This window comes from Ruditapes philippinarum, unplaced genomic scaffold, assembly GCF_026571515.1.
Source record: "Ruditapes philippinarum isolate M1 unplaced genomic scaffold, ASM2657151v2 ctg1405_1_1_1_1, whole genome shotgun sequence".
Lineage (NCBI taxonomy): Eukaryota > Metazoa > Mollusca > Bivalvia > Venerida > Veneridae > Ruditapes > Ruditapes philippinarum.
The window spans coordinates 13,808-85,896 of NW_026859215.1; the positions used below are offsets into that span (position 1 = coordinate 13,808).

A 72,089-nucleotide genomic window follows, 5' to 3' on the forward strand; every position below is an offset into this window, starting at 1 on the left:
AAAATTTCATAACAGTGTCATACTTGGCTTTACAGTGTATTAAATACTCATTTTCGTAATTTATATCTATCGATGTAGCTTACAGAAAGTCGGTGGTACTAGTCAGGGGCCCACTTGTGCCTGAGTCAGGTCTCCCATCGCTTAGAATTTCAGAAAATATTATATACCTTCACAGAATATTTATGGCTGAAAACCCTTAAAAACAATTAATGGTACAGTAAACTCCGCTTATAACGAACTCAATTGGACATTCAAAATATGTTCCTTATATCCGGAGTTCCTTGTAAGCATATAGCGAATTAGTTCCTAGTATCAGGAGTTTTTATATCGACCAGATTTACACATAACGAACTGATTGTTTACCATCGTCCAGCATTTTGAAAAGCATTTTTTTAAGAAAAATTAGTCATTTATTTCTCTTTGAGGCACAATACCCTGCGTGACTGTATGGAATTTTAAAATCCTTTGCAATTTCACCCTTTCTCAATTTCTCATAACATTTCATATTTTGTTGGGCTTTTCGTTTCTTTCCATGGGTAAGAATAAACAAGATTTTCGATTTTTCCTTTCTTTTATATTGAATATCTTCTATTATTTTTAAGGGTGACTTTTACTTATGAAAGATATAGATTTCACTTCATTTCAATCAGGCGTAGTTTGTACTTTGCAATGGATTAGCGTAATTATGTTGAAAACCGACTATAAATTATCATAATTATTTTACTCGAGCAAAACTATTCAAGAAAAAAAATAATAGAATAAAAGGAATAACGGTTTTATCTTGGTGACAAGAAGTCATGCTAAAAATAACCTAAATAGAAAACTATTACGTATTGCTATACAAATTCATTTTCACAGATACAACAAACAATAAACAGTACATTCGGCCGAGTTTTAATCCGTGTCAATGAAAACGAAACTTGAAAATGCGGATCTATTTACGGATAGCCGATATTTTGGAGTTCGTTATAAAAGTGTAATTTTCTGTACTTTTAACTAAGTTGGGACTAAGAAATGAGTTCCTTATCAGCAATAATTCCTTATAACCGCGTTCGCTATAACCGTATATTTTTATATTTAATAAAGAAGGTCAAATATCGGGCTTTTTATCACGCACAAAACTTTGGTCTGAAGCCCGAAGTTCAAGATCACAGACCTGACTTCAAAGGTTTTTTTACATGAAAATCCATTGATGTTCGTGTCCGGTTAAGATACAAGTCATTTCTGTTTGGGTTTTGAAAAATAAAATGCAATGACATGTTGAACATAATGACGACGTGTTGTGCACAAGAATTACATTCCTAAGTTAAAGGTCAATGTTCTACATCAATTAAATGTCATGATATGATTTTTTTCCTCATAAAATTGCACTTATGTTTGAGAATGACTATGTATAAATTTGTCGGATATAATGACTATGTGGCGTACACAGGAATTAGGTATCAAGTTAAAAGGTCAAGGTCACATTTGTACCATAAAAGTGCACTGTCCTATCCAGTCAACAATCTTGTCATTCCCAGATGGATCCCAAAATAACTATGTTGAAATGTTTGGACATACGTATCGAATAAGCTTTCTAGTTCAATGGCCAAAGTCAAACTTGTAGATGGAACGTAATGATACGAATGGGTTTTTAAGTTATAAAAGAACACTAATATTCGTGTCGTCGTGTCCAGACAACAATTTTATCATTTCCTGGTGGATTTTGAAACAACTATATAGAAGTGTTGGAAGTAACGACGACGTGTTGCGCTCCACAATTTGGCTAGGTTTTCATGTATACGTCATCTGACCAAGTGTCCGTTTGCTACAATCCGACTTAAAGTCGGTCTCATTTCTTTCAATGTGAGGTATTCCATTCATTCGACTGCTTTGTTCGTTTATTGGGCGCGGATTTAAGAACGAAGCATTTCGTCAAGACATTAATCAAAATGAAAACACATATGAAATGAATAATTATGAGAAAATAAAAACTGGCTACAATCAATCTAATTATCTATAATTGTTTTCCGATCTGATAGGTAAATCTATTGTAAGAATTTCTTATTGAACGCCGCCTTTCCTTGTTGATTTTGTTTATCATATCTTATAAGGTATCAGAGAATTTCCGATTAAAACAAAACATTTACCTGCATATCTCTTTTACTAGAGATAACTTGCAAAATTTCATAACACAATGAGGCGTGAACTTCTCATGTAGATCCATAGTGCATTTGCAATTTATTTTCAGGAAAAATGGTGTCAAACGTTTTGTTTGAAAGTAGTGAAATTATTTACATCGTCGAGATGCCATTTGCAGTCACCCTATATATATGAGAATAGTTTCCGCAATAATTTAAGATATTAAAGGAATACCACGTTTATTTGTGTTCATTGTAAAGTTACCTTTTAAATAAAAAAATACAAATACTATGAATTTAATATTTTTTATGATTCATCTTCACCAAACTTTGTTTAATTTTACAGATATTACAAATATTCAATGGACACTTTATCAGTGGCGCCTACCTAATTTTATTTCGTAAATGGGCATAACACACGGTTTGCAAACACACACACAGTGTAATAGAAAATAGAACTACAAATTACAAAATATCTTCTCATATTAAGTTCAACATATTTATATAAGGTCAGTTGTGAATTAAGTACATGCACTTTATATCAATAACTTTTGGGACGGCTTAGTTGTACTAGTGTCATATAAGAAATTTTGTTTATACGAGTTGGACTCAAACCCATGATTCCTTTGGTATAATGCAGTCACATTTACCATTACGTCACCATTCTCTTTAAAGTTTATTTAAAACAAAATACAGAACACATTACTAGTAATTAAGATAATTACAATGTACAAAAATGTATTAAATTCAAAATGCGCACAAGATTGCTTCCGATTAGTGTGTAATTGATATATAATAATAGTAATATGTATGAATTTAAACCTTATTGTTTGCTTAATCAGCTCAATTGACAGATAGACAAACAGAAAACTAATAAAAGAAAACTAGTTAAATTTATACGTGACTGTGTAAAATATAAAGAAAATGCTAAAAAATTTACTTTTTATAAAGTGTATTCTTGTTATAACTATTTCAATGCCACAAAATGTGACAAATACGGGTCAACACAGTATATGGTCTATTACAGGGTATATATCGAGTCCAGTCATTAATCGAGCTATGTGGGCAATTCACCAATGACATTTTATTTGCATGGGCCTGACTTGGCAGCATACCCTTTAACAGACTATTTTAGGATTTGACCCCAAAGCGTGACCTTGACCTTGTGGTAGAAATCTAGGTGTTGCGTCTTATTATTGTTAACATTCGTCCCAAGTTATTTTAGAATCCCTTGATGGATGAAAAAGTTATATACCACACACACATGATATACCCTATACACAATTCACATTAAAAGTAGGAGTCTGGCTGTTTGATATGACACATTGTCCCATTATTGAAATTATTTGCACCTAGTAATTTCAAAATTAATATTTTGCTCAACATTTTTAAAAATGTTATCACAAATTCCAAAAGAAAAAAATCTAGAAAGGTGTGATTCTTTAAACAAAATCGAATTTTGCTTTAGTAAGTTTGTAGGTAATAGTTTTAAAAATATAAATATTTCAATACTTATTTCATCGCTCAGCAAGAACTAAGACATTATTTAATTTCGTGATGATTAATAGCATAATGGACATAATTCAAATAGCTGTATGGTTTATTATTACAAATATTATATACATTTTATTAATGAAAATTAGTTCTTAATTGTGAAACATCTTTAGATAAGTGTTAATAGTTACGTGCCTTTCATAAACATGAAACATGTCACTATATTCACAAATAATATTATCAACATTTGATTTAACACAAATGATTAAACTTAAGAAGTAACGATACTTTAACGTTAAACAATAGAAGTAACCCACAAACTAAATGTTATTAAAATGTAATAAAGACATCAAATATACGTTTCTATACAATGTGACAAAAGAAATTAATGCAAAAAGATAATTTGGTTAGTGTTAACAATGTCAAAAGCCTACACTTCTTTCATAATCATGAAATGTATGAAAATTTATTTTATGCATGAAGAAAACAAAATAATATAATAAACACAAATTTAACATAGTTTTTAAACCACCATTTATCAGATCTAATGAAACTATTTACGGTATTGGAATGCTATGTATACTGTAACGTAGATTCTTCGTAAGCACTTTTGTTATCCAAACAAAATTTAAATACTTCACTTGATGTTCTATAGACAGTGGATTCACATTTAACATGTACCGATACTTTACAAACATCCAAGATACACAAGTGTATTACATATAGGAACAAACTATTTCTTCCGACGGATTTTCATTTCCATGGTTTTCATCGAAGTGTAATGTCCTTTCCACTGGTACCAGTTTGTACCCTTTCCGTAGTCGGAAGAACCATACAGTCCATTAAGGTTTGAATGATGACAATGTTTGTACCACCATGCACCGTGATATACGACTGCACACTTATAATTAGAACCGTGTTGGTCGTTGTCTCTGTCTTTTGTAGAAAACTTCATACCATTTTGAAGCTTAAGAGCGTCACCAGCAGTACCAGAATATCCGTCAACATGCAGCTGGTAACTGGATTCAGAATCACCAATAGAAAAGTGACTGTACTCTGCATATGCCGATTCTCCTTGAAAGCTGGTAAGGTCAACTCGAAGTTGATATTTGTCTTGGCAGGTGATCTCATGTATAAAGCGATTCCCAAGATAGAAGTTATCTCTGAGATTACCAAAACCAGTCTCGTATTCAGCCCATGTCTTATAAAAGTCGCTTTTAGAAACCCTCCTTTGTATAACAGTCCACCCACCGCCCGATGTGTCCATATCGCAACGCACTGAGACCCCCTTCTTGTTACGAGAAGGGTAAATAGTGTAAATGTCAGTTTTTTTGTGACCTTCATTGTAAATATCTCCGCAGTCAATGGGTTTCGATTTACCGGTACTTTTATCTAAAAAACGAGCGGAAAAATCTGCAATCATGTCTCTCTTTAACTCCGCTAGGTCTGCTTTTGTGGCAACATCTGTCCTGTTTGAATAGCAAGTACACCTTTGACGGTTTAAAATGTTAGCAAATATTTTCTCTATGAATTCCTCTGTGTCAGAAAATTTATCAAAATGACTACTTTCATCACTTTGTATCTTTACCAGTGGTAGATATATGATGCTTTCATTTTTGGCAGCAACATATCCCAAAATAGCAGTTATCATGAGTAGCTTACACATTTTATTTGATTTTCCTTCAAACAAATGTTGATTGCATATGGAGAATTTATTATCTCAAACTGTTAATCGAAGTTTACGTTTCTAACTTTCTAACAATCTGGTGTGATTTACTTGAGATTGCAAAATGCGAATGAATAACTCGAACATGGTATAAATAGCTACTCTTCAATCTTATAAACAAAGGAGATTCTAAATATATCAAGAAATCATGTGAATGTAGACATTGATAGTGCGAAAAACTAGACAAGATGAAAATAGGCATATCTCTAATCTTATCAACAAACAATTACAATTGTCATTGAGATGATCTTGATAAAAACAGATACAGACAGAAACAAATGGTTAAAATTATACAATAGATCAAAGTTTGAAAGAAGATATAATATCTAAAGTAAACGTTGACTTTATTTAATTCAAACTATACAACGGGAAACAACAACAAAGAAGAAGTTTGCAAATAGCCTTGTATTTATTTTTCATTGTATCACAAAGCGTTTCGCATCGTAGTGGTGACAATTGTTCAAAATTGTTATGCATATTTAACCATTAATGTAACTTTAGTGTACTAAAATCCCTTTAAAGTATACTTACTTTACCATTAATGAAAATAACAGTCGATAACATGTTGTTCACTTTTTGTATCATATTTTCTAACATGTAAGTATAGAATCTTTGAAGTATTTCTTTTATTTTGAATTAAGAAAACAAATTGAATTTTTCTCTTCTGACATTATACAGTTTACTCAAATATTTTGTTTTATTTTTTTATACAATGTTATACATGTATTATGTATTAACTACGTATAAATGTCCCCAGACAGAACACTTACTGGACAATAAATATATAAAAATTTGATCATGTTTTATAGAAAAGTGAAAATCAATTGGTCTACAATATAATTACATTTTTCATAAGTTTTTCAAATATTGATAAAACTACATTATATATAATTTGGTTATTCTTATAAAATATTGTTTAAGATTAAACATGATGATAAAATTCTAAATTAGTTAGATCTAGTATGGTCATTTGTATGATAAAAAAATTATTTTGTTTTTGAACAATCCATTGTCTGCTTTATAAATATTTATGAAATATCAAATCCTGCATTTTATATTTGACAACAACAGCCATGTTTATTTATTTCGTTGTCTGATGTCATGTTTGATAATAAACATTAACAAAGTTAATATCTCTTGTATTAAAGACCTTCTATTATATACCAATTCACTAATTGTTAACGCCTGTTTCATTTGTTTGTTTATAAAAACGAAATACAAAATATCAGTTTAAGTTTTAGTAGCCACTTAAACAATACCATTTCGTAAGAAAGTCCTTAACTATAAAGTTCTGTATTGAAAATGCACGACAAAAACACATAAATTGCATTTTGCTGGACGATATTCGTACAAGAATTGCACGGATCGAGATCCTCTACCACAAAAAAAAAACTATCATTTATTTCAAGTTTTCTAAAAATTTGAAATTGCACGGATCGAGATCCCCTACCAAAAAATAAACTATCATTTATTTCAAGCTTTCTAAAAATTTGAAGCATTTAAACAACACAAAGCTGTAAATAATGTACAACATGCCCATAGCGACAAATTGACAATATCATTTGTTACACTAATGTTCTAAATAATCCAATTTAAAACGGTATATCTTCTGAATCAAAACCAAAAAACTTACATGATTTTTTTTGTAAATTCAATCACATTGTCATTTTATTATTTCTGCGGGGCTTAATAACGAATGAAATATGGGGTGTATTTCGCCACAGAGTATGACCTCTTAAAACATGGTATTTACCGTTTAAACATGGTTTGTCCACAGGATACCTGTACAAAATGGTAAAACCTGTACAAAATGGTAAATGTGTTGTTTGACTTGTAGGTGTTCAGAAAAAGCAACAACATTAATTTCTTGTATGTAGATGACAAAAATGGGATAGCATGTGGGTATAAATCAGAATGAAATGTCGTATTCGCAAGTTCGTACATTATATATTTATTAAAGATGTCATAGAATTCGTAGCTTTTTGTGAAAACAGTGGCTTGTGTGTAGAAATTATGACTAGTATTCTTCCAGGGAACAAACATTTGGAACATACCAAGTATTTATCGCCAAGTTTGAGGCCGAATGCTGCCCCGCCGGAAATATCAATGTTCTTTATAGGTGAACTCTCAGAAAATAATTAGGCCACCCAAATGTCACCGGGTTTTATTGACCTTTTTTAGAAACCACCCTTTTTACATTATATCAAAACTATTCGATTAACCTAAAGAAATCATTTCCGAATATGTATCAGATAAAAGAAACAAAGTTATACAAAAAACTCTCACAACAGAATAAACCGACAATGCAAATGCCATCTCTTTATTGTCTAACTCCGGAAGCATTATTTACTGAAGTTACACACATGGTCATTTGTGTTGGTGTCCACGTCAAGGTGATTGTTGTTGATGTACATATCATGGTGATTGGTCTTGGTATGCATGCCATTGTGGTTGGTGTGTATATCATGGTAATTTGTGTTGATGTCCATGTAATGGTGATTGGTGTTGGTGTGCATGTGCATGTCAAGATGATTTGTGTTGATGTAAATGTCAAGGTGATTGGTGTAGGTGTGCAAGCCATGAATGTTGGTGTGCATTTTATTGCGATTGATTATGCAAATTATGGTAATTGGTGCTGATGAACATGTCTTGGTGATTGATGTCAATGTCATGGTGATTGGTGTTGATGTATATGCCATGGTGTTTGTGTGCATACCATGGTGATTGGTGTTTGTGTGTATGTCATAGTGTCGCTATGCATGTCATGGTGCATGCCGGGGTAATTGATTTACATGTCATGGCCTTTGATGTGCATTTAATGGTGATTGGTCTTGATGTACATGTCAGCGTGATTGATGAGCATGTCATGGTGTTTGTATGCATTTCATGGAATAAGTACTATTGTCTAACCCCGTAAGCCTGTTTCATTGTCTGTTCGAACTACCAAATATCAGTTAGATATACAGTTTGATACAGATATTTGTTACATAAAAGTAACTAAAACCTTATCATTACATGAGATTGTGAGTGGCCAGTTCGTAGAAATTCTGACCAGTGTTCTTCCATGGAACAAGAATTTTAAACATAATTAAGTATTTATCCGAATGCTGCCGCGCCGTTAATTATAGGTGAGCCCTGAAAAACTTATTAGGCCACCCAAAACGTCACCGCTGTATTCTAAATTTATGTTGAGTAAAAACATGACTTTTTAATAAGAAGTATTACATAGAAAAACAAAATGGAACATAATGAAAGCCGTTTATTCCGTATCAATAAAAAAGAGTCTTAGTTAGGGTATGTGATAAAAGGAGTATTCTTGCTGGAGACTTCAACACGGTACTTTATTCAGATAATGTAAGAGTTTATTCTAACGGATTGCTTGAGAGAAAATAAATTAAAAAGTGAATATTCATCCAGTAAAATGGCACGTCTTGACATTTTACTTATTTCAGATACTTTATATACCGCCATTGATAACACTTTAATCTTATCTGGATACTGCACTGATCACTCACTGATTTCTATATCATTTAAATTTGGCAAAATTTACAAAAAAGATGGGCTTACCTGTTATTTGATAATCCTTAGAGATGAAAAACACAAACTATATAGAGGATATTTGTTAAGTTCAGTGTAAGATCGGAATATATTTCAACGAGTGAGCACCAAAAGGTATATTTCCCGAGTGGCGCAGCCACGAGTGAAATGTGAACTTTTGGTGTTCACGAGATTTGTAACTGATAAATATTATAGACGCTGTATGTTAAGAGCAATAAGACCTACACAAATTCAGTTTCAATAAGAGTATATATTGTAAATATTGTAGTTATAATAACATACATGTTTATAAAGAGAGTGATGGTGTCTGTGTATTTTATGTATTGTTATTTTAATGTGTGTACATATATATTTTAATTTTATGTATGTTTATCGTTTTTGTAAATAATATACAGAAATGATTAATAAATGGCTGAAAATGTTCTTACTTTCTGTTTTATTTCAAAAGAGCACGGTCTTTCCTAATATAACAATACATTAATTAAGGGGTCGATTTTAGGGGTCTAAGTGTCTTAGGGATCTAAGTGTCAAGAGTCGAGGGGTGTGAATCGGGGTTGCCGTGTTGGGCTTTCTTTAGGGGTTCTGTTTTTAACTATTTTATAAATTGAAGACCTTTGAGTGACAACCTTTTAACCAAATTTGAGAATATTTTAAATTATATTTTGTGTACATACCATGGTGAGTGTGCTCGTGTTGCATCATGGTACAATTATATATACAATGTGTGTACATTATGCCAAATAGATAATATCTTACATTATATCTAATCTTATAGAAGTCTTTTTTAAACGTAAAGAACGTCACAGTTTTCAACTTTTTTTATCAATGTTCCAAAATCCAAACAATCACAAATGGTCAAATAAAATAAACATGCGATAATTCTACATTGTTTTGAAACGTAATGTTTTGGCTGATTGATAGACTAGATATGTTTAATGAACATAAATTTTGCATGTTCATTTCAAGCATTGGCGAAAACTAGTATTTCACTCTTTGTTTTACTATCATTTTAGTTTACTTTAAATGATAAAAAATATGAGTCATTTCTGCTACAAGTTTACTGTGTTTTAGAAATGTATGTATGCCTATTTACGAATATAATCGGTGGTGTGAAAATAAGAGAAGTCTAGCATACACCAAACTTATATGTGCAATATTATAAACTAAAATGAAGTTAAATTATGCTCCTTTTTACTGTCTAGGATAGATTAGTTGAACATTTCAATAGATTGACTGTTTAATGGCGATTAAGGAATACCGTTTACTGATAATAACAAATCTTTATGATAAAATATAACAACTGACTTTAATATAAAAAATAATGAGCGTGCTTGCCATAAAACAATAACAAAATATTTAAATAGTAATGGTAGAAAGTACTTCATGTATCGTCATTTTTACAACTTTTCTTATCAACTTGTCAAGAAGCACAGTCATATAATGAGAGTTTTGCTGAAACAATTACAGAAGTTAAGAATTCCCCGAGAATAAATTGAAGACTAAGAAGCAAAAGTTAACAAAGCCGTCTCTTAAATTTAGCAACGCAAAGGAAAAACCTATTTTAGAACTAACTAATACCAATCATATATACGAACGAAGTAAATCTGAGGTGTGACCAAAGCGAAAATAACCGACGTCCAACTATATTTAAACACTTCATTTATAATACACTTCATACTATCATGATGACAATACAACTTCAAAGTATACGAAAACTTAACGATAATACCTGAGAATATGAAAATAGCATTTTTTTCAAAGTTTCACCAAAAGAATGTTTTTTGTAGACGTCAAGGTAATCAATGTAAGTTAAGAAAGGTTTCTATTTTTTTTTAATTTTATTTTATTTCTTTATACATTTATCTTTTTTATAATTTTTATTTATTTATTTATTTATTTATTTATTTTGGTAACGACGATATTGATAAATTTTGCGGAAAAGAAGAAGCAGAAAATGGACATTGACTTTTTAGAAAGTTTAGATATTTATCAAGAAGTTATAAATCATATGGCAACTAATATATCAAACATAATATGTGAAGAAAATGATTCGGGCGAGAATAAGATTAATGACATTTTTGTTTTAATTTTCATTAAAATCAAGAAATATGTCAGAGCGAATTGACTACCTTGACATCTGCATATAAAATTTATATGACTTCACTCTTACAAACAACAAAACAGAATCTCAAGTATGATTTTCAAAGTTAAATACAATTTCACACCTGTTTACAAATAAACAAATTTCAGTTAAAAAGGTTCATTTTTTCTGTCACACAACTATAATAGTGAAGAAAATAAGGACATAAAAGTTTACTGTAACATCCACCAAAGTTGAGAATATTAAAAAATGATACATGTATATAAGCCGAAATCATTTTTTTGTGATAATGTTTTTATGATATCAGAGGTTTTATACCGGTATGTTATATATATTTACAAGGTCCTGAATCAGTCTTATCATTTTGCCGAACATACATTTTATTTAAAAACGAACATAGGAAACAGATGTTAACTAACAAATTTAATTTATGTACCATTTAGTTATAACTTTATTTGTCATTATTTTACCATGAACGATCATGTTTTCTAAATAAAAAACAAAATACACTCTATTGAGATGAAATTTTGATCTACTTGCTGGACAGTCATAAATTGTAACAACTTTGAACTACGTGCAAATTATATGAAAACAACATGCTTTCTTTAGGAGAAAAAATGCCTTCAATCATATAATATTTTAGCTTCCTCTAAGGTTGTCACTACATATTTTGTTCCTTATTATCTAGGTATACATGTACCTAATCTCGTAAATGTTAATATTTACCAATAGTCACCATGTATAGAAGATAAATAAAAAGAAGATAACTATAGTATGAAAATAAAAATGTTTACACTTCGTCATTTACCAAATTAAGATTCGAACACCCTTAACACTTTAAAATAATATGTTTTTACCGTAAAACGTATTTATAATTTTAGGAGTTTCAAATTGTTTATTTGCTAAATGATAAGGGGAAATACTTGCAGACAATTTAGACAATAATTCAAAAAGAGATGCTCATAGATCGACAATATTAAAAGAAGTTATTTCTGTATATTTATATATTTTTTTAAAAAATGTCATCGCTGAAAACATTCTTTTTATGCTTCAAAAGATCATACAGGACTACAACAGCTAACGTACTTATGTTAACCCCGTATTTTAATAGTAGTGACCTAGTTATATTTGATGAAACTCTTCCTTGTCTACCGAGAAGAAGGAAATTAATTATTTCAAATATTTGTTTCGCGTTTTGAAATCTTTATCGATTTAAACTAATTTTAGATTTTTCCGCAATTAGATAGTACTTGCTTTATATAATGCATAGCCGACGCACAGTATATTTATCTCTTGCAATTCGAATAATCGAGGATGGACTCTACGAGGGTTGTCCCAAAATATCGTAGACAAAGTCTGTTACTCAATCAATTATAAAACAAGAGTCGTCAAGCCAGGGAAAAGTCAATACACCTTTTATGTGTGTCTATGCGAAATAAAATCAAAATACCTCCAAAAATGACCAAGTTATTAAAATTTAATGAATGCTACCTATACATACCCGGCGCACGCCGTCATAAACGTCATGACGTTACAAGATTTAAAAAAAATGTTTTTCAAAGTATTCTCCGTGTTTCTCGATCCACTGTCGGTGTCGGGCGACCCATTTATCATAACCATTTTCAAAATAGTCCTACTTTAATGTTCTCAACACTCGTCGAGTTTCCTTTCTTAGTACCCTGAAATTTTCGAACCTCAGGGTGACCTCGTAATTGTAATTTCACATAAGGAAACACTGCAAAGTCTAAGGGCGTATGGAAGTCTCTAAAAACCTATCACATCAAGTTCAAGCTGTGTCTCCTGAGATCTATGGCAAAGTGTATTATCTTGATAAAATATAATGTTCTCCATGCTGTCAGTTAATGCTGGACGCTTCTTGAACTGAACACAGTATTCAATGACATCGCGCTGCGCCGCATTTTCATCTGACGTCGCCATTTTGGGAATTTTCAAAATAGCATTGCTGTTACATATTATGCTACAGATTTTTTCAAAGTAGCGTTACATAAACGTCTGTTGGTGATATGACGTAAAAATGAATGACGTCGTTCCATAGGAATGTATTTCCCATAATTATTATTATGCTGGAAGTTAAAGGCATGTTTTTAAGAAGCATGCTCTCAACACTGACTAATATTTTATCGTGCTCCGGGTATGTTGTACTGTTTAATACAAAACCCTGATAAAAAGCGTTACCTTATATATTGGCTATTTACTTTAAAAAGGTAAATTAACAAATGACCAAGGAAGATATCTGGTAAATTTTATTAAGTTATGACGTCAGGTTGAAGAGAAAATAATGTAGTCTACGACATTTTGGGACATGTAGAAGCCTTTCATACTTTGTTATATTTGCTTTTAACTTAACTGATCCGCAAATTCTACAAACTATAGATATCAATCGATATCAAAACGTTTGCTTTATCTACATATTTCTCTTCTTTGATGATAACCAGACCAAAAGGCCTCATACATGTTTAACCACACATATATGTTTTCGTACATATTCACATTAGATTGAAAGAAACGATTCATTTTCGTTTTTAATTTAAGTTGGTTATATAAAATTCAATTTGAAGGGAATCTTGGTTTTTAAAAATCTGAAAAGGGGTGTTACCATTGGAAGCAAAGAAACAACAAAATTGTGCGAAAATTGTGGCCAAGGTGTGATTGGGTCTACTAATGAGAGTGCAATATTCCTTAATCCTCTGGGCTAAAGCGGTAACTGACGTGCTGGTTGTAATGATCCCGACAGACCAGAGCATATAACAACACGGAAGTGCTGTATGGGGTTATTTTTCTATAGCTGCAACAAATCTGTAATTTCTGTTTTATCCTCATTTGTATGTTATGCATTTCATTTAATGAGTTTCATTTTAAAAAAATAAAAATACAGCGAGTAAGATATTTTGCCAGATATCATCGTTAGCCTGCTTTTTGATACTGCAAAGAAAACTAGAAATATGTCCATAGGACACGGATGCCTCCGTTACATTGCATTTTTACCTCTAAGAACTACCTTGACCTGCGTGTTGCGCAAGAAACCCTCTGACCCTGGTGTAGACATCTGCCAAAATATTTAATGAGACAATAAGGAATGAAAAAAGTTACAAATCAAAGACGATAGTGAACAAACACAATTCAAACAATGACCTCGAAATCTAATATAGACCTTAAAGTTGCAGACATGATTCTTGTGCAAAGAACACCGTCTACCGAAAAGACATATGTAAAATAATTTGACAATCCATTAAGTAATGATTTATTATGCAAACGAGATTTAACTTTTGCACTTAAAAGTGACCTTGGCATTGATGATGTTGACATGTGTCTTGCAAACGACACATATTCCACAAGTTTTAAGACAGACAGTTTTTGACACTTGCCCTCCAAGTATAAAATATATCTTGCATACGACACATCGATCATGTGTGTTAAATTCTTTTGAAATCCTATCATACATGCAGAAGCTGAAGACAGGTATCAAACCGAAGCTACACATAAACTAAATATTAAAACTGTAAGTTCAATCTCTTGCTGTCGCCTTGGCATTTAAGTTAAAGACCTTGGTTTCCGTTCGTTTCAACACTAAGAACTATAATTATGACAAATGCACTTAGTTCAAACCATTACTGTATGCTAGATACGGGATTCTTGCACGCAACTAATGGTTGTGAACCACTTTAGTTTGAAATTCCTGATGCATGGAGAAGATATGGGCCAGACACGAACTCTAACATCCATTTGGACAAGTCACATTGTATGTTCCATACGCGACACATTGCCTACTGATGGTGGTCATGTGCAGCAATTTTTTTCTAAAATCCTATCATCGTTAACAATGAAAATTCGCAGACTGAAATGATCCGTAATTACATGTAAAAGTGATATGTAACTCAAAATTATATGTGTAATTTATGAATAAACTCATGAAATGTATTCGTTTTTTAGCTATTTTAATGTGTCTCGCGATCACGAAAAAGATGCTCGGCCAAGGTAAACATGCCACCTGCTGTCGGAGCTTTGTATAAATGAAGAAATATTACCAGTGCCAGCACCATATTGACAGTAATTACCATTGCATATTGTCAGTTGCTGAAAGACCTTTTTCAGATTTGGAAAATGACGTATAATACGTATAACAAATCTACAAACTTCTTCTATGTAGTACTGTATTTTTGTATGTGTTATATGATTTATTCACAAAGATTGTAATCGTATGCGGGTGTTGACAATAATTAATAAATCAGACAAAAAATATTTCATATACTAGGGATAAGATAATAATTGCTTATATAAATTCAACAAACATAAACATAATTCATATGTATCTCCCTTTACTTTCGTCCATAGTGAAAGTGTAAAAAATCACTAAGTGTTACATTGACTGTGGTTTGACAATGATTACAATATCTTCTTTAAATCACTGTGTCATATACGTTTAGAAAGTTACTGTAGACAATAAAATTGAAAACCCTTTAAGTTCAATCAAATTGAACCGCTGTTTTTGTTTTTGTTTTGCTGAGTTTTTACGTTTATAAAAACAAATGTATCAATGTTTATGTACAACATACACGTAAAAGAAATTAGTTAACAAATAATGTTACTGCTTGTTTCTACACTCTTATATGCATGTACATGTTTGAACTTTAATGTTTTTTATATTTGAATAAGATAAAGATTCATTCAAAAAAATGTAAAAATATCATAGTAAAGCATCTCTTTTAATTATAATAATAAATAAAATTGGTGTCAATAGATACATTTTTTAACTGTATGTTCTATGATTTTTCACATAATCATTAAATTTGACTCTGCTTTGATTCAGAAAACTAGCAAAATAAGTTGTAAATTTTACAAGCTGCCTTAAAATGATGTTAAATGGCTGATACCATTTGTTAAAATTCAAAATTTGCAATAAAAGGATAGTTTAAAGAATATTTCTTGGCGGCCATCTTAGATTTCTTTGATCGCCATCATTTTTGCCAATTTATGCCCATGGTTTCATATACTACAGACATTAATGAACATCTTGGTATATAACATTCATTGTTGCAATGACTGTCCAGGTTCATCATTTTCTAGGTCCTGATTGTCACCCTACCAATATACAAGCAGATATGCAGGACGCTCATGATGGTGGGTCCAACAAATTGTACTATGACTTGCTTTTTTGAGTATAGGCAATATCTTCCCTCAGGCCATGTTGACGTAGATGTGAGATACTGAACCAGAAGAAAAACATCACAATCTAGCTTTGGATGTTGAAATATTTTAAACTGTCGCTAAATGAAATAAGTAACATAAAACCATCTTTGACATGGATGTCATTACATTATTCTGTTCTATGTTACTTTTTTCTATTTCTGCAATTTATCTGAGTTCTTATTATTAAGGAAAGGGAGTTTTAATTGAAGCACAAATGAATGCAACCTTTCTTTTCCAGAAATCAAGTAGTAAAAGTATAATGCAAGAAAATAATCCAAGTCAATGACTTTGCCGTTCTGACATTCATGAGTAGAAAAAAACATGAGTTTCAGAATCGGGACTGCTTTCATACTAGTAAATATATACTAGTACCATGGCACCAATTGTGAAAATTCCTAGCACTTGCATTCATTCCATATAGATTTGTACAAGGATAGTTACATGGAAACATTAGAACATACGGATCCCCATTTGTCATAAATCAATTTACAGTTCTTTAATTTTTCACTTATCATAAATCAGTAAGGCCTTTGTATATTGCTCTGGGAATAAATCTTTGGATAGGTAAAGATGGAAAGATTTCTGCCAGTGGTTTATGAAAGTAGTAGTAGATCCATGAATATGAAAGAAAGAAATATTTCTAAATTAAAATATTTAGAGTCGCCCTTCGAGCCTGACTACCACGTAAAGGAACATGGTCATTGATTTCCAAAAGTACATGGTTGCCATAAAAAGTGTTACACAAATAACAAAAAGTGGCGAATTAAATTATGTTCCTTTACCTGTTAATGTAAACTAAGTATGGGAATTATCCCAACTTATTTATGTCTCAATATACGAATTTACACGTAAATGCATTCGCTGATACACACTTTCGAACACATAGTCCCTTATATCATTCCGGTATAAACAAACTATACACGCACGTGAGGTAAAGACCTAAGGCTGCATGTCCACGTAACGATCAGGTCTGTGTTTATCGCAATCAGAAAAACGTGCTATGTCTGATCCGGGCATACGAGACAGTTTTACTCAACAAGTTTGACCAATGAACCGTTTTGGAACTCTTTTCATTTCATTTTTACTTTACTTTCATTTGCGACATAAGCCATCACCTAATACATATGTACAGAGCTCTATAGCAATTAAATTAAATTAATAATTTGCATTATTAATATGTTATGTCATGTTTATTAAGTTGTTAACAAATACATGTACTAATACAATGTTTTCGTTTTTCAAGAGCATATTACATTGTATTATATATACATAGCTACATTTTTACAGCTGAGATATTATTAGTTGAAATAATGAATGTGCTAAATAGAATTTTTCAATACTTTGAACGTAAGCCTGATATAAGTAGCTCCTGAATTAACTTTTGCATCAAACAAAGATTTAAAATCAACAAATCAGACATAAGTCGTTATGGAGTAATTAACATTCTTATGGTTTTGACATTTTTCTTTAGACCAGAAATGTTTCTGGTTATGAATTGAATCCTGAATATATTTTAGTGTACTTCTAATATATGAGATTTGTTTGCTTGTGCATACTCTAAATTAATTCCTCCTGAACGCCTAAATATGCTTTAAGGTTATCCTTTTGTCTACTTTTTCTAAACAGTCTTAACTTTTTATACTTACATTTTTAGATGTTTACATTCATGGTCAAACCATTTAGATTAAAATAATTTTGAGTTTGCATGCGATTTTTAAAAGGCATACTTGATTTGAGAAAAATGTTTTGAAATGTCTCAAATACAGTATCAATTTTAACTGTGGTTTCTAAGCATTGACTTACAGTATCATAATGACCATTAAATACATTTTCTGTAACAATACTTAGGTACATTTTCGAATTCTGATTGCATAAAGAGACTTCACTGTGTTATTTTTGACATAGCATAACTAGTATTTTTTTTTAATTTAAATTCCATTTGACGAAGGTGTAGTACAATTACTAGTGTGTGATATTTCAGATCATTCACTTACTCAGTTTTTCCATGATGATTATTCTAATTTCGGAAATTACCAAAAATTGAAAAGGACTGCAACCCATTTAACTCAAATCTGTCTAAGAATCGCACAAAAAATCGATAGTCAATTTAATTTCGAGTACATTGAATATATCTAAATTATACTTTGCAGATTTTTCCATTTAGCGCTTCTTTTGATCTGTGTAAGAATTTCTAATTTCATGTTTTAAGCTAGTTTTTTTTTACCTCAGTGGAGCTCTTTTACGTCCAATTTGTAAACAAATTTCTTACATTTTTCATATCATATCCATTATAAATAACATAATTTTCAAACAACAATTACATAAAAACATAAAAACGCATTGGAAAAAAATACATGATTTGCCCATTTCTGAGTTGTGAGTTAAAAAGGGGCCCAATGAATATTTATAAAATAGATAAAGACTGGTTTACATGATCAAGTTGTTAGTTTTTGTAATTTTTTATCAGAAAACCTTATTCTTTGAGTCCCAAATAAAATAAGACCTTCTTCAATTTCTTAAACTATTGTTGAAAATCATTCTTATTTAGGGACACTGAAAATGGCACCTCGACAATTCACAAACGTTTACTACTTTCAAACAATGGCACCTGCGTATTTTTCATGAATAACGATTACGAAAGCTTCAGTGAAACAACTTTAGAAGAGATATGCAGGACAATGTTTTGTTTAAATCGAAAATTCTCTAAATTCCATATAGAGAAATACAGACAAATAGATTTACCTGCCTGATCTGGAACCTCAAGAAAAGATTTTACATGCCGGTATATTATAGACATTTACATCTTTACAATCTTTGACGGAACAATTATAGATAATTGGATTGATTCGTCCAGTTTAATTTTGTTTTATTTTTCACAATAATTTTTATCAAATAAAGTTTTCATTGTTGACGAAATGCTATCCAATTGTCCAATTGCAAACAAACTCTGCAAGCGTTGCTTTTTTCATGTAACCGATCAACGAGCAACGCATTCGAATGCAAAGAATATCTCAAATTGTAAAAACATGACCCGAACTTTGTCCGATAGCCGGGACGGATATATGAAAATCCACTATTATTCTTGTGCGCGAAATGTTGTCATCATGTCTTACACATTTATTCATAGTTGTATTTAATAACTTGTATAACTTAATAACTTGTTTCAAAAATAAAAAAATAAAGAAAACACACTAATGTTATTACTTTCGATGTACAAGTTTGACCTTGACATTTGAACTATGAAGCTTCTCCTTTTGCACGTTGTCAATATGTCCAACGCATTTATGCATAGTCATTTTGAAATTCATCCCGAATGAAAAAGTGTTTTACCTGGACACGACATTAATGCACTTTTATTAAAAATTCCTATCATGGCTTTTGAGGTGACATTTAAACTTGAGATCTAATTCTTCTTTTAACGCCACTTTGCCATTATGTACAACAAATTTATTAATGGTCATTATAAAATTCATCCTAGAATGGTATAGTTGTTTTCCGGAAACGACCGGAAGTGCACTTCTATGAAAATATCGCATCAAGCCTTTCGACATACAAGTGGACACCTGACTTTATAATTATAGATGTTATTGTTAACGACACTTTATCATTTTGTCAAAACATAGTTTTATAAAAGTCCACCTATTAAAAGACAGAATTCTTGATCAAACTCGCAAATCTATGCACTTTTATGTAAAAAAATCCTTTTGACCTTTGAGCTACAGCCTTGACTTTTGTGCGTGATAAATATTTCTCATGTGCTTCATATTTATGCATTTTTTAACAAAATCCATTTATTAATGACAAAGCTACTGAAGTTTACACTAAAGTGTAAAAGGACGCGAGGAAGTAAGGACTGGCTGACGAACTGACGGACGGAAGAACGGACGCTGCGACTACACGCCTTTCCCAATTTATTTATCTATTTTATAGTGTGGATAAATCTAATCTGACTTGATAATTGAAACTTGTAATCGAAGTAGTTTTATATAATAAGTTAAATACCTCTTTCTTGTTTTCATGTTTTGTAGCTACTATTATTAATTATTATAGTAATAATGATATGAAACAGAGGATGACATCTTAAAGGCAGTTCACTAGATCTTCCTGTTTTATGCACCGTTCCTCTTTAGTGTTCCGCCACTGCACGAGTGATTGTGTGTGACTGCCCATTGTTTTTTTCGTTTAGGGCACACGCATTCTTTTACTTGAGGACCGTACGCCGCTTTTCATGGAAAGTGTCACATTGAAGATTCCATGATAACCGCCGAATGAACACATTTGCGCATGTTTCTAAATTCAAGATTTCACCATTTTCATGATTCACTGTTGAATTCTGCTTAAGCCGATGCTAGGGGCGTGCACGGCAACTTGCACTTTTCCATTACCGACCATGATCAGACTCAATCAAACCGAGCCTGCAACATTTTCAATTTTTCTTGTTGGGCTTTCTTTAGGGATTCAATATTTTGATATTGTGGACATTGATGAGTGTCGTTCTCATACTTTGATGAATGTTTTTAAAAGAAGTTTCGATAGCTAAAATAGCATTAATTGATTTTTTTTAAAAATTAAGCCATAAATAAAGTTTAAATATAACATACTGCGAATTCACTTATAATCGTGGGAATTATTATATCGACCGGACAATATACAAAATTTGACAACAATATACTAGTTTCTTTTAATGAATGTACATTGTTATATGAAGAATACAAATTCAAGAAAATGTAAATACATGTTACTGACAATACACGCACATGGCAATTTTGATTAGGTACATAAGTGTTTACAATTGTTTTAGGTTTTTGAACATCTAGATGAATTAAAAATTAATTCAACATATGGAGATACACGTGTTCTTGACATAAATATCTAAATCGTTTCATAAAAGTACTAAAATATTCACAAAACGCCATTGATTTTAGAACATTGTTGGTGAATATGAAATTTCATATTTTGTTTAAATTAAAAAAAAAGAAATGTTATCACAAATTGAAAATAAAATCTAGAAAGATGAAGAAATAACGTATTTGCTTCAGAATATTAAAAATATAAATGTTTGAAATGCTTATTTTATCTCTTGAAAGGCAAAAATAAAGACATAATTCAAACTTGTGATGATTATTAATTAACATATTGAAATGTTTTCAAATAATTTAATGATTAGTTATTTAATTAATGCAATTCTTTATTTTACACATTAGTACTTAATGATGAAACATCTTTTTGATCAGTGTAAATAATTTGTATAATGCGCGTGTCTTTCATAAATTTGAAACGCGTCACTACAAATTACAAAATGAAATCGTCAATATTTTATTTCATCATTCTAATATTATTTTAAACACCAATGATTTAACCTAAGGAAGTATGGTACATTAATTTTAAACACTAGACGATAAGCACACAAGTCAATTATATTATTTAAAATTTAATAAAGATAAGAAATATATATTTTTACACTATATTACAAAATGATTTGAATACAAAAAAAAGAACATAAAAATATTTTGGTAAGTGATAATAATGTTAATAACTTACACTTCTTTCCTCTCATGAATGAAATATATATAAAAAAACTGAAAAAGGGTGTTCATTCGGAAGCTTGTTAATGCGTAAAATATATTAAGTAATATAATAAAAGAACTCCTTTATCATAGTTACAGTTTTTTTAAACGCAAAATATTAAATCTAACGGAAATATTTACAAAAGCAAATACAAAATTTTATTCAGCATAAAACATAGACATATGTTTAGAGTCAATAAAGATGTTCGGCAACAGAAGAAATGAAATTTTAAATAAGTTCTTAATTATATATTATAAAAAATTATCATAAATAGTCTAGATATACTCAATATTTTGTTACAAATACGTAAATAGAAAAAAAATCTAGTTATTAAGGAAAAATAGAATGTGTAAAAAGATCATGTTTAAGCATACAGAGTATATATGAATTATAAGATGCGTTTTTTCATTGCAAAATAAATATATTTTGCTAAATTCAGTAGAACAGATTTTGTTGATTATTAAACGATTTAACCAGCGATAAAAATATTGTTTAATAACTTTAATTCTTAAGTCACGATGAAATGGACATACTTGCAAAAATGGTGTTCTTTTTCAATGGTTTTCATATTGCACGATTTGCAGAGTCTCTATTCTCGTGGCGTATCGTTGTAATTATCTTTCAGATTTTATTTAACGATTATGTGATGAAATTCTAAATTTTGTAATATATTTCTGTATTTCTTATCAGTAATTTCTTTCAAATATTCTTTTTATTCGCATTTTAAACTTAAATACACAATTTTTACGGTATTAGAATGTAATGTATTAAGTAGATACTAATCATATAATACTTATACAAAACTTTGTTGTAATAAAAAACTTTTTTTTATTTCCTTTTATGTATTATGTACACTTGATAAACTTTTAATATGTGCTGCTACTTAACAAACATCCAAGATACACAGAAAAGATACACAGTACTGTAGAAAAGATCTATTTCTTTCGACGAATTTTCATTTCTATGGTTTTCATTGAAGTGTAATATCCTTTCCACCCCTTCCAGTTTGTACCCGTTCCGAAGACGTTAGAACCATACAGTCCGTTTAGGTTTGATTGATGACAGTTACTGTACCACCATGCACCATGATATTTAACTGCACAATTAGAACCCTTCTCGGTGTCGTAGTCTCGGTCATTTGTAGTAAACTTCATTCCATTTTGACTCTTCAGAGAGTCACCTGCAGTACCAGAGTATCCGCCAACATGCAGGATGTAACTGGAGTCAGAATCACCAATAGAAAACTGACTGTACTCTGCAAATGCCGATTCTCCTTGAAAGCTGGTTAGGTCAACTCGTAGCTGATATTTGTCTTGGCTTGTGATCTCATGTATAAAACGGTTCCCAAGATAAAAGTTATCTCTAAGGTTGCCAAAACCAGTTTCATATTCGTCCCATGTCTTATAAAAGTCGCTTATAGAAACCCTCCTTTGGATAACAGTCCACCCACCACCTGATGTGTTCATATCGCAACGTACTGAGATGCCTTTCTTATTGGAAATAGGGTATATAGTGTAAATGCCAGTTTTATTGTTACCTTCATTGTAAATATCTCCACAGTCAATGGGTTTCGGTTTATGTACATCTAGCATAAGAGAAGAAATATCTGCAATAATGTCTCCCTTTAACTCCACAAGATCTGCTTTTGTGGCAACGTCTGTTCTGTTTGAATCGCAGGTACACTTAAGACGGTTTGAAATGTTAGCAAATATTTTCTCTATGTATTCGTCTGTGTCAGATAATTTATCAAAATCTGACTCGCTACTTTCATCACTATGCATCTTTACCAGCGGAATATATATGTTATTTTCATGTTTGGCAGCAACATATCCTAATATAACATTTATGACAAGTAGCTTGCACATTTTAGTAGATTTCTCTTCAATCAAATGTTAATTGTATATGGATTTTTTTTGTAATCTCAAACTGTAAATCGAAGTTTACCTTATTAACAATCTGCGGCAAACGACTTGAAATTGCAAAATGCGAATGAATAACTCGAACATGGTATAAATACCTTCTCTACAATTTATAAACAAAGGAGAATCTGAATATATAAGGAGATCATATGAATGTAGACATTGATAGTGCGAAAAACAATATGAAATAGGCATATCTATAATCTTATCAGCAAACAATTGGATGATCTTGATAAAAACAGATACAGACAGAAAGAAATGTCAAACAAAATGGCTAAAATTATATAAAAATGTAGTACCAGGTTTGAAAGAAAATATAACATCTAAAGTAAACGTTGACTGTATGTAATTCAAACTATACAACAGGAAACAACAACAAAACTGAAGTTTGAAAATAGCCTTATATTTATTTGTCATTGTATCTCAATGCGTTTGGCATCGTAGTGATGTTGACAATTTTTGTTGTATTATACATATATTTTTCATAAATATAACTATAGAGTACTAAAATCCTCTTGAGTATACTTACTTTACCATTAATGAAAAACAGTCGATAAAAAGTTTTACACCTTTAGTATTATTTTTTACCCTGTAAGTATGTTAAAATCTTCAGGTATTTTTCTTTATTTTGAAGAAATGTGTGCAAGAATGAAAACAAATTGATTTTTCTTTTCACTTTAGACATAATAAACTTTACTTAAATAATTATGTTGATATGACTTTGATACAATGATGTACTATGTACAAATTACGTATATGTAAATGTCCCAAACAGAAATCTTAATGGTCAATAAATATACATAAAATTTGATCATTGCAATAATTACACTATCCGGCCATAAGTATTTCAAATATTGATAAAATTACACAATATATCATTTGGGTATTCTTATAAAATATTGCTGATTAAGTCTGCAAATTTGTATGATGAATGAAATATATTTTTAGAACAATTTATTGTCTGCTTTATAAATATATATGAAATATCGGATCCTGTAGCAACAACATCCATGTATATTTATTCGTTGTTTGTTGTCATGTGAGATATTAAACACTCACAAAGTTAATATATCTTGTATTAAAGACCTTCTATTATATACCAATTCACTCTTAGTTAATGCCTGTTTCATTATTTTTGTTGTTGTTTTCTAAATCGAAATATCAAATATCAGTTTAAGTTTAAGTAAAATAAAAGCAACTACAACCTTATCATTACTTTAGGAACTCCTAAACTCTAAAGTTCTGTATGGAAATTACACGACAAATACACCGATACTTCATTTATTTCAAGCTTTCTTAAAATGACGAAGTATTAAAAATTAACACATATCTGTAAATAATTTACAAAATACTCATAGAAACAAAAAGACAATATAATTTGTAACACTTAAGGTATGACCCACCTTATGCATTACCTACGGTGCTCCGTTTGGACAATCGTGACTTTTTTTATTTCGTTCTTACCCGCAATGCACGATGGTGAAAACGCGATGGTACGATGACACGATGATGAAAACACGATGGTGCGATGGTGAAAACACAATAGCACGATGGCGATAACGCGATGTTGAATCGCGTTTTCACCATCGTACCATCGCGTTTTCACCATTGTGTCATCGCTTTTTTGACCATCGTACAATCGCGTTTTCCCCATTGTGTCATCGCTTTTTCACCATCGTACCATCGCGATTTCACCATTGTACCATCTCGTTTTCATTATTGTGTCATCGTGTTTTCATCATAGTACCATCGCGTTATTTCCATCGTGCCATCGCGCTTTCATCATCTTGTCATCGCGTTTTCACCATCGTACCATCGCGGTTTCACCATCGTGCCATTGCGTTGTCACCATCGTACCATCGCATGTTCACTATCGTACCATCGCGATTTCACCATTGTACAATCTCGTTTTCATTATCGTGTCATCGTGTTTCATCATCGTACCATCGCGTTTTTCCATCGTGCCATCACGCTTTCATCATCTTCTCATCGCGTTTTCACCATCGTACCATCGCGGTTTCACCATCGTGCCATTGCGTTGTCACCATAGTACCATCGCATGTTCACTATCGTACCATCGCGTTTTCACCATCGTACTATCGCAATTTCAGCATCGTGCCATCGTTTTCCGGTGATCATGCCCTATGGTACAATGTTATCAACAATGTATGCCTTTTCATTATTTAACCCCGCACCATGTCTATTTGCAAATCTATGAGATCTTTGTATTTAAAACATGAAAAATTACAACATAATTAGAAACTTAAAGTTGTAATCCATGTGCAATGAACATATGAAGTTCAAGTTGATATTTTAATACAGCAAAAGAAAAAAGCAAACATATATTATGCATATATAAGCATATATTAAATAGTCTTTGATCTATAAACAGTATAATGACATAAATAGAAAGAGTTGAAACTCTTAGGGGATAATTTTGTTTCATAATACCATTTTTTACAAATATAATAAAATTACGATGATAATGATCTCAATATAAAGAAGAATTGAGTAATAATATAAACAACTGACAAGTGATGTACATTTATATACGTCTTACAATCTAATTATTTACAATGACATGTCTAATCCCATAGTTTAAAGCTAAAGGAAAAGAATCCCATAGTTTAAAGCTAAAGGAAATGGTGTTTTATTATTATACAAAAATATATATACAAACAAAACAATGTTATGTGAGTAATTATTATGTGTCAAAGTATAAATCAATGAAATATTTGTATAACAGTCTCGGAATGTACATGATCAAATAAGAGGTGAATACAATTTTAGTTATCTTAAAATTATTTTAACCGCTTTTCATAATTTCAAATATTCGCTCTTGTTTTCTGTATTAATGAGATGTTCAAGCTTGAATAACAATAACAATAACAACAACAACAACAACAACAACAACAACATATTTATTTGATAATCAGACCACCGGCCCGTAATATACAATGCAACATGAACAATCTTATACGTCCCCCGATTAAGATCATCTGATATACAAAGAATAGGTTGTATATAAATGAAGACATTACGTATTCACAACTTGAGTTCATTAATGAGTCAAAATCATTAAAATGTGTTGCTCGATAAGTATAGTTGGCGTACTTCATTATATTTATAGCAATGACAAAAGCATGAAACTCACAATCATTAAATGAGATATTTCTATTATTTAAACAATAGGTACAAAAGCCTTGTTCTCTTGGTATATTTAAATATCTGCCGACTTCTATTTTAAGTTTGTGGTTAGAACATCTAAACTTAGAAAAAGATTTTTTTATAAACGAATGGTAAATCCAACATTAAGTATTTTTCTAATTTGATAGTGATTTAAAATTTCTGTAATGAAAGCATCGACTGGATATGTCAATTTTGAGTGTAGCAATCAACCAGTCTCTGTTAAAACAAATGGATAAACAGGTCAGTATTACCTATTTCTTGCGAAATCCAGGCAGACCCAGAACCATACTCGAATAATAAATTTTTTATCTTAGTAGCTAAATTATATCTCCCACTTTCATCATGATTTTTTAACATAAGATAACATTGTCGTGGTTATCTTGCTTGTTGTATAGTCAATAACTTACGTCAATACTTTACACGGTCAGTCATATGAAATACAGTAAATTCCCTACTAATGACCACCCCCGAATTAAGACAACCAAGTTATTAAAACCATTTTTTATAAGAACGGAATATTCTGTTCCTTATGTCAATGGTTACATGATCCAGAATTAAGACAACCTCATTTATCAAATTTTAAGACCACCAAGTTCAGTCTCAACTCTTTGTTTTATTCTTTATTTGACCCCATTATTGAGACCACTGATTTAAAGTCAACACCTAGCTAGATCTTAAATTTGTAGTTATGTTGTTATTATCTGCTTGGATGCTCTTAGGCATGACACTTGATTTCACAAGGTGTCAAAAACACCTTATATTTTTGGGATATTGTATGAAATAAGGTGAGAAAGTAGATTTTAGAATGATTTAAAGTCGCCTAAAGCATATTGGTTTTGCGAAGAATTAATTTTTATTTGATGGCTGAATTATAATATCATATAATAATTTATAATAATAATTAATATTGAAATCAGACCAAATAGAATTTGATATTGAATTTCTTCAGAAATATGTTTTTTTCCCATCAGATGTAACATTAGAAAATACTTTTATATTGTATTTGCATGTTAAGATAGATATTGTTTAATCACACAAAACTTAAAAAGACTATGGTCATAAAGTGTATAAGAAATGATAAGAATATTCACAATTAAGGCCACCCGACAATTAAGACCTCTTTTGTCCAGTCCTGATGGTGGTCTTAATTGAGGGTTTTTACTGTATACATAATGGTATCTGCCACATTCTCCTAATGTAATTGCGTGTCTGTAATAGTAATGTTTAAAAAAGTTCTTCCTTTCATCATTCAGCCAAGCGCATTCAAATATGTAATGAAATTCATCGCCTATCTCATTGTTACAAAAGGTACACATTCTTTAATTGATTGGGTTTGGGCCCAATTTCTGGTTTCTATTGGTAATGTATGGTTTCGTGCAAGAAATTCTATCGTAATGAAGAAAAGGCTTAGGAGTTGATGAAAGTTTTTTTTCCGAATTCAAATTCTTTTTTGAATATTCTGTAGAATGTAAGTGTAGAATGTACCTTTGCTACAATTTTCAATAGGGAAAACCAATCATTTAGAAAAAAAAATCTTTTAGTTTATGTCTTATTGCGAGTTTAAACCACTTCTCGTTTCCAAAATTTTGTGCATTCCATATATCAAATAAACCACATTTTATAAAAACAATTGTCTAAAGGTTTGCAATCTAAGGATTTTTTGTCATATTATTTTCACTTATTTTTTTTTGAAGGATAATATATAATATCGTATGATTTCATTTATAGACCTTTTTACGACGCGGTCCGTTGCTATGAAAAATTGACCGGAAGTAGTATTTTCTCGCGCATGCGCAATTTACGTAGGGCAAAAAAAGTATCGCCCTACATAGAAATGTAGTAGAAGTTTACAGGCAATTCCGAGTTAGTTGAAGGTAAAAATTAGAAAATCATATGAAATAAACACAAAAGCTGCTTTTATAGCTTAGTGGCCAAAATTGGCATAAAAAGGCATTGTTAAAGAATTCCACCTTACGAACACGGACCTGATATAGAGATAATTGTAGGAAAAAAATGTGGAAATATTCATATTGGCAAATAAATCAGTTAATTTAATTGTTGTTGAAATCGACCATAAAAAAACCTAAAGAAATTTTATAATTTATAAAATCGAGGTTAATTATCATTCTGAAAAAAAAAGTCGGAACAAGTGATAATGCATTTAAAATTTATTTCAGTTTACCTAATTTTATCCTTTATCCGACTTGACTGTGATGCAAGACAGACTTTTTTAAGTCACATATCTATTTAAATAATTATTCAAACTCTTGAGAAGTTATAATGGGTGGTGAATTAACACACATTTATTTATTCGTCTCCTGGTAACACATGGAAATGCACGTCACGTACATTATTTGTCACTTCACAAAATCATTAAACATTGACGAGATTGGTATAAATAAAAGTTACTTAAATTACGATTTTCATAATTGTAAGTGATTACCTATGGCATGGTACTAAAACGTCCCAAATTGAATGATATTGTAAACTGGCTGGCAAATAACGACCGGTCACGTGTCAATCTGTTTGATTCTTACCGCCTTGCCAATCCACTTTCAAATGAATACCATTTCTGTAATATTATGATATACAAGGGTTATAAAATTTTATCTTTAACACCCTGATGTTTCAATTTAAATTACTGACGAAAAGTCATCTAATGATACCTTAAACAGAGGACTTTTGGTCGTTGAGTTATTAGTCCCGCTTATTTTGTATATCTGTTATAAACATCAATTCACGTTTTAAGTATTTACCACTTTAATTTATCCCAAAATTTCTTTTTTTCTGGATGACATAACTTGAAATCACATCTTTTAAAGCCTTTAAGTATGCTAGAATGTAGTTTATCGTTATTGCGCTTTTGCCCAACGCAGAATGCGCATGCACGAAATGCCATACCGTTGCTATGGAAAAACATGCTGTAAAAAGATCTATATCAATAGATAGCGGTAAACAGCCTTTTTCTCCGTACACCATATAAATTGTGGTTGATCGTTTCATATATTTAAAATATACTTTAAACATTTTATTTGACTCGTTCAATCACTTCTTTTCATGTCTTATACTGCAGACAATTTGACATTATGCTCATTGTTTCACTGTCTAGATGAGATAAATTAGTTGTATATCAAAATATTAGCTAATTTAATCGCGATTGAACAATGATTGATTATTACAAATGTTCATGATAAAATATAACAATTGCCCATGCCTTTTTATAAATTGATCATTACCGATAATTTCTCAAGGATATTTTTAGATGTTTGTGTGGGTGACAATGGTTACTGATTACTCATGTGACGTTTTTTTTAATAAAGTTGAAAACAAATATGACAAAATGCAAAGTTCTTTTATTTTCCTTACGTTTTGGCATTATGTATTATAATAAAGTAACACTAACGTTTAATTTAAGCTCTCGAGAAATCAAATAGTACAGTAAACTAGTTAAATGTAAAGCTTGTTTTTATCCTAGATATGTTAAAACACCAGATATTAAGAACGACAATAACAAAACAACTTCTTGACAATTCAAGCGAGAAAGAAGTTTGCTCACAAATTTAATGTTAACGTTGATAATGGTTTAAAGCAGAAATGTCTTCTGTCTACGACGGCCTTCAACATTCACATAAATAACTTGAGTGAAAGCTTGATCATATGAATATAGGAATAAAAGTAGATGGGAAAAATAACATTGCATTTCACCATCGTACCATCGCGTTTTCATCATCGCACCATCGTGTTTTCACCATCGTACCATCGTGCCATCGCGTTTTCACCATCGTACTATCGTCCATCTCGGGTACAGACTAAATAAAAGTCACGACTGTCAAATTTTTTAATCTATCTCTTTGTTTATTTTACAAACTAGGAAATAAGTTTGTTTGAAGAAATTTAAATGTATTTATTTTAAAGTATTTTTTAGATGATTTGGATAGTGCTGTGCGGCTTCAAAAACTTTAATAGCCGCCTTTTTTATTGTAAGGCGGCGATGTCACACATGTTTTCAATAACATACGTGGTGTCCGATTACTGGCACAAGGTACGACATTAACTGAAGAGTACCTCTCGTGTCACAGTATAAAACGAGTACTACTAGTACGTCGTAATGAAACGTTCGTGTGGTTATGCTTATTTTTTATTTTTACAACTGCGAAGATCTATACAGACATTCGTCTTCGTAGCATTTTTTGTTACACTAAAAGTATGCAGTGCACAGCTGACTATTCCTTTGCTGCCATTCAACGCGTGCGTAAAACATTGCTTGTACTTAATTATACGACCACACGCAGTCGGTGCATGTTGGATAGTTAACATGACCAAGCCCACCTATTTTTAGTAATGAAATATTTTTTTCACTCAAAATGTTTATTTTCGTCTTATTTCAATGAACCAACAAAGAAAATTTTTTTTTTTAAAAAAGTCCATCCATTTATACTATAAATATAGTAAAGGCAGAAAGGTTTGCCACCAGGCCTTATTTTACCTCCCAGATCTTTGATAATTGTAAACTAATTTTCACAAAAAAACGTGCAATCTACTCAGAAATAATTTCTATTTCGAAAAATTACACTATTAGTCCAGTTGGTACGACAAAAGATGGAATTCCAAAGCACAATTGCACTTTTTGTCTAGGTCGGACATAAGAAGACGATTTTGAACATAAATCGATCTTTTTGTTAAAAATAAAGAAATGTCAGTCGTACAAACAGCTGAAACAGAAAAAAGCAGCTATAATCCTATCGCTTACCGGTCCAAATTTAAGCCAAAACGCCTGTAGGTAGGCACTTTCAGTTGTTATTTCTACTAACTTCTTAAATTTCCCGACATTACATGTATACAAATCCTGATCCGGATATTCAAAGTAAGCATGCCCGGTTACCCGCTGTTAACCAGCTTCGCTAAATCTTTACCATGCGAAACGGGATACGCGGGTCAGGATTGCATGCATGTACAATGTCGAGAAATTTAGGGAGTTAGTAGAAATAACTACTGAAAGTGCTCACCTACAGACATTTTGGATTAAATTTGGCCGGTAAGCGATAGTTTCTGTTTCAACTGTTTGCATGCACTGACACAGTCGCAAAGAAGTAAGGATGGAAGGAGGGCGGACGGACGGACAAAAACTATATGACTATTTCCATTTTATAGAGGGTGGGGGTCTAATCCAACTGAATAATTTCAAATTTTACCCGAATAAGCTTTGTAATAGGTTTACATGTTTTGTAACTGTATTTTGATATTCTACTGCTGCAAGTTTTTTTTAATGATTTTGTATGGCTTGTAAATTTTCTATTTTATTGACGTCTTGTTTGACTGCCATTTAAACACATGTAATTAGATATTGTGATAAAGTCTATGAAAACACAGGCAAACATCTCTTTTGGTCAATTAAAAATTCTGGTGAAATCTTGGATAAATTCAAAATTAAGAACTTTCAAGCTTCAACTGTCAGTACATACAATTTTTCTACACTTTATACAACTTTGCCACATAAATTAATCAATGATAAACTAATTTCCCTAATTCAGAAAACTTTTGCACGAGAAAAGGTTACCTTTCTAGCATGTAATTCTAACAAAGCTTTTTTTTTCTTACGGTATTGTTAAACATTATACTATGTGGACCTGTGACGAAGTTTGTAGAGCACTCTCTTTTCTTTTAGACAACAATTATGTCAGGTTTGGTAATACCCTATTTAAACAGATCATAGGAATTCCTATGGGTACTAATTGTGCAGCCCTGGTCGCCGAATTGTTTTTGTACTGCTATGAAAGAGACTTTATGTTGAGTCTCTCTGAATTTAAACTACAAAATGTTATAGTCGCATTTAATAATACTTCCAGATACCTTGGCGATATTTTTAAATTAGATAATTCTTATTTTGATCAAATGGTGTCTGACATTTATCCGCATGAACTACAACTTAATAAAACGAACTCTTGAAATTCTAGTACATCCTTTTGGGATCTTCATATTACTATCAACAACAATTCTATTCACACAAAATCTATGATAAAAGAGATGACTTTGACTTTTGTATAGTTAATTATCCACATTTAGATGGAGACGTACCCCATGTAACATCTTATGGGGTTTATGTTTCTCAGTAAATTAGATTCGCTAGAGCTTGTAGCAACTTAAAGGGTTTCAACGAGCGGAATATTTTTATTACCAGCAAGCTTCTAAAACAGGGCTACCGCTATCATAAATTACGGAAATATTTTACTAAATTTTACAATCGTAACTTTGATTTAATTTCTAAATTCAATAGTGATTTAAAAACTCTTCTGCGACAAGGGATTAGCCAGCCTGATTTTTATGGCGATGTGATTTACAAACTTCGTAAGATTTTTGGTCATGGTAATTTTTCTGTTGTTTTTACTAAAATCATTAAACGTTTTATTAAAAGAGGTTATGACCCTACTATTTTAAGACATACTGCATGTTTAATGTTCAACCCTTTTACAGTTGGACACTACGCTTTTCTCTTTTGATTACATCTGACGGACCAAGTGGGAGACTCTATGATGGATAGTTCTTAAAGCCCTTTGGGACTGAATTGTCTTAATGTTCGTCTTCTGCCTTGCTTCGTCGGGCCCTTGTAGGTGATATTCTTGTTGCTCCGTCTTCCTTCAAGACATTGAGTACTTTTGTTATGGTCATTGGGTTTACTTTTGTATGTTTCTACATGATCATTTTAGTGTTTTACTTATTTAACCTTTTGTAACCATGACAACTGTTAGAATTTCACTTGGCGGGGATTCATTTTATTTACACCGTCTCGTTTATAGGAACATGGTGGGGCTAAGAGCGAGGTTTGGTGCACCATTAACCGGTTTAAACTCCCCAGCAGTCATTATTATTATGCGTTCCTCAGATGTATGTCTATGTTGTTTCATACTGTTTTTGTGACACTTTTGCTTGTGTCCCTTGTTGTTTTCTCGTCTACGGTAAGTATATTCCCCATTACCCCTAGTTTTTATTTCTTTGATTACCCCCCCCCCTTCCCCCGGTCTCCTGTCCCCTTCCCCTTTGACTTTGTGGGCCTATTATTCAATCATTTATTTGTTTTCTTTGAATTCCTAATCAGTTACAAATTGTTTGTTATTTAGTGATTAACCTGTCCGTACTCTGCCTTTGCCCTGTCCTGTTTTTGTTTGGGGTCCACCTGGGCTCCTTGCCACTGGTTCTTGTTGCTGGGTCATATGGGGGTTGCGTTCATTGAACGCCGCCTTTCCTTGTTGATCTTGTTTATCATATTGGTATGTTAGACGTTCAGGTTTCGTCAGTAGTATGCTCATATTTTTATTCTAAAGACATAATATGTACGACTCCGAAAGAAACTATAATACACGTAGAAATACCTTTAATTGATTCTCTTGGTTTTAAGCAAAGGTATATAGTAATCATTGAATATTCTAAACGACCGGAGACCTGATTTTAGACACAAGCGGGCCCTTGACTAGAACCACCGACTTTCTGTGAGCTTCATCGGTCAATATAAAATACTAAAATGAGTACCAATACACTGTCAAGTCTAGTTATGAAGCTGTAATGATATTTTTGATTAATAATGTTAGGAGTTAATGAGTTAGGATATATATCAAGTATGTGTTGATTTTTACACAGCTGTAATGAATTATTGAAGACAATATACAAAAGTTTACAAACATATTTTAATTGCTTTCAATGAATATAAAGTAAACAATTTTTTCCGAATAGACAAGAACAAATATTATTAAACACTTAATTGTCTATACCTGCATATAGCACATTAACTTCTATCAGTTACATAAGTATATAAATATCTATTTAAAATTTGGAATATCATGGAGAATCCACATTTATTAAACAAATAGAGAAACGTATGTTCTTAGCATATATATTAAAACTTTTTAATGCTAGAGTTTCGTTTATTGTAAAAGTACCAAAATATTGAAACAACGCCTTTCATATTGTTACATCGTTCTCAGTACTCGATTGGTGAATATGACATTTAATAGTTTGTTGAACATTGTGAATTAAATTGTTATCACAAATTGCAAAAGAAAAAATCTAGAAAGGTGCGACTCTTTAAAAAATAGAATGTTGACTTTTGTGATTTTATGAGCAATGGTTGAAAAAAAATATTGCAATACTTATTTCATCTGTTAGCAAGAACTAAGACATAATTTCATTTTGTGATGAGAAATAATGTTATGAAAAGTTTTAAAATAGCATAATAGTATAATATGCATTTCTATAAATGACAACTAGAACTAAATTGTGAAACATCTTTAGATAAGTGTTAATAGTTTTTATGGTCTACGTGCCTTTACTTAATATTCGAACGTGTCACTATATTAACAAAATAATATTATCAACAATAGATTTAACACCAATGAATAAACTTAAGAAGTAACGACACTTTAACGTTAAACAAAAGACGCTAATCCATGTATTCAATGTTATTAAAGTGTAATAAAGACATCAAATACACATTTCTGTACAATATTTAAAAAGAAATAAATACATAAAGATAATTTGGTTAGTGTAAACAGTGTCAAAAGTCTACACTCCTTTGATAATCATGATATAAATCATAGTCTGTTTAATGCGTTAACCCTTTCCCCCATGAGCATATTGTGAAAAATGGTCGTTTTCACTGAAAAGCCTCCTGTTACAAGTTCAAACTGCTATGAAACTATGAAAAATGCTTCAATACTAATCAAACTTGGCACAAATGTTGACTGGAGCATTGCCGTTGTAACGACATGCTCAGTCTTAAATTTCCTGTTACCATGGCAAGGAGGGGACATCTCAAAATTGCCAGAAATCACTATTTTGCCTCGATTTTTTCCATCAAAATTTATTTCAAAGTGCTGCAACTTCTCAAGGGATTGAGATAGAGTCAAAGGCTTTTCAGCGTTGGTTACACGTTACATTATGATCGACCTGGGTCATTTTTAGCCTCTCACAAGTCCAAAATTTTCTTGGCGATGAGGGGGACTCCGCCCCCCTTCAAACCCCCTAACAGAAGGAGGCACATCCCCCTTCTGGCAACCCCCTGATGTATCTTTTGGATGGGGGCCGGCGACGAAAAAGTGCTCATTTTTTTAGCAAGATTTCTCAAGCGAAAACATGTGTTTGGGGCCCAAATAGGACATTTCTTCACTATTTGAGGCCTAAAAAAAGGGGGTGGGGTCGAAAGTGCGTTGTTTCGCGTATATATGAGGTAAAGGGTTAAATAAACAAACAATATAATTATAGCACAATTTTCTCACAGGGTTTAAAAAACAAGTAAAAAAAGTATTAAATTTAAAGAAAAAAATTTTCGGTATTGAAATGCTATATAATACGTAGATTCTTATCATATAATACGTAAACACAATCTTTTTTTGTACTCCGAACGAAATCGTATTATATTATGATGTATTATGTACACTGCAGTCGTCTTCTTATACTTTTCAAATATTACGGATTTTCATTTCCATGGTTTCCATCGAAGTGTAATGTCCTTTCCACTGCTTCCAGTTTGTACCCTTCCCGAAGTCGGAAGAACCATACAGTCCGTTAAGGTTTGCATAATGACAACTCTTGTACCACCATGCACCGTGATATGAAACTGCACAATTAGAACCGTAGGGGTCGTTGTCTCTGTCTTTTGTAGAAAATTTCATGCCATTATGATACCCAAGAGCATCACCTGCGGTACCAGAATATCTGCCAACATGCAATATGTAACTGGATTTAGAATCACCAATAGAAAACTGACTGTACTCTGCATATACCGATTCTCCTTGAAAGCTGATAAGATCAACTCGAAGCTGATATTTGCCTTGGCTGGTGATCTCATGTAAAATGCGGTTCCCAAGGTAGAAGTTATCACTGAGGTTACCAAAACCAGTCTCATATTCGTCTCATGTCTTATAAAAGTCGCTTTTAGATACCCTTCTTTGTATAACAGTCCATCCACCACCTGATGTGTTCATATCGCAACGTACTGAGATCCCCTTCTTATTGGAAGTAGGGTAAATAGTGTAAATGCCAGTTTTATTGTTACCTCCATTGAAAATATCTCCACAGTCAATGGGTTTTGGTCTATGTACATCTAACATTAGAGCAGAAATATCTGCAATTATGTCTCTTTTAACTCCGCAAGATCTTCTTTTGTGGCAAGGTCTGTCCTGTTTGAATCACACGTACACTTTAGACGGTTTGAAATGTCTGACTCGCTACTTTCATCACTTTGCATCTTTACAAGTGGTAGATAAATATTGCTTTCATGTTTGGCAGCAACATATCCAAAAATAACAGTTATGACAAGTAGCTTACACATTTTAGTATATTTCCCTTCAATCAAATGTTAATTGTTTATGGATTTTTTTTATAATCTCAAACTGTAAATCGATGTTAACCTTATTAACAATCTGCGGCGAACGACTTGAAATTTCAAAATGCGAATGATCAACTCGAACATGGTATAAATACATTCTCTTCAATTTATAAACAAAGGAGAATCTGAATATATAAGGAGATCAAATGAATGTAGACATTGATAGTGCGAAAACCTAAACAAGATGAAAATAGGCATATCTCTCATCTTATCAGCAAACAATTGGATGATCTTGATAAATCAGATACAGACAGAAAAAAATGTCAAACAAAATGGCTAAAATATACAATAGTACAAAGTTTGAAAGAAAATAAAACATCTAAAGTAAACGTTGACTTTATGTACTTCAAACTATACAACAGGACACAACAACATAACTGAAGTTTGCAAATAGCCTTATTTTAATTTGTCATTGCATCTCAATGCGTTTGGCATCGTAGTGATGTTGACAATTTTTGTTGTATTATACATATTTTTTCATAAATATAACTTTAGTATGCTAAAATCACCTTAAGTAACCTTAAAATAACAGTCGATAAAATGTTTTTCACCTTTAGTATTATTTTTTTTTACCCTGTAAGTATGTTTAAATCTTTCAGGTAATTTTCTTTATTTTGAAGAAATGTGTACAAAAATAAAAACAAATTGATTTTTCTTTTCACTTTAGACATAATAAACTTTACTCAAATAATTATGTTGATATGACTTTGATACAATGATGCATTATGTATAAATAACGTATACGTAAATGTCCCAAACAGAAAACTTAATGGTCAATAAATATACATAAAATTTGACCATTGCAATAATTACACTATCTATAAGTATTTCAAATATTGTTAAAACTACACAATATATCATTTGGATATTCTTATGAAATATTACTGAAAGGAAAAAATGTTGATTGTTCTATGTGATTAAGTATGAAAATTTGTATGATGAATGAAATATTGTTTTAGAACAATTTATTGCCGACTATATGAATATATATGTAATATCGGATCCTGTAGCTTATATTTAGCAACAACATCAATGTACATTTATTTCGTTGTTTGTTGTCATGTGAGATATTAAACACTCACAGAGTTAATATATCTTGTATTAAAGACCTTCTATTATATACCAATTGACTCTTAGTTAATGCCTGTTTCATTGTTTGTTTTATTTGTTTTTTTTTTAAATCGAAATACCAAATATCAGTTTAAGTTTAAGTAACCTAAAAGCAACTAAAACCTTATCAGTACTTAGGAGCTCCTAAACTCTAAAGTTCTTTATGGAAATTGCACGACAAATACACCGATATTTCATTTTACTGGACGATATTCATAGAAGAATTGTGCGGATCGAGATCCCCTACAACAATCTAAGCTATCATTTATTTGAAGCTTTCTTAAAATGATGAAGCATTAAAAACACATAGCTGTAAATAATGTACAAAATGCTCAAAGAGACAAAACGACAATAACATTTGTTACACTTATGACCCACCTTATGCATTACTTACGGTGTTCCGTTTGGACAATCGTGATTATGCCCCCACAATGTGGGAGCATATAGCGTTGCATTTGTCCGTCTGCCCGCACAGACATTTTAGGTATATGAGCTAACTAACGGTACACTGGGACAAAAGAGAACAAAGGACTTCATTCCGTAAATAATAGTTAGCTCATAAGGAAACAATAGTTAGCCCACAAGGACACAAAAGAAAAGAACAATAGAAATAGCTCATAAACCTATAAAAAAAATTGGTACGTCCGTCCTTCCGTCTGTCCGTACAAACCAGAGCTACATTATGGGGTTTGGTCTATTGTTTACATAACAATAGATGTCTTTGATGTCATTCATTCCGTTTCTCTTGTGGGGTTATTTTCTGCATCGTGGGGTTAAAAAGAAGAAAAGAAATAACAAAAGAAAACCCCATAAGGTAGCTCTGGTAAGAATGTCCGTCCGTCCGTACGGCCCAAAAACTTGTGAATGCAACTCCTCTTAAACCGGACGATAAATTTTGCTTAAACTTACAGGGATTAACAACCTTAATGTGTAGATGGCAGTAAAGAAAGGATTTTTCGCTGAAACCAAATTTCACAGAATTATGGCCCTTTGTTGATTTTTTCACTATATACTATGTAGAAATTTTGTGAACGCAACTCCTCTTAAACCGGATGGCAGATTTTGCTTAAACTTCCAGGGATTAACAACGTTAATGTGTAGATCGTAGTAAAGGAAGGAATTTTTGCTGCGACCAAATTTAACAGAATTATCTTTGTTGATTTTTAGTTTTCAACTTGTGGCACGTGTAGTCCAAAACATATCTAACCTAGAGTCATAAGATTGACAGAACAGTGGGGTGTGGGGGCATCTATGTCCTATGGACACATTTTTAGTTTTTTATTTCGTTCTTACCAGCGATGCACGATTTTAAAACGCGATGATACGATGACACGATGATGAAAACACGATGGTGCTTTGGTGAAAACACGATGGCACGATGGTGAAAACGCGATATTGTATCGCGTTTTTACCATCGTACCATCGCGTTTTCACCATCGTGTCAACGCGTTGTCACCATCGTACTATCGTGTTTTCACCAGCGTACCATCGCGCTTTCACCATCGAACCATCGCGTTTTCATTATCGTGTCATCGCGTTTTCACCATCGTACCATCGCGTTTTTACCATCGTGCCATCGTGCTTTCAGCATCGTGTCACCCCGTTTTCACTATCGTACCATCGCGGTTTCACCATCGTGCCATCGCGTTTTCACCATCGTAACATCGCGTGTTCACCATAGTACCATGGCGATTTCATCATTGTGCCATCGTCTTCCGGTGATCATGCACAATGGTACATTTTTATCACTAATATATGATTTCTCATTATTTATGCCGGCACCCTTTCTCTCTGCGTATCTTTGAGATCTTAGTATTTAAAACATGAAAAATTACAAAAAGCAATCGCTCAAAAATTTAAAAACCTAAAGTTGTCATCCTTGTACACTGTTCATATGAAGTTCAAGTTGATATTTTAAATACAGCAAAAGAAAAAAAGCAAACATATACGAGTATATAACATATATTAAATAGTCTTTCATCTATAAACAGTATAATGACATAAATAGAAAGAGTTGGAACTCTTTTTTACCATAATACCATTTTTTACAAACATAGGAATAACTACGATAATAATGATTTCAATAAAAAGAAGAATAAAGTAATGATATAAACAACTGACAATTGATGTACATTTATATACGTCTAAACATTCTAATCACTTACAATGAAATATCTAAAGCTAAAGGAAAATGTGTTTCAGTATTAGAGAAAAATATATTACAAACAAAATTATATTATGTGAGTCATATGTCAAAGTATAAATCAATGAAATATTTGTATAATAATAGTCTTGGAATGTACATGATCAAATAAGAGGTGAATACAATTTTAGTTATCTTAAAATTTTTTTAACCGCTTTTCATTATTTCAAATATAAACTCTGTTTTCTGTATTAATGAGATGTTCAAGCTTGAATAACAATAACAACAACAACAATAACATATTTATTTGATAATAAGACCACCGGCCCATAATAAACAATGCAACATGGACAATCATTTACATCCCCCGATTAATATCATCTGATATACAAAGAATATGGTGTATATAAATGAAGACATTACGTATTGCTGTATCACAACTTGAGTTCATTAATTAGTAAAACTCATTTAAATTTGTTCTTCGATAAGTATAGTTGGTGTACTTCATTATATTTATAGCAATGAAAAAAGCATGAAACTCACAATCATTAAATGAGAAATTTCTATTATTTAAACAATAGTACAAAAGCGTTGTTCTCTTGGTATATTAAAATGTCTGCCGACTTCAAAATCCAATATTAAGTTTTTTTCTAAATTTATTAGTGATATAAAATTTCTGTAATGAAAATGCCAATTTTGAGTGCAGCAATCAACCAGTCTCTGTTTCAACAAATCGATAAACAGGTCAGGATAACCTATTTCTTGCGAAATCCAGCCAAACACAAAACCATACTCGAATAATAAATTTTTTATCTTAGTAGCTGAATTATATCGTCCACTATCATCATGATTTTTTTAACATAAGATAACATTGTCGTGGTTATCTTGATTGTTGTATAGTCAATAACTTACATCAATACTTTACACGGTTAGTCATATAAAATACAGTATAATCCCTACTAATGACCACCCCCGAATTAAGACAATCCCGTTATTAAAACCATTTTTTTTTTTTTTTTTTTTTTTTTTTTTTTTTTTTTTTTTTTTTTTTTTTTTTAACCGCCTCCGTGGTCGAGGGGTTAGAGTCGATGACTTCTAATCCAGGTACCTCTCTGGCGTGGGTTCGATCCCCGGGAGATGCTTTGGTAGTTTAGCGCGGAGGAAGGTTGTCTAGTACTGGTGTAACTCTCCAGGAACGATGGTTAGGAAACTACCCGCCTATATGACTGAAATACTGTTGAAAAAGGCGTAAAATGAAACAAACAAACAAACAAACAAACAAAAACCATTTTTTATAAGAACGGAATATTCTGTTCTTTATGTCAATAGTTACATGATCCAGAATTAAGACAACCTCATTTATCAAATTTTAAGGCCACCAAAGTCCCTTTTCTTTGTTTTATTCTTTATTTGACCCCACTATTGAGACCACTTTCTGTCTGCACCAATGTTAATAAGAAGAATATTGAACATTTACAGTGTGAAGTTAAATCTTTGAAAAAACAAAATTCTGACATAAACAATGAAAATAGTAGCTTGAAGGAGTCAGTTATAGATCTTAAATGTCGCTCCATGCGTGACAATCTCTTGTTTTTTGGCATTCCGGAGGGCAGCTCGCAGATAAAAGCATTATCGTCTACTGGTGTGATTTACGAGTCAAATATCGAAGATCCTCGCCGGGACAGTAACATCGAATTTCCCAAAACACATCAAGGGCCGCAAAAACCTGCATGGATGGGTCGAGGCAATTCAAGTGCTTATGACGCAGGCACTACCGATGCGTCGATGACGTCACACTTGACCAGTTCAGCAGTATCCAGTACTGAGAATTGTGTGTATAAGATTTTTGATTTCTGCGAAAAAGTATTACATATATCAGGAGCAAGTAGCAGAATTGAAATTGATAGAGCCCATAGAATTGGCAGCTTTGTCAAAGGGAAAATTCGACCTGTGGTTGTAAAATTTAAAAATACAGATTCAAAAATGCTTGTAAAAAATGCCTTGAAAAACATTAATTTAAAACAAAGTGATTATAACGTGTCAGAACAGTTTCCCCCAGAGGTCAAAGAAAGAAGAAAACAGTTAATTCCGGAACTTATTAAAGTGAGAAATCAAGGTAGAAAAGCGGTATTGGTGCGAGACAAACTATTTATCGATAACCAGTTATTTAACCCCGACAGTTATGCACGGAACGTGTCTAGTGACTAGGATTTGCGAGAAAAGTATGACCTCTCAATTATTTCATGGAACGTTGAGAGCCTTAAAAATTGTATTAAGGACGATGATTTTCTTAATTTTGTTGTTAACTTTGACATTATTTTTCTATGCGAAACTTGGCAAAAAGATAATGAGATATACCAAATAGATGAATTTGAATGTGTGACAGTACCAAGGCCTGAAAGTTTGAAGTCAAAAAGGGGTCGTGGAGGAATTTGTCTTTTTTACCGAAAACAATTTAAAGAGGGTATCTCAGTGATAGAAACAGATACTAGTGGAGTTATGTGGATTAAACTATGTAAAATGTTCTTTAAATTACAAACTGATATTTATTTATGCTGCTTGTACATACCACCTAGTAATTCCATATAATTATTATACTTTACATGAAGAGGGTTTTTTTGAAGTCTTAGAAAAAGGTATTCGTAAATACTCTCAAATAGGTCAATTAGCCGTAATAGGTGATTTAAACTCTAGATGTGGTAGTAAATTAGACTACGTTCAAAGTAGTTCATATTTTGATAAATTTATTTCAACTATTGAACACAGTGATGATTGTGATAACAATCCTAACATTCCCCATGGATTTTCTATGGATACAGTTATCAATACACACGGGAACAGATTATTAGAATTATGTCAAAGTAGCAATATATGTATTATAAATGGTAGGGTCGGTGACGATGCCGGTATTGGTAGTCACACGAACCTTTCACCGAACGGCAATAACCTGAGATTGATTATGCATTATGCTCGCACGAGTTGTTCCCCCTTGTTTCAAACTTTATAGTTCACGCTTTATACTCTATATCGACACATTGTCCTATTGAAATAGATATAACTGTAAATCTTTGTACAAATTTATGTTCTTGTAATAATAGTTGTTTTTATGATAAAATCGTATGGGATGAAAATAAAACTGATTGTTATAGATCTGCTATTTTATCAGAATTATGTAATATAGATAATTTTGTAAGCAATATTGTATCGCAGGAAATCGGTGTTAATGATGGTGTATTTCAAATATCAAATATTCTTTACGATAAAGCATTTAATATTTTTGGTAAGAAGTGTTCAATTGAAAAAAATAAGAAACATGAAAATAAAAGAAAATATAAAAGTCCCTGGTTTAACAATGACTGCAAGGTGGCACGGCGGGAGTTAAGAATAGCTAATCGATATTATAGGAAAAACAAATCTTCTGAAAACACAATGTTATTAAAAACTAAACGCAATTGTTATAAAATTTCAAAAAAGAAAGCACGTGCAAAATACAATATAAAATCAAAAGCAAAATCTACAATATTTAGCAAAACATCAACCAAAAAAATTTTGGAAAGAAATACGTAAAATAAAAAATAAAAAATCAACAGCGAGTGACATTAGCAAAGAGGAATTTTTTGAACATTTAAAAAACCCTTTTTTTTCAGTAGACAATGTATTTAGCAATGATGAAACAGAGAATAATTTGGCTGAGGCTTGTTTAGAAGAAATGTTATTTTTTACAATTAGATAAAGAGTTTACTATCTCAGAAACTGAAAAAGCAATTTCATCATTAAAGTGCGGGAAAAGCGGAGGTGTTGATAATTTAATAAGTGAGATTTTTTTAGAGTGTAAAGATATAATTACACCAACCCTTTGTAAATTGTTCAATTATATGTATATAAATTGTGTTAATCCGGAAACCTGGACAAAAGGAATTATTGTTCCCGTGCCTAAAAAGGGAAACTCTAGTGATGTAAATAATTATAGAGGCATTACTTTAACTAGTGTTTTTTTTTTTCAAAAATATTTTCAATTATGTTAGATTCTCGCCTACGAGGGTGGGCAGAAAGTAATAATTTGCTGTCCGACTATCAATTTGGTTTTCCTAAAGATAAAAGCACTATAGACTGTATTTTTGCTCTTAACTCAATTATAAATAAAGTAATAAAAAATGAAAATAAAACATTATATTGTGCATTTATTGATTTTCGTAAAGCTTTTGATGTTGTTTATAGGAATGGTATATGGTTAAAGCTAATAAAACACGGAGCGTCTTCTAGAATTGTAAATATGTTAAAAGTCATGTATGAAAATGTTAAAACATGTGTAAGAGTAAATGGCTCCTTAAGTGAATTTTTCGATTGTAACACAGGCGTTAAACAAGGAGAACCATTATCTCCTCTGTTGTTTATATTTTTTATTAATGATATGTATGACTTTTTATACGATGACAATATAGATTATTTCTCTATTGAAGATTTAAAATTATTTCTTTTATTGTTTACTGATGATACTGTGTTTTTCTCATATACAAAAGAAGGATTACAAATATTATAAGACAAACTACATTTATATTGTCAAAACTGGGGAATAACTGTTATATTAACCCCGACAAGTCAGTTGTAATGATATGTAAAAAGGGCAATAGGCCTTCAAATGATGTTTTTCTTTACGATAATAAAATTCTTAATATTGTTAAAAACTTTGTATACTTGGGTGTAACAATTTCCTCAAACGGTAGCTTTAATCAAGCACAAAAATGTTTATCTGAGCAAGCCTTCAAGGCTTTATATGCACTCAACTCGCTTTTTGATAACTTGTCATTGAATGTTTCTGAAAAAATTAAACTGTTTGATTCTATGATAATGCCTATTCTTAACTATGGGTCTGAAATATGGGGCTTTCATAATTCACCAGATATTGAGCGAGTTCATAAAAAGTTTATGAAGCAAGTTTTAGGTGTTAGACAACAAACATGTAATGATACCGTATATGGTGAATTAGGTAGAGTTCCCCTTCTTGTTTTACGTAAGATTAGTATTGTAAAGTTTTGGTTTAGAACTGCTAAGAATCCAGATTCATTTTTGTATAAACTTATGTTGATGACAGATAATAACAATCAGTTTGTTAATAAATGGACCAATGATGTAAAATGTCTCCTTCAAGACTTAGGCTTTTCTTACTTATTTGATAACCCACATTCTATTTTTCTTAAGTCTATTATCCAACGTATATATGATCAATATTATCAACAATGGTTTTCTGAAATGCATAATTCTAGCAAACTTGATACGTATAGTTTAATTAAAAGCACGTTTGGAAAATAGAAGTATCTTGATTGTATTATAAATGATAAATATAGAATAGCCCTTTCACGTTTTAGATGTTCTGCTCATAAATTAATGATTGAAGAAGGAAGATTTAGAAATATTGAAAGAAATCAACGATTTTGTTTAAAATGCAATATGAATGTAGTGGAAACGGAATATCATTTTTTACTTGCTTGTCCGTATTACATTGATCTACGAAGAGAATATTTACCTAAATACTACTGCTCTTGGCCAAATGTACACAAATTTAAAATGTTAATGAATAACTCACAACAGAATGTTATAAAGAAATTATCTCAATTTATTTACTATGCAACGTTAGCTAGAGAAACAACTGGTAGCTAATTCCAACTAATTTCAAACATAAATTATCATAGTCTTAATATTTATTTTATGACTGTGATATTATATATGTAATATTACTTTTCTCGTATTTAGATGTTTTATGGATTTGTTAATATGTTTATATGTATGTATACACGCCATTATTGTTTATGGAAATAGACATTATGTTTGTGCCTTAATAAAATCTTCTATAAAAAAAACTGATTTAAAGTCAACACATAGCTAGATCTTAAATTTGTTGTTATGTTGTTATTGTCTGCTTGGATGCTCTCAGGCATGACACTTGATTTCACAAGGTGTCAAAAACACCTTATAGTTTTGGGATATTGTATGAAACAAGATGAGAAAGTAGATTTTAGAATGATTTAATGTTGCCTTAAGCATATTGGTTTTGCGAAGAATTAATTTTTATTTGATGGCTGAATTATAATATCATAAAATAATTAATATTGAAATCAGACCAAATAGAATTTGATATTGAATTTCTTCAGAAATATGTTTTTTCCCATCAGATGTAACATTAGAACATACTTTTATATTGTATTTGCATGTTAAGATATATTTTGTTTAATCACACAAAACTTGAAAAGACCATGGTCATAAAGTGTATAAGAAATGATAAGAATATTCACAATTAAGACCACCCGCCAATTAAGACCACTTTTGTCCAGTCCAGATGGTGGTCTTAATTGAGGGTTTTTACCCTGGTAACACATGAAAATGCACGTCACGTGCACTATTTGTCACTTCACAAACTCAATAATCATTGATGAGATTGGTATAAATAAAAGTTACTTAAATTACGATTTTCCTAATTGAAATGATTAACTATGTCATGGTACCAAAAAGTCCCGGTTGAATGATATTGTAAACTAGCTGGCAAATAACAACCGGTCACGAGTCAATCTGTTTGAAACTTACCGCCTTGCCAGTCCACTTTCAAAGAAATACCAATTATGTAATATTATGTAATACATGGGTAATAAATGTTTATCTTTAACACCCTGCTGTTTAAATCTAAATTTCTGATGAAAACGTCATCTTATGATACATTGAACAGAGGACTTTTGGTCGTTGAATTATTAGTCTCGCTAATTTTGTATATATGTTATAAACATCAATTCACGTTTTAAGTATTTACCGCTTTAATTCATTCCAAAATTTCTTTTTTTCTGGATAACATAACTTGATATCACATCTTTTAAAGCCTTTAAGTATGCTAGATTGTAGTTTACCGTTATTGCGCTTTTGCCCTACGCATAATGCGCATGCACGAAATGCAATACCGTTCATATGGAAAAACGTGCTGTTAAAAGATCTATATCAATAGATAGCGGTAAACAGCCTTTTTCTCCGTACACCATATAAATTGTGGTTGATCGTTACATATTTAAAATATAATTTAAACATTTTAAATGAACTCGTTCAATCACTTCCTTTCATGTCTAATACTGCAGACACGTTGACATTATGCTCATTGTTTCACTGTCTATATGAGATAAATTAGTTGTATGCCAAAAGGTTGACTTATTTAATGGCGATTGAACAATGATTGATTATTACAAATGTTTATGATAAAATATAACAACTGCCCATGTCTTGTTATAAATTGAACATTACCGATAATTTATCAAGGATATCTTTAGATGTTTGTGTGGGTCATGAGGGTTACTGATTACTCAGGTGACGTTTTTAATAAAGTTGAAAACAAATATGACAAATACAAAGTTCTTTTAATTAAACCTAAACATTCACCATTTACATTTTGGCATAATGTGATGTAATAATAAAAACACGTTTAAAGCGAATCCGTTTTGTAACACTAACGGGAAATCAAATAGTACAGTAAACTAGTCAAATGTAAAACTTGTTTTTATTTTAGATTATATGTAAAAGCACCAGATATAAAGAACGACAATTACAAAACAACTTCTTGACAATTCAAGCGAGAAAGAAGTTTGCTCACAAATCTATTGTTAACGTTGATAATGGTTTAAAGCAGAAATGTCTTCTGTCTACGACGGCCTTCAACATTCACATAAATAACTTGAGTGAAAGCTTGATCATATGAATATAGGAATAAAAGTAGATGGGGAAAATAACATCGCGTTTTCACCATCATACAATAGCGATTTCACCATCGTACCATCGCGTTTTCATCATCGCACCATCGTGTTTTCACCATCGTACCATCGTGCCATTGCGTTGTCACCATCGTACTATTCGTGCATCTCGGGTACAGACTAAATAAAAAGTCACGACTGTCCAAACGGAACACCGTACAAAGGGGAACTGTCATTGGATTGTAATAAAACATCTTAATTTTTAATCTATCTCTTTGTTTATTTTACAAACTAGGAAATAAATTTGTTTGAAGAAATTTAAATGTATTTATTTTAAAGTATTTTTTAGATGATTTGGATAGTGCTGTGCGGCTTCAAAAACTTTAATAGCCGCCTTTTATATAGTAAGGCGATGTCACACGTGTGTTCAATAACATACCTGGTGTCGGATTGCTGGCACAATGTACGACATTGACTGAAGGTTACCTGTCATGTCAGTATAAAACGAGTACTACTAGTACGTCGTAATGAAACTTTCGTGTGGTTATGCTTATTTTTTTATTTCAACAACTGCGCAGATCTAAACAGACATTCGTCTTCGTAGCATTTTTTGTTATACTAAAAGTATGCAGTGCACAGCTGACCATTCCTTTGCTGCCATTCAACGCGTGCGTAAAACCTCGCTTGTACTAAATTATACGACCACACGCAGTCGGTGCATGTTGGATAGTTAACATAACCATTCTCTCCTATTTTTATAATGAAATATTTTTTTCACTTAAAATGTTTATTTTCATCCTGTTTTCAATAAAACAACAAAGAAAAATTGTATTTAAAAATTCAATCCATATATACTACAAATATAGTAAAGGTAGAAAGGTTCGCCACCGAACTACCACCAGGCCTTATTTTACCTCCCAGATCTTTTTAATTGTCAACCAATTTCACCAAATAAAGTGCAATCTACTCAGAAATCATTTCTCTTTCGACAAAAGTACAATATTAAACCAGTTGGTACGACAAAAGATGGAATTTTAAAGCAAAAATGCACTTTTTGTATTGATCGGACACCGCTTGACAAAGCCGAAAGAAGACGATTTTGAACATAAATCGATCTTTTTCTTAATAATAAACAAATGTCAATCGTGCAAACAGTTGAAACAGAAAAAGCAGCTATAATACTATCGCTTACCGGTCCAAATTTAAGCCAAAACGCCTGCAGGTAGGCACTTCCAGTAGTTATTTGATCTAACTTCTTAAATTTCCCGACGATACATGTATACAAATCCTTATCCGGATATTCAAATAAAGCATGCCAGTTTCGCTCAATCTGTACCATGCGAAACGGGGTACGCATTAGGTATTTCCGGGTCAGGATTGCATGCATGTACAATGTCGAGAAATTTAAGAAGTTAGTGGAAATAACTACTGAAAGTGCCTACCTACATACGTTTTGGATTAAATTTGGACCGGTAAGCGATAGAATTTTAGCTGCCTTTTCTGTTTCAACTGTTTGCATGCACTATTTCCATTTTATAGAGGGTGGGGGTCTAATCTAACTGAATAATTTCAAATTTTACCCGGATAAGCTTTGTAATAGGTTTACATGTTTTGTAACTGTATTCGTGTCAATTATTGTAGCAATAAAAAAGAATGGCGTCTTAAAGGCTGCCCACATCTTCCGGTCTCATGTCCAGTCTTGTTTGATATTCTACTGCTGCAAGTTTTTTTTAAATGATTTTGTATGGCTTGGTATGTTAGACATTCAGGTTTCGTCAGTATTATGCTCATCTTTTTATTCTAAAGACATAATATGTACGACTCCGAAAGAAACTATAATACACGTAGTAAAAAAATACCATTAATTGATTTTCTTGGTTTAAGCGAAGGTAATCTTTGAAAATTCTAATCGCCAGGAGACCTGATTTCAGATACAAGCGGGCCCCTGACTAGAACCTTCTACTTTCTGTGAGCTTCATCGATCGATTTAAAATACTAAAATGAGTACCCAATACACTGTCAAGTCTAGTTATGAAGCTGTAATGATATGTTGATGAATAATGTTAGGAGTTAATGAGTTAGGATATATATCAAGTATGTGTTGATTTTTACACAGCTGTAATGAATTATTGAAGACAATATACAAAATTTTACAAACATATTGTTATTGCTTTTAATAAATGTACATATATAAAGTAAACAGTTTTCTTCCAAGTAGACAAGATTAAAGATTATTAAACACTTAATTGTCTATACCTGCATATAGCAAATTAATTTCTATCAGTTACATAAGTATATAAATATCTATTAAAAATTTGGAATATCATGGAGAATCCATATTTATTAAACAAATAGAGATACATGTGTTCTTGGCATACATATTAAAACTTTTTAATGCTAGAGTTTCGTTTATTGTTAAAGTACCAAAATATTGAAACAACGCCATTGATATTGTTACATCGTTCTCAGTACTCGATTGGTGAATATGACATTTAATAGTTTGTTCAACATTGTGAATTACATTGTTATCACAAATTGCAAAAGAAAAAATCTAGAAAGGTGTGACTCTTTAAAAAATAGAATGTTGACGTTTGTGATTTTATGAGCAATAGTTGAAAAAATATTAATATTTCAATACTTATTTCATCTGTTAGCAAGAACTAAGACATAATTTCATTTCGTGATGAGTAATAATATTATGAAAAGTTTTCAAATAGCTTAATAGTATAATATGCATTTCTATAAATGACAAGTAGTACTAAATTTTGAAGCATCTTTAGACAAGTGTTAATAGTTTCTATGATTGATGTGCCTTTAATTAATATGAAACGTGCCACTATATTTACAAAATAATATTATCAACATTTAATTTAACTCGGTGACCAATGATTAAACTTAAGAAGTAACGGTACTTTAACGTTAAACAATAGACGCTAACCCATGAATTCAATGTTATTAAAGTGTATTAAAGACATCAAATACACATTTCTGTACAATATTAAAAAAGAAATAAATACATTAAGATAATTTGGTTACTGTTAACAGTGTCAAAATTCTACATTCCTTTCATAATCATGATATATATCATAGTCTGTTTAATGCGTGAAATAAACAAATAATATAATAATAACACAATTTTTTTCACAGGGTTTGAAAACAAGTAGAAAAAGTATTAAATTTAAAGAAATGGAATTGGAATGCTATATAAAACGTAGATTCTAATCATATAATACGCAAACACAATCTTTTAGTACTCCGAACGAAATTTTATTATTTTATTTGATGTATTATGAACACTGCACTCATGTACTTATTATACTTTACAAATTTTTACGAATTTTCATTTCTATGGTTTCCATCGAAGTGTGATGTCCTTTCCACTGTTTCCAGTTTGTACCCTTTCCGAATTCTTTAGAACCATACTGTCCGTTTAGGTTTGAAAAATGACAACTCTTGTACCACCATGCACCGTGATATTTATCTGCACAATGATGAGAACTCTCGGGGTCGTTGTCTCTGTCTTTTGTAGAAAATTTCATTCCATTATGATACTCAAGAGCGTCACCTGCAGTACCAGAATATCCACCAACATGAAGCTTGTAACTGGATTCAGAATCACCAATAGAAAACTGGCTGTACTCTGCATATGCCGATTCTCCTTGAAAACTGGTTAGGTCAACTCGAAGCTGATATTTGTCTTGGCTGGTGATCTCATGTATGAAGCGGTTCCCAAGATAGAAGTTATCTCTGAGGTTACCAAAACCAGTCTCGTATTCGTCCCATGTCTTATAAAAGTCGCTTTCAGAAACCCTCCTTTGTATAACAGTCTATCCACCACCTGATGTGTCCATATCGCAAAGTACTGAGATGCCTATCTTATTGCAAGTAGGGTAAATAGTGTAAATGCCAGTTTTATTGTGACCTTCATTGTAAATATCTCCGCAGTCAATGGGTTTCGGTTTAGGTTCAACTAACATAAGAGGAGATATATCTTCAATCATTTCTTTCTTCAACTTCGCCAGATCTGCTTTTGTGGCAAGGTCTGTCCTGTTTGAATCGCACGTACACTTTAGACGGTTTGAAATGTCAGTAAATATTTTCTTTATGTATTTGTCTGTGTCAGAGGATTTATCAAAATCTGACTCGCTACTTTCATCACTATGCATCTTTACCAGCGGAATATATATGCTGCTTTCATGTTTGGCAGCAACATATCCCAAAATAACAGTAATGACAAGTAGCTTGCACATTTTTGTAGATTTTCCTTCAAACAAATGTTGATTGTTTATGGATTTGTTATAATCTCAAACTGTAAATCGATGTTAACCTTATTAACAATCTGCGGCGAACGACTTGTAATTGCAAAATGCGAATGAAAAACTCGAACATGGTATAAATACCTCCTCTTCAATTTATAAACAAAGGAGAATCTGAATATATAAGGAGATCAAATGAATGAAGTCATTGATAGTGCGAAAAACTAAACAAAATGAAAATAGGCATATCTCTCATCTTATCAGCAAACAATTGGATGATCTTGATAAAAACAGATACAGACAGAAACAAATGTCAAACAAAACGGCTAAAAGTATACAATAGTACAAAGTTTGAAAGAAAATATAACATCTAAAGTAAACGTTGACTTTATGTATTTCAAACTATACAACAGGAACAACAACAAAACTCAAGTTTGCAAATAGCCTTATATTTATTTGTCATTGCATCTCATTGCGTTTCGCATCGTAGTTATGTTGACAATTTTTTATGTTTTATACATTTTTTTTCATAAATATAACTTTAGTGTGCTAAAAACCCCTTGAGTAATCTTAAAATAACAGTCGATAAAAAGTTTTTCACCTTAAGTATTATTGTATTATTTTTTTTACCCTGTAAGTATGTTTAAATCTTTCAGGTCTTTTTCTTTACTTTGAAGAAATATGTACAAGAATGAAAAGAAATTGATTTTTCTTTTCACTTTAGACAAATAAACTTTACTCAAATAATTTTGTTGATATGACTTTGATACAATGATGTATTATGTATAAATTACGTATACGTAAGTGTCCCAAACAGAAAACTTAATGGTCAATAAATATACATAAAATTTGATCATTGCAATAATTACACTATATATAAGTATTTCAAATATTGATAAAACTACACAATATATCATTTGGGTATTCTTATAAAATATTGCTGAAAGGAAAAAATGTTGATATTGTTCTAAGTGATTAAGTATGAAAATTTGTATGATGAATAAAATTTTTTTAGAACAATTTATTGTCTGTTATATAAATATATATGTAATATCGGATCCTGTAGCTTATATTTAGCAACAATATCCATGTATATTTAATTCGTTGTTTGTTGTCATGTGAGATATTAAACACTTACAAAGTTAATATATATTGTAATAAAGACCTTCTATTATATACCAATTCACTCTTAGTTAATGCCTGTTTCATTATTTTTTGTTGTTGTTTTTTAAATCAAAATACCAAATATCAGTATAAGTAACAGAAATGCAACTAAAAACCTTATCATTACATTAGGAACTCCTAAAGTCTAAAGTTCTGTATGGAAATTGCAAGACAAATACACCAATATTTCATTTTACTGGACGACCACCTTATGCATTACCTACAGTGTTCCGTTTGGACAATCGTGATTTTTTTATTTCGTTCTTACCCGCGATGCACGATGGTAAAAACACGATGGTAAGATGACACGATGATGAAAACACGATGGTGCGATGGTGAAAACACAATAGCACGATGGTGAAAACGCGATGTTATATCGCGTTTTCACCATTGTACCATTGCGTTTTCACCATTGAGTCATCGGTTTTTACTATCGTACCATCGTGTTTTCACCATCGTACCATCGCGCTTTCACCATTGTACCATCTCGTTTCATTATCGTTTCATCGTGTTTACATCATCGTACCATCGCGTTATTATCATCGTGCTATCGCGCTTTCATCATCTTGTCATCGCGTTTTCACCATGATTGTACCATCGCGGTAGAACTATCGTGCCATCGCGTTTTCACCATCGCACCATCGCATGTTCACTTTCGTACCATCGCGTTTTCACCATCGTGCCATCGCGTTTTCACCATCGTACTATCGCGATTTCATCATCGTGTCATCGTCTTCCGTTGATCATGCGCAATGGTACAATGTTATCAACATATATGCCTTCTCAATATTTAACCCCGCACCCTTTCTATTTGCGTAACTTTGAGATCTTTGTATTTAAAACATGCAAAATTACAAAAAATTTAGAAACTTTAAGTTGTCATCATTGTGCACTGTACATATGAAGTTCAAGTTGGTATTTTAAATACAGCAAAAGAAAAAAAGCAAACATATATTAGGCATATATAAGCATATATTAAATAGTCGTTGATCTATAAACAGTATAATGACATAAATAGAAAGAGTTGAAACTCTTAGGGGATAATTTTGTTCCATAATACCATTTTTTACAAATATAGGTAAAATTACGTTGATAATTATCTCAATAAAAAGAAGAATTAAGTAATAATATAAACAACTGACAAGTTATGTACATTCATATACGTTCTAATATTCTAATCATTTACAATGACATGTCTAATCCAATAGTTTTAAGCTAATAGAAAAGGTGTTTTAGTTTAAGACAAAACTATATTACAAACAAAACAATGTTATGTGAGTAATTATTATAAATCAAAGTATAAATCAATGAAATATTTGTATAACAGTCTCGGAATGTACATGATCAAAAGTTTTAGTTATCTTAAAATTATTTTTAACCGCTTTTCATAATTTCAAATATTCGCTCATGTTTTCTTATTAATGAGATGTTTAAGCTTGAATAACAGTAACAACAACAACATGTTTATTTGATAATAAGACCACCGGCTCATAATATACAATACAACATGGACAATCATTTTACGTCCCCCGATTAATATCAACTGATATACAAAGAATATGGTGTATATAAATGAAGACATTACATATTGCTGTATCACAACTTGAGTTCATTAATGAGTAAAAAATCATTTAAATTTGTTCTTCGATAAGTATAGTTAGCGTACTTCATTATATTTATAGCAATGAAAAAAAGCATGAAACTGACAATCATTAAATGAGATATTTCTATTTATTTATATATATATTTAAATGTTTAAGTTTGTGGTTAGAACATTTCTAAACTTAGAAAAAGATTTTTTATAAACGAATGGTAAATCCAATATAAAGTATTTTTCTACATTTAATAGTGATTTCAAATTTCTGTAATGAAAGCATCGACTGAATTTGCCAATTTCGAGTGTAGCAATTAACCAGTCTCTGTTTAAACAAATCTATAAACAGGTCAGGATTACCTATTTCTTGCTAAATCAAGGCAAACCCAAAACCATACTCGAATAATAATTCTTAAAGATCCTGTAACACATTTTTTTATGGTTTTAGTACATTAACATGATGCTCAAATTAAGATTTGTCAATATTGTAAGTTCTAAGAAGCATTATTTATAAAGATATTACCCAATTTAACATTTCATGTAAATAAAGGGGGGTAATTAGAAAATTATTTTCTATAAATTCGAAGTCAAATTATCCAATAAAAAATGAATGCATGTAATTTATTGATTAAATATAATGTGCACAAATATTTGCAGTACACATTTTACATATTCTTCGATGTTTTAAAATTGTTTTATTTGAAAAATATATACATATATAATTTTTTTGCAAGTGTGGTATACACACAGTAACAATATCAATCACAAAACATACAGGACCTTTAATTGATTTGGTTTGGGCCCAATTTTTGGTTTCTATTGTGAGTTTAAACCACTTCTCGTTTTCAAAATTTTGTGCATTCCATATATCAAATAAACCTCATTTTATAAAAGAAAATTGTGTAAAGGTTTGCAACCTAAGGAGTTTTTGTCATATTATTTTCACTTATTTTTTTGAAGGATTATATATATAATATCGTATGTTTTCATTTATAGACCTTTCTACGACGCGGTCCGTTGCTATGAAAAATTGACCGGATGTAGTATTTTCTCGCGCATGCACAATTTGCGTAGTCCAAAAAAAGCATCGCCCTAAATAAAATTGTTGTAGAAGTTCTTGGCAGTTCCAAGTTAGTTGAAGGTAAAAATTAGAAAATCATATCAAATAAACACAAAAGCTGATTTTATAGTTTAGTGGCCAAAATTGCCATAAAAAGGCATTGTTTAAGAATTCCACCTTACGAACACGACCCTTATATAGAGATAATTGTTCGAAAAAATGTGGAAATATTTATATTGGCAAATAAATCAGTCAATTTAATTGTTGTTGAAATTGACCATATAAAAACTAAATAAATTTTATAATTTATATATTCGAGGCTAATTATCATTCTGAAAAAAAGTCAGAGCACGTGATAATGCATTTAAAATTAAGTTTCTAGTTTACCTTATTTTATCAATAATCTGACTTGACTGTGATGCCAAAAAAAATTTTTTAAGTCACATATCTATTTAGATAATTTTTCAAACTCTTGAGAAGTTAGGATAGCTGGTGAAATAACACACATTTTATCCGGCACCTGGTAACACATGAAAATGCACGTCACGTACACTATTTGTCACTACACAAAATCAATAAACTACGATAAGATTGGTTTAAATTCAAGTTAAGATTTACGTGCTGGTGTGAAGTGCTATGTGGCAGCTGTAAAAAGTTGTCCCGTACTTCACTTCAGTGTTATTATATTTTTCTGGTCTTTCGGGAATATTGATGTCAGCACTATTAAGTGTTGAGAATTGAGTACCGCTCAAGCCGGTGCTAGGGGGCGTGATGTATGTTGCACTTGTTCAGTATCCCTCATGTACAGACTCAATTACACCGAGTCTGCAATTCTTACGTAATTCTGTAATTCTGTTGTGATTAATGCTTCCGAGGGATTAATTTGTTTCCAGATTTTTATACTTCACAATAGCAGGTTTGAAGTGCTGTGTGGCAGCTGTAAAAAGTTGCTCCGTACTTCACTTCAGTGTTGTTATATTTTTCTGGTCCTTCGAGATCATTGATGCCAGCACTTTTAACTGTTGAGAATTGAGTTTCCGCTCAGGCCGGTTTTAGGAAACGTGAGGGATGTTGCACTTGTTCAGTATCTCTCATGTACAGACTCAATCAAACCAAGTCTGCAATTCTTATGTAATTATGTTGTGATTAATGATCCGAGGGATTACTTTGTTTCCAGATTTTCATACTTCACAACAGCAAGTGCTGTGTGGCAGCTGTAAAAAGTTGCCCCTTCATTATTTCAGTGTTGTTATATTTTTCTGATCCTTCGGGATCATTGATGCCAGTACTATTAAGTGTTGAGAATTGAGTTCCGCTCAAACTGGTGCTAGGGGGCGTGAGGGATGTTGCGCTTGTTCAGTATCCCCCGAGTCTGCAATTCTTATGTTATTCTGTTGTGATTAATGCTTCCGATGGATCACTTTGTTTCCAGATGTTCATAATTTTAAGTGATTAACTATGTCATGGTACTAAAACGTCCAGGTTGAATGATATTGTAAACTAGCTGGCAAATAACAACCGGTCACATGTCAATCTGTTTGAAACTTACTGCCTTGCCAGTCCACTTTCAAAGGAATACCAATTGTGTAATATTATGTAATACATGGGTAATAAAAGTTTATCTGTAACACCCTGCTGTTTCAATTTAAATAACTGATGAAAAAGTCATCTAATGATACCTTGAATAGAGAACTTTTGGTCGTTAAATTATTAGTCCCGCTAATTTTGTATATATGTTATAAACATCAATTCACGTTTTAAGTATTAACCGCTTTAATTCATTCCTTTTGCCCTACGCAGAATGCACATGCACGAAATGCAATACCGTTGCTATGGAAACAAGAGCGATCAGTAATCACATGTGTCGCCTCATGATGGCAAATTTTATGTTGGGACAAGTTTTGTGACAGACGGACAGACAGACGGACAGTGCACAACTAGATTTGTTACTGATCATTCCTGTAAAGTTTGGATGAAATTGCACCAGTAGTTTTTGAGGAGTAGTCCGGACAAGCTTTTGTGTATCTGGCAACACACAGAAAAAAACACCTTTTTATCAAAGGGCCATAACTCGGCCAAAATCAGTCAAACGGAAAACCCGTGCATTATGCGCAAGGACTTGAGCTACAGATTAATCCTGTAAAGTTTAATTGAAATTGCATTAGTGGTATAAGAGAAGTAGTCCGAACAAACTTTAAAAATAAAAATTATTAAAGGGCCATAACTCTGACAAAAATCATTGAACCGGAAAATGCTGACAATATGCACAACTAGACTTGGTACTGATCATTCCTGTAAAGTTTGGATGAAATTGCACCAGTAGTTTATTAGGAGTAGTCCGGACAAGTTTTGTGACGGACAGACGGATAGACGGACGGACAGACGGACGACGGAGACGTGATCCCTATATGTCGCCACTACTCCGAAAAGGCGACACAAAAACGTACTGTAAAAAGATTTATATCAATAGATAGCGGTAAACAGCCTTTTTCTCCGTAAACCATATAAATTGTGGTTGATCATTTTATATTTAAAATATACTTTAAACATTTTAAATGGACTCGTTCAATCACTGCCTTTCATGTCTAATACTACAGACTCAAATAAGTTGACATTATACTCATTGTTTCACTGTCTAGATGAGATAATTAGTTGCATGTCAAAATATTGACTAATTTAATGGCGATTGAACAATGATTGATTATTTCAAATGTTTATGATAAAATATAACAACTGCCATGTCTTTTTATAAAATGAACATAACCGATAATTTCTCAAGGGTATTTTTAGATGTTTGTGTGGGTCACGAGGGTTACTGATTACTCATGTGACAGTTTTAATAAAGTTGAAAATAAATATGATAAAATGCAAATTTCTTTTAATTTCACGTTAACATTGACATTTTACTCTTTGGCATATTGTGCTATAATAAAAGCATGTTTAAAGCGAATCCGTTTTGTAACACTAACGTTAAATTTCACGGAAAATCAAATAGTACAGAAAATTAGTCAAATGTAAAACTTGTTTTTATTTTAGTTTATATGTTAAAACACCAGATATTAAGAACGACAATTACAAAACAACTCCTTGACAATTCAAGCGAGAAAGGAGTTTGCTCACAAATCTAATGGTAACTAAAGCAGAAATGTCGTCTGTCTACGACGGCCTTCAACATTCACATAAATAACTTGAATGAAAGCTTGATCATATGAATATAGGAATAAAAGTAGATGGGAAAATAACATCTCGTTTTCACCATCGTACTATCGCGCCATTGCGATTTCACCATCGCACCATCGCGTTTTCATCATCGCACCATCGTGTTTTCACCATCTTACCATCGTGACATTGCGTTGTCACCATCGTACTATCGTGCATCTCGGGTACAGACTAAATAAAAAGTCACGACTGTCCAAACGGAACACCGTACAAAGGGGAACTGTTTTACATGGAGCATAACGCATTGGTGTTGCATTGGATTGTAATAAAACATCAGAATTTTTAAATCTATCTCTTTGTTTCTTTTACAAACTAGGAAATAAGTTTGTTTGAGGAAATTTAAATGTATTTATTTTAAAGTATTTTTAGATGATTCGCATAGTACTGTGCGGCTTCAAAAAGTTTAATAGCTGCCTTTTATATAGTAAGGCGATGCCACACGTGTGTTCAATAAGATACGTGGTGTCGGATTGCTTGCACAATGTACGACATTGACTGAAGGGTACCTGTCATGTCACAGTATAAAACGAGTACTACTAGTACGTCGTAATGAAATTTTCATGTGGTTATGCTTATTTTTTTATTCCAACAACTGCACAGATCTAAACAGACATACGTCTTTGTAGCATATTTTGTTTATACTTAAAGTATGCAGTGCACAGCTGACCATTCCTTTGCCGCCATTCAACGCGTGCGTAAAACCTTGCTTGTACTTAATTATACGACCTCAGGCAGTCGGTGCATGTTGGATAGTTAACATGACCAAGGCCACCTATTTTTATAAATGGAATATTTTTTTCACTCAAAATGTTTATTTTCATCCTATTTTCAATAAAACAACAAAGAAAAATTGTTTTTAAAAATTCAATCCATATATACATGGACTATAAATATAGTAAAGGTAGAAAGGTTCGCCACGGAACTACCCCCAGGCCTTATTTTACCTCCCAGATCTTTTTAATTGTCATCCAATTTTCACCAAATAAAGTGCAATCTACTCAGAAATCATTTCTCTTTCGAAAAAAGTACAATATTAGACCATTTGGCACGACAAAAGATGGAATTTTAAAGCAAAAATTCACTTTTTGTCTTGACATTGCTTGAAAATGAGCCGTAAGAAAACGATTTAGAACACAAATCGATCTTTTTCTTAATAATAATCTAATGTCAATCGTGCAAACAGTTGAAAAAAAGCAGCTATAATACTATCGCTTACCGGTCCAAATTTAAGCCAAAACGCCTGTAGGTAGGTACTTTCAGTAGTTATTTCTACTAAATTCTTAAATTTCCAGACATTACATGTATACAAATCCTGATCCGGATATTCAAAGTAAGCATTCCCGGTTTCCCGCTGTTAGCCAGCTTCGCTCAATCTGTACCATGCGAAACGGGGTACGCATTAGGTATATGCGGATCAGGATTGCATGCATGTACAATGTCGAGAAATTTAAAAAGTTAGTGGAAATAACTACTGAAAGTGCCTACCTACAGACGTTTTGGATTAAATTTGGACCGGTAAGCGATAGTATTTAAGCTGCCTTCTCTTTTCCAACTGTTTCCATGCACTGACACAGTCGCAAAGAAGTAAGGATGGAAGGAGGGCGGACAAAAACTATATGACTATTTCCATTTAACAGAGGGTGGGGATCTTGTCCAACTGAATAATTTCAAATTTTACCCAGATAAGCTTTGTAATAGTTTTACATGTTTTGTAACTGTATTCGTGTCAATTATTGTAGCAATAAAAGATGGCGTCTTAAAGGCTGCCCACATCTTCCGGTATCATGCCCCATTCCTGTTTAATATTCTACTGCTGCAAGTTTTTTTTAATGATTTTGTATGGCTTGGTATATTAGACATTCAGGTTTCGTCAGTATTATGCTCATCTTTTTATTCTAAAGGACATTATATGTGTGTTTTCGAAAGAAACTGTAATACACGTAGTACCTTTAATTGATTTTCTTGGGTAAATAGTAATCTTTGAAAATTCTAAGCGACCGGAGACCTGATTTCAGACACAAGCGGGCCCCTGACAAGAACCACCGACTTTCTCTGAGCTTCATCGATCGATATGAAATACTAAAATGAGTACCCAATACACTGTCGAGTCTAGTTATGTCGCTGTAATGATATTTTAGATGAATAATGTTAGGCATTAATGAGTCAAGTATGTGTTGATTTTTTACACAGCTGTAATGAATTACTGAAGACAATATATAAAATTTTACACACATATCTTAATTGCTTTTAATGAACGTACATATATAAAGTAACCAATTTTTTCCATGTAGAGAAGATTAAAGATTATTAAACACTTAATTGTCTATACCTGCATATAGCAAATACTTTCTATCAGTTACATGAGTATATAAATACCTATTAAAATTTGGAATATCATGGAGAATCCATATTTATTAAACATATAGAGATACATGAGTTTCGTTTATTGTAAAAGTAAAAGTACCAAAATATTGAAACAACGCCATTGATATTGTTACATCGTTCTCAGTACTCGATTGGTAATTATGACATTTAAGAGTGTTCAACATTGTGAATTATATTGTTATCAAAAATTGCAAAAGAAAAATTCTAGAAAGGTGTGACTCTTTAAAAAATAGAATGTTGACTTAAGTGATTTTATGAGCAATAGTTTAAAAAAATATTTCAAAACTTATTTAATTTGTTAGCAAGAACTAAGACATAATTTCATTTCGTGATGATTAAAAATTTAATGAAAAGTTTTCAAATAGCTAAATAGTATAATAAATATTTCTATAGAGTAGTACTAAATTGTGAAACATCTTTAGATAAGTATTAATAGTTTCTATGATTAACGTGTCTTTACTTAAACATGTCACTATATTTACAAAATAATATTATCAATATTTCATTTAACACCAATGATTAAACTAAAGAAGTAACCGTACTTTAACGTTAAACAATAGACGCTTATTCATGAATTCAATCTTATAACTGTGTAATAAAGACATCAAATATACATTTCTATATAATATTAAAACAGAAATAATTACATTAAGATAATTTGGTCAGCGTTAACAGTGTCAAAAAACTACACTTCTTACATAATCATGATATATATCATAGTCTGTTTAAAGGGATACATAGGCAAAATTTTTATTTTTTTTATTTTGAATTTTTCATTCATTTATCTGTAAATGTCCTCGAAATAAATACACTATGCTGTCACAGGAAAAAAACTTTTCTCCTTATAAAGAAAAAAATGGTGGTTTCCTAACCTGATCCACGTGGGTCAGGTAAGAGTGTTAAGATTTCACAAAAGTTGTCACAGTGATATCTGGAAACGTTAAAGAACATGTCAAATGAATGATTTAGGTTTGTTTCAATCATACTATATCCACAATATCTCTTATTGTAACTTTTAGGGTTTCAAGTCACATTACTAGAAAACTGTTTTAAAACTACTCGGTGATTCTGTCGATGTCTTAATTTCGTTCAACATATATAGATATAATCCCGCTTCAAACCCAAAATATATAGCATTTTTACAGAAATTTATGCTGGGACTTTTACAAATGTCATTTTAGCGTGATTCGAGTACATAAGATAATTTTGATATATTTTTGAATGCGTGAAATAAACAAATAATACAATTATAACACAATTTTTCACATGGTTAATAAGTAAAAAAAATAAAGAAAAAAATTACAGTATTGGAATACTATATAATACGTATATTCTAATAATATAATACGTAAACACAATCTTTTTGTACTCGGAACGAAATAGTATAAGTGTATTTGATGCATTATGTACACTGCAGTCTTGAACTTATACTTTACAAATATTACGAATTTTCATTTCCATGGTTTCCATCGAAGTGTGATGTCCTTTCCACTGGTACCAGTTTGTACCCTTTCCGAATTCGTTAGAACCATACAGTCCATTTAGGTTTGAATGATGACATTTCTTGTACCACCATGCACCGCGATATTTATCTGCACAATGAGAACCGTCGGGGTCGTTGTCTCTGTCTTTTGTAGAAAATTTCATGCCATTATGATACTCAAGAGCATCACCTGCAGTACCAGAATATCCACTAACATCCAGTCTGTAACTGGATTCAGAATCACCAATAGAAAACTGACTGTACTCTGCATATGCAGATTCTCCTTGAAAGCTGGTAAGGTCAACTCGAAGCTGATATTTCTGATATTTGCCTTGGCTGGTGATCTCATGTATAATGCGGTTCCCAAGATAGAAGTTATCACTGAGGTTACCAAAACCAGTCTCATATTCGTCCCATGTCTTATAAAAGTCGCTTTTAGAAACCCTTCTTTGTATAACAGTCCATCCACCACCTGATGTGTTCATATCGCAACGTACTGAGATGCCTTTGTTATTGGAAGTAGGGTAAATAGTGTAAATGCCAGTTTTATTGTGACCTTCATTGTAAATATCTCCGCAGTCAATGGGTTTCGGTTTAGGTTTAACTAACATAAGAGCAGACATATCCGCAATCATTTCTTTCTTCAACTTCGCCAGATCTGCTTTTGTGGCAAGGTCTTTCCTGTTTGAATCGCACGTACACTTTAAACGGTTTGAAATATCTGACTCGCTACTTTCATCACTTTGCATCTTTACCAGTGGTAGATAAATATTGCTTTCATGTTTGGCAGCAACATATCCAAAAATAACAGTTATGATAAGTAGCTTGCACATTTTGGTAGAAATCCCTTCAATCAAATGTTAATTGTTTATGGATCTTTTATATTCTCAAACTGTAAATCGATGTTAACCTTATTAACAATCTTCGGCGAACGACTTGTAATTGCAAAATGCGAATGAACAACTCGAACGTGGTATAAATACCTTCTCTTCAACATGTAAACAAAGGAGAATCTGAATATATAAGGATATCAAATGGATGTAGACATTGAGTGCGAAAAACTGAACAAGATTAAAATAGGCATATCTCTCATCTAATCAGCAAACAATTGGATGATCGTGATAAATCAGATACAGACAGAAAAATGTCAAACAAAATGGCTAAAAATATACAATAGTACAAAGTTTGAAAGAAAATATAACATCTAAAGTAAACGTTGACTTTATGTAATTCAAACTATACAACAGGAAACAACAACAAAACTGAAGTTTTCAAATAGCCTTATATTTATTTGTCATTGCATCTCAACGTGTTTCGCATGGTAGTGATGTTGACAATTTTTGATGTATTATTCATATTTTTTCAAATCACCTTGAGTAATCTTAAAATAACAGTCGATGATAAGTTTTTCATCTTTAGTATTATATTTTTTTTACCCTGTAAGTATGTTTAAATCTTTCAGGCATTTTTTTTTTTATTTTGAAGAAATATGTACAAGAATGAAAACAAATTGATTTTGCTTTTCACTTTAGACATAATAAACTTTACTCAAATAATTATGTTGATATGACTTTGATACAATGATGTATTATGTATAAATTACGTATACATAAATGTCCCAAACAGAAAACTTAATGGTCAATAAATATACATAAAATTTGATCATTGCAATAATTACACTATCCGGCCATAAGTATTTCAAATATTGATAAAACTACACAATATATCATTTGGATATTCTTATAGAATATTGCTGAAAGGAAAAAAAAATGTTTATATTGTTCTAAGTGATAAAGTGTGAAAATTTGTATGATGAATAATTGAAAAATTTGTTTATAACAATTTATTGTCTGTTATATAAATATATATGTAATATCGGAATCTGTAGCTTATATTTAGCAACAACATCCATGTGTATATTTATTTCGTTGTTTGTTGTCATGTGAGGTATTAAACACTCACAAAGTTAATATACGTATTTTTTATTAAAGACCTTCTGTTATATACCAATTCACTCTTAGTTAATGCCTTTCATTGTTGTTGTTTTTTTAAATCGAAATACCAAATATCAGTTTAAGTTTAAGTAACATAAAAGCAACTAAAACCTTATCATTACTTTAGGAACTCCTAAACTCTAAAGTTCTGTATGGAAATTGCACGACAAATACACCGATATTTCATTTTACTGGACGATATTCATACAAGAATTGTGCAGATCGAGATCCCCTACCACACTGTAAGCTATCATTTATTTCAAGCTTTCTTAAAAAGATGAACCATTAAAATAACACATAGCTGTAAATAATGTACAAAATGCCCAAAGAGACAAAACGACAATAACATTTGTTACACTTAAGGTATGACCAACCTTATGCATTACCTACGGTGTTCCGTTTGAACAATCGTGATTTTTTATTTCGTTCTTACCCGCGATGCACAATGGTTAAAACGCAATGGTACAGTGACACGATGATGAAAACACGATGGCGCTATGGTGAAAACACGATGGCACGATAGTGAAAACGCGATGGTATATTCCCCATCGTACCATAGCGTTTTCACCATAGTGTCATCGCGTTACCACCATTGTACTATCGTGTTTTCAACATCGTACCATCGCGCTTTCACCATGGTACCATCGCGTTTTCATTATCGTGTCATCGCGTTTTCACCATCGTACCATCGCTTTTTTACTATTGTGCCATCACGCTTTCATCATCGAATCATCGCGTTTTCACTATCGTACCTTCGCGGTCATCGCATTTTCACCGTCGTACCATTGCGTTTTACCATCGTGCCATGGCGTTTTCACCATCGTACCATCGCGTCTTCAGGTAAAATGAAATTTTATCAATCCTTGTTTTTTCTCATTAAACTTTGTGTAAATGCTTTAGAATACACACTGACTACAATGATGATGAAATTTAATAATAATATTAAACACAGTGTCAGAAAGTCAGCTTTAAAAAGGGGAGGTAACTCAAATACCAGAAATTCTTTGTGAAATGTATTAAAGGTGCTGTGTCTGCTGTGTGCTTCAATTGATTACACCTTCTTATTCTAGGAGATACAGCTTTAGAAGAATGCTAATTTTCACATATAGAGCTATGAAGGTTAAATTAGATGTTGTTTTCCTGCTTTTTATGACTTTTAAATTAGGAAAAAGGCATGCATTTAATGAATTTCAGCTGTATGTGTGAAATATGGCCACCCGAAGTGTTTCGAGTGATGCAAAATCATTGTATGGAGGTAAATTTGTGCTTGAAACCACTTTAGGGCAGGTGGATATATAATCTAGGTTTTCTGGTGAGATTTTGACCATTTTAAAGCTGAGCGAGCAAGATCGACTAGTCGGAAAATTTGGTTTTTGCACTGTCACTTGGTGAATTTCGATTCCCTAGGAGACCCACATTGTGATGTCTATAATGCTGTGAAGGCCCTGACAAATGCTTTGTCTCTTTGTTTTTGACTTTACACATAAACCTATATGAACATTGTGCATGCCAAATAGATTTTCTACTGTGTAGGACTGAAAAAAACATAGCATATATTAGTGTCTGGCAGGAACATATCTGGTATATTTTGTGCCCCCCACAGAGTCACATGAAGCCAGTTTATTCTTAAACTGTATGGCAATTTGTTGAATATTTCTTCCATATCATATGACATAAGGATATATTTGTGCAAATTATATGTATAGATAGTATGGAACCCATTTTGTCTACACCTTACATTGGGAATACTTTCTTTTTCTACATGTACTAAAAACAGCGTGCCGAGGGCTGAAAATGGGGCAAACGGTATAGTTCATTAAAGGCACATATAAGGAAAAGCAAACAATTCCTAGCAAAATTAAATCATTTTATTTATTGAAATATGCATAAATTTGCAGAAAAAGTCTGTATAAAGTTTAGTAATCAATGTTAAGGTGCTCCTTAAGGCAGCACATCACACTTAATGAAGCCACAGCTTCGAATGGCCAGGAAGGATTTCATGTATATTAGTGACTATTGTGGATTTAAATGACTGTTTGTCTTTAAAATGCATTTTCAGCATGAAATTTGTTTTTGTGACATGTAATATGATCATTGGCAAATTCGAAAACATGGTTAGAAATCACATGCTGATATTTATTGATGTCAGGGCCGCCATTGTTTGTAAACATTGCTTTTAAACAGCATGCTCGATGAAAACAAGTAATTTTACAGGGGGGTACAAACTTTCAGCAATAGCAAAAAATCAACAAGGCCAAGCACCTATTTCTTTGTGATATTTTGCATGTATAGGGAGTTGCTAAAGCAGTGACAGAGTTTCTGTAGACCGTATATTTGGAGGTATTTTTTTGCCGGAGGGACGAAAAATGTTGTTTTGGGTCTCGGACCACTATAGATTTTTGGCTTTTACGGAATGAATTGGAATTTTTTTAACTGCCTGACTGTTGCACATGGGATGATTTCATCACAGATTTGCAATGTTATGACATATATGTTCTTAACAAAATGTGTTTTCTTTTTCAAGGTTGTGTAGTTTGGGATCAGATTTATCAGACATATTGCTTGTAGGACATTGACGGCAGAAACTTGAAATTTAGTGTGGAGTGCTACCTCACCATCGTACCATCGCGATTTCATCATCGTGCCATCGTCTTCCGGTGATCATGCGCAATGGAACAATGTATGGCTTCTCATTATTTAACCCCGCACCCTTTCTATTTTCTTATCTTTGAGATTTTAGTAAATAAAAACGTGAAAAAAATACAAAAAGCAATCGCTCAAAAATTTAGAAACTTAAAGTGGTCATCCTTGTACACTGTACTTATGAAGTTCAACAGCAAAAGAAAAAAGCAAACAAATACGAGTATAAAGCATATATTAAAGATCCTGTACATGTGTATGTTTCGTGATTGATATTGTTACTGTGTGTATACCACAAAAATTATATATGTATATAATTATGCAAATAAAACAATTTTCAAACATCGAAGAATATGTAAAATAAGTACTGCAAATATTTGTGCACATAAATATTTAATTGCATTCATTTCTTATTGGAAAATTTGACTTAGAATTTATAGAAAATAAATTTCTAAGTACCTCCCTTTATTGACATGAAATGTTAAATTCGGTAATATCTTTATAAATAATGCTTATTGGAACTTACAATATTGACAAATCTTAATTTGAGCATCATATTTATTAAATAAAACCATGAAAAAATTGTGTTAAACAATCTTTAAATAGTCTTTCATCTATAAACGGTATAATGACATAACTAGAAAGAAGTGGAATCCTAAGGGGATAATTTTGTTCCATAATACCATTTTTTATAAACATATATAAAATTACGATGATAATGATTTCAATTAAAAGAAGAATTAAGTTATTATATAAACAACTGACGTACATTTATATACGTCTTAACATTCTAATTATTTACAATTACATGTCTAAACCCATAGTTAAAAGGTAAAGGAAAAGGTGTTTTAGTATTAGACAAAAATATACTACAAACAAAACAAAGTATAAATCAATGAAATATTTGTATAAGAATCTCGGAATGTAAATGGTCAAATAAGAGGTGAATACAATTTTAGTTATCTTAAATTTATTTTTAACCGCTTTTCATAATTTCATATATTCGCTCTTGTTTACTATGTTAATGAGATGTTCAAGCTTGAATAACAAAAACAACAACATATATATTTGATAATAAGATATAGAAATAGAGAAAAACAGAATCCCTAAAGAAAGCCCAACACGGCAAAATTGTAAAATGTTGCAGGCTCGGTTTGATTGAGCCTGTTCATGGACGGTACTGGAAAGTACAATAACCAATAATAAACAATGCAACATGAACAATCATTTCACGTCCCCCGATTAAGATCATCTGATATTCAAAGAATAGGTTGTATATAAATGAAGACATTACGTATTGCTGTATCACAACTTGAGTTCATTAATGAGTAAAACTCATTTAAATTTGTTCTTCGATAAGTATAGTTGATGTACTTCATTATATTTATAGCAATGAAAAAAGCATGAAACTCACAATCATTAAATGAGATATTTCTATTATTTAAACAATAGGTACAAAAGCGTTGTTCTCTTGGTATATTTAAATGTCTGCCGATTTCTATTTCAAGCTTGTGGTTAGAACATCTAAACTTAGAAAAAGATTTTTTATAAACGAATAGTAAATCCAATATTAAGTATTTTTCTACATTTAATAGTGATTTAAAATTTCTGAAATGAAAGCATCGACTGAATATGCCAATTTTGAGTGTAGCAATCAACCAGTCTAAACAAATCGATTAACAGGTCAGGATTACCTATTTCTTGCGAAATCCAGGCAAACCCAGAACCATACTCGAATAATATTTTTTTTATCTTAGTAGCTAAATTATATCTCCCACTATCATCATGATTTTTTAAATAAGATAACATTGTCGTGGATATCTTGATTGTTGTATAATCAATAACTTACACCAATACTTTACACGAGTAGTCATATAAGGTATACATAATGGTAATCTGCCAAATTCTCCTAATGTAATTGCGTGTCTGTAATAGCAATTAAAAAAATCTTCCTTTCATCATTAAGCCAAGCGCATTCAAATATGCAATAGAATTCATCGCCTATCTCATTGTTACAAAAGGTACACATTCTTTAATTGATTGGGTTTGGGCCCAATTTCTGGTTTCTATTGGTAAGGTATGGTTTCGTGTAAGAAATATTATCGTAATGAAGAAAAGGCTTAGGAGTTGATAAAAGACAAGAATAGTATCAACAAGGCAAAGGCAACGTTCACAGGACGCACCCCCTGAAAACTTTTTACCGAATTCAAATTCTTTTTCTTGAATAGTCTGTAGAATGTACCTTTGCTAGAATTTTCAATAGGGAAAACCAATCATGTAGAAAAAATATCTTTTAGTTTATGTCTTATTGTGAGTTTAAACCATTTCTCGTTTCCAAAATTTTGTGTATTCCATAAACCTCATTTTATAAAAAAAAGATTTGCAAGATTTTTGTCATATTATTTTCACTTATTTTTTGAAGGATTATATATTATATATATATATAATCGTATGATTTCATTTATAGACCTTTTTACGACGCATGCGCAATTTGCGCAGGCCAAAAAGGCATCGCCCTACATAGAAATGTAGTAGAAGTTCATAGGCAATTACGACTTAGTTGAAGGTAAAAATTAGAAAATCATATCAAATAAACACAAAAGCTGCTTTTATAGCTAAGTGGCCAAAATTGCCATAAAAAAGGCATTGTTTAAGAATTCCACCTTACGAACACGGACCTGATATAGAGATAATTGTTGGAAAAAAAAAAAAATGTGGAAATCAGTCTTATATTGGCAAATAATTGTTGTTGAAATCGACCATATATAAAGTAAGGAAATTTTATAATTTATAAAATCGAGGTTAATTATCATTCTGAAAAAAAAGTCAGAGCACTTGATAATGCATTTAAAATTTAGTTTCCAGTTTATCTAATTTTATCCTTTATCTGACTTGACTGTGATGCCAAACAGATTTTTTAAGTCACATATCTATTTAAATCATTTTTCAAACTCTTGAAAAATTAAGATGGGTAGTGAAATAACACACATTTTATCCGGCTCTTGGTAACACATGAAAATGCACGTCACGTACACTATTTGTTACTTCACAAAATCAATAACGTTGATAAGATTGGTATAAATATAAGCTACTTAAATTACGATTTGAGTGTTGGTGTCAAGTGCTGTTTAGCAGGTGTAAAAATTACCCCGTACTTCATTTCAGTGTTGTTATATTTTTCTGGTCCTTCGGGGTCATTGATGCCAGCACTATTAAGTGTTGAGAATTGAGTGCCGCTCAAGCCGGTGCTAGGGGGTGTGAGGGATGTTGCACTTGTTCAGTATCCCTCATGCACAGACTCAATCAAACCGAGTCTGCAATTCTTATGTAATTCTGTTGTGATTAATGCTTCCGAGGGATTAGGTTGTTTCCAGATTTTTATACTTCACAACAGCAGGTGTCAAGTGCTGTGTGGCAGCTGTAAAAAGTTGCCCCGTACTTCATTTCAGTGTTGTTATATTTTTCTGGTCCTTTGGGGTCATTGATGCCAGCACTATTATGTGTTGCGAATTGAGTACCGCTCAAGCCGGTGATAGGGGGCATGAGGGATGTTGCACTTGTTCAGTATCCCTCATGTACAGACGCAATCAAACCGAGTCTGCAATTTTTATGTTATGTTTCCGAGGGATTACTTTGTTTCCAGATTTTCATAATTTTAAGTGATTAACTATGTCATGGTACTAAAACGTCCCGGTTGAATGATATTGTAAACAAGCTGGCACATAACAACTGGTCACGTGTCAATATGTTTGAAACTTACCGCCTTGCCAGTCCACTTTCAAAAGAATACCAATTGTGTAATATTATGTAATACATGGGTAATAAAAGTTTATCGTTAACACCCTGCTGTTTAAATTTAAATTACTGATGAAAAAGTCATCTAATGATACCTTGAACAGAGGAATTTTGGTCGTTGAATTATTAGTCCCGCTAATTTTGTATATATGTTATAAAGATCAATTCACGTTTTAATTATTTACTGCTTTAATTCATTCCTTTTGCCCTACGCAGAATGTGCATGCGCGAAATGCAATACCGTTGCTATGGAAAAAACGTACT

The 72,089-nt window shown here is 31.7% G+C and overlaps 4 protein-coding genes and 1 pseudogene across 4 annotated transcripts; all 5 read right to left on the reverse strand.

Moving 5' to 3' along the window:
• Positions 1-2,410: 2,410 nt before the first annotated feature.
• LOC132755639 (microfibril-associated glycoprotein 4-like) lies at positions 2,411-5,404 on the reverse strand. The gene has a single exon (XM_060746532.1). The coding sequence runs from the start codon at positions 5,278-5,280 to the stop codon at positions 4,348-4,350; it is 933 nt and encodes a 310-aa protein (XP_060602515.1). The 5' UTR covers positions 5,281-5,404; the 3' UTR covers positions 2,411-4,347.
• Positions 5,405-20,963: 15,559 nt separating this feature from the next.
• Positions 20,964-23,739, reverse strand: LOC132755640 (ficolin-1-like). Its single transcript, XM_060746533.1, has one exon. It carries the CDS (start codon positions 23,638-23,640, stop codon positions 22,711-22,713), a length of 930 nt encoding a protein of 309 aa, XP_060602516.1. The 5' UTR covers positions 23,641-23,739; the 3' UTR covers positions 20,964-22,710.
• A 12,345-nt stretch (positions 23,740-36,084) lies between these two features.
• LOC132755642 (techylectin-5B-like) lies at positions 36,085-37,362 on the reverse strand (annotated as a pseudogene).
• A 13,802-nt stretch (positions 37,363-51,164) lies between these two features.
• Positions 51,165-52,401, reverse strand: LOC132755638 (ficolin-1-like). The gene is made up of 2 exons (XM_060746531.1): positions 52,099-52,401; positions 51,165-52,062 (listed from the first exon to the last, which is right to left on the reverse strand). The coding sequence occupies exons 1-2, from the start codon at positions 52,399-52,401 to the stop codon at positions 51,556-51,558; spliced, it is 810 nt and encodes a 269-aa protein (XP_060602514.1). The 3' UTR covers positions 51,165-51,555.
• Positions 52,402-61,745: 9,344 nt separating this feature from the next.
• Positions 61,746-64,360, reverse strand: LOC132755637 (techylectin-5B-like). The gene has a single exon (XM_060746530.1). The coding sequence runs from the start codon at positions 64,227-64,229 to the stop codon at positions 63,339-63,341; it is 891 nt and encodes a 296-aa protein (XP_060602513.1). The 5' UTR covers positions 64,230-64,360; the 3' UTR covers positions 61,746-63,338.
• Between the last annotated feature and the right edge of the window lie 7,729 nt (positions 64,361-72,089).

Coding starts and splice junctions, on each gene's coding strand:
- LOC132755638 (XM_060746531.1), bottom strand. CDS start 52,401: ATGCATAGTGATGAAAGTAGCGAGTCAGATTTTGATAAATCCTCTGAC. Junction 52,063..52,098: donor GCAATAAGATAGGCATCTCA/GTACTTTGCGAT, acceptor GGTGGTGGATAG/ACTGTTATACAAAGGAGGGT.
- LOC132755640 (XM_060746533.1), bottom strand. CDS start 23,640: ATGTGCAAGCTACTTGTCATAAATGTTATATTAGGATATGTTGCTGCC.
- LOC132755637 (XM_060746530.1), bottom strand. CDS start 64,229: ATGTGCAAGCTACTTATCATAACTGTTATTTTTGGATATGTTGCTGCC.
- LOC132755639 (XM_060746532.1), bottom strand. CDS start 5,280: ATGTGTAAGCTACTCATGATAACTGCTATTTTGGGATATGTTGCTGCC.